Consider the following 72,089-nt stretch of genomic DNA (forward strand, 5'->3'; position numbering starts at 1 on the left):
ACCACCTCCACTACCATTTACACGTCCCCTGTGTCCACTCCCAGTGTGTCTGTGACGCCCCCTCCCAAAGTACACAAACGGGGGCACCCACACACCCAACATCCATCCACCTCACGACACCCTCCAGTACCTGCACCTGCACCCAAATCACCTAAAGTTACACCTCCTACAACCACCTCCTCTTCCTCCACTCCCAGGCCCCCTCCAGCTACCCATCCCAGTCTTCGTCAGAAACGTTTCCTGAGCAATGTTGACCTCTGGGCCACCACCCTCGTCCCTCCAATTCATAGGTCCCGTAGTAGCACCTCAGCCAAAAAAAGTCCGGTACCAGTGGTGCGTGTTAGAGGTCTGTGGAGTGCACCGGGCACCAGGGCAGGCAGTGTGACACGGAGCCAAAGCACTGCCAGTCCACCCCCTGTAAAGCACCTTAAGTTGGACAGTGCCATACGGGATGGGGTGAAGACTCCTGGCGGAAAAACTGCTCACAAGGGTCCCGGGGGAAGTGCGAAGTCAGCTGTGACTCCTCCCAAGGTGGTGAAGGGGCAGAAGAAGTCTCCAACGTCTGGTAGGAGCAGCATGGCGGGGAAGGCCGCCATCCTCCCCGCTGGCCAGGACGCCACCGCCAGCACTATCATCACTGGTCCGTAGACCACCTCCAGAGTCAACGCCCTGGAGGGCACCTGTATCGTCACTGGTCCGGAGACTACCGCCAGAGTCAGTACCCTGGAGGGCACCAGTATCGTCACTGGTCCGGAGACCACCGCCAGCATCAGCGCCCTGGAGGGCACCAGTATCGTCACTGGTCCGGAGACCACCGCCAGAGTCAGCGCCCTGGAGGGCACCAGTATCGTCACTGGTCCGGAGACCACCGCCAGAGTCAGCGCTCTGGAGGGCACCAGTATAGGCAGTGGTCTCACCGCCAGAGTCAGTGCCCTGGAGGGCTCCAGTATCGTCACTGGTCCAGAGACCACCGCCAGCGTCAGTGCGCTGGAGGGCCCCGGCAGCCACAGCCCCACTGGGCACTGAGGGACCGTCATGCCACACACCAATGCACAGGTTAGAGACAACAAAGTCAAGCACCGCTGAACAGGGCAAAGACCGCCATGGCAAGGCACCGCTGAACAGGGCAAAGACCGCTGAGCAGGGCAAAGACTGCCATGGCAAAGCACCGCTGAACAGGTCAAAGACCGCCATGGCAAAGCACCGCTGAACAGGTCAGAGACCGCCATGGCAAAACACCGCTGAACAGGGCAAAGACCGCCATGGCAAAGCACCGCTGAACAGGGCAAAGACCGCCATGGCAAAGCACTGCTGAACAGGGCAAAGACCGCCATGGCAAAGCACCGCTGAACAGGGCAAAGACCGCCATGGCAAAGCACCGCTGAACAGGTCAGAGACAGCAAAGTCAAGCACCGCTGAACAGGGCAAAGACCGCCATGGCAAAGCATCGTTAGCCCATGTGCAGCTGGGACAGTGACAGAACTGGGACCGTCACGGGGAGCGTGATGCACTCTGGGCACCAGTCCCCCTCCAGAACCAGTGGAGACATGCATCCACTACCTCAGTCCTGCACAGGATGAAGCACTCTGGGCACCAGTCCCCCTCCAGAACCAGTGGAGACATGCATCTACTACCTCAGTCCTGCACAGGATGAAGCACTCTGGGCACCAGTCCCCCTCCAGAACCAGTGGAGAATGTTATTGACTTGAGAGACTGTGGCTTTGCCCTCCCCAGGATGGTACAGTGGGCAACCCACCCACTGTAGAGACTTGAGAGACTGTGGCTTTGCACTCCCCAGGATGGTACAGTGGGCAAACCACCCACTGTTAGAGACTTGAGAGACTGTGGCTTTGCACTTCCCAGGATGGTACAGTGGGCAAACCACCCACTGTTAGAGACTTGAGAGACTGTGGCTTTGCACTCCCCAGGATGGTACAGTGGGCAAACCACCCACTGTTAGAGACTTGAGAGACTGTGGCTTTGCACTCCCCAGGATGGTACAGTAGAGACTTGAGAGACTGTGGCTTTGCACTCCCCAGGATGGTACAGTGGGCAAACCACCCACTGTTAGAGACTTGAGAGACTGTGGCTTTGCACTTCCCAGGATGGTACAGTGGGCAAACCACCCACTGTTAGAGACTTGAGAGACTGTGGCTTTGCACTCCCCAGGATGGTACAGTGGGCAAACCACCCACTGTTAGAGACTTGAGAGACTGTGGCTTTGCACTCCCCAGGATGGTACAGTGGGCAAACCACCCACTGTTAGAGACTTGAGAGACTGTGGCTTTGCACTCCCCAGGATGGTAGAGTGGGCAACCCACCCACTGTAGAGACTTGAGAGACTGTGGCTTTGCATTCCCCAGGATACATCAATGGGCATGGAGCCCCGTCGTGGATCTGGCGTGGTGCTGTAATCCGGCTGAGGTGCACCCCCTTCCCTTCCCCCTGAGGTGTCTGTTGTATTTCTATCTGATGCCCCTGCAGTGTTCTCTCCGTTTGTGGACAGGTATCTAGTGTGGACGTCGCGGATGCTTTGTGGGCCCAGTGGTCCACGGACATTGATATGTGCATACCTGCACTACTAATCGTAATGTATAAATTCTAGACTGTGTATATATATCTGTATTTGTTTGGTTACTGTATTTTGATACATTACAATGGTTGAACTGATTTCCTTTAGTCTTTGCATTCTTCCGGGGGGTTGTTACTGTGATGTTTGGAAATGCATTGGCGTGTGTGTTGTAATGTGCGAGGGTCGGGGTGAGGGTGGGGGTGTTGTGTGTGTGTCCCCCTGACTTTTGCCTCCCCTACGTCGTAGGTGCAGTACTCACCGTTGTCTTCGGCGCTGCTGTTGCTGGTGTTCGTAGACGAGCAGGAAGACAAGGGCAGGGAGTATTTGTAGTTCCAGCTCCATGGTGTCCTCCTTCCTCATGGAGTGTGTTAAGGTGAGCGTTTTCCCATTGAAATGGCTGTTTCCGCCATGTTTTTATCCACGGTGAATCCGCCCAGGAAAAGGTGGCGGATTGGTGGGTTGTGATACTATGGGCGGTACATTGTCTTCCGCCTGTCCGTTGGCGGTGACCGCCGCGCTGCTTGTCTGTACCGCCGTGGCAGTCGGAGTGTTAAAGTGGCTGTCTATGTTGGCGGTTTCCGCCACAGTCATAATTCCCTTTTTTTTTCCACTGGCCTGTTTGCAGTATTACTGCACCTTTAACACCGTCCGCCAGGGTTGTAATGACCACCTAAGTCCGAACGTAGGAAGTTGACCGGGACCTCCCAGCCAGCGTATCCGAGGAGGGCTCCAAGGACGTCGGATCAAGATCCAGGTTTGCCCCGGTCGAAGGATTTTCACCTCGAAAAAATTACTACATCCGAAGGTAAAAATCTCCACCGAGGGCTCCAGCGACACGTATCCGGAGAAGAGTTCTAGGAGGTCGGATTGGACTGGCAGGCTTGTCACCCTGAAGAAAATCTTCAGAAAAACAACTAAGTCCGAAGGTAAACTTTTGACAGGGGCCTCCCGCGGGCTGTAGCCGAGCGGGCTCCATTGCGGTCGGCCTTAAACTTTGACTTTGCCCCGGTCGAAGTGCGACCAGATGACCAGATTGGCACTTTTTGTTTCTAGGCACTAGAAAACAATAATTCTTTAAAAATTCATATCTCCGGTTCCCCTTATCCGATTTTATTCATTTTTGTGTCATTTTAAACATAAAAATATAATCTATTTTTATACATTGCTTTTGGATTTTTAAACTGATTTCTGTATTTTATTTAATTACTATTTTGTGATATTTGAATGCTTTACACTCTGTCTCCTAAGTTAAGCCTTGTCGCCCATTGCCAAGCTACCAAGGTTTGAGCTGGGTTTAATTTACTGAGAGCTAAGTGGAGATTAGTGGCCTATTGCTAAGTGTAGGTACCTACCTGCCCTTACCAATAACCCATTTTCCAACACTTAGTACCTCTACCAATCCATATTCTTCTCTCTTTCCAGTGCCTCTTAAGTCCCCCTTGTGCACCATGCTTGTCGTATAATGTACTTTAACATCCTGTGCCAACGTGATTGTCGGGAAAATCTGAAGCTAGCACCCCTCAATCCTACTGACCAAGCTATGCCCCTGTCCCATAGGCGTGTAGGGGCAGAGGTGGCGCAGGGAACAGGAAAGATCCAGGAGTGCAAAAGAAAAGTAAGGCAGAGTAAATGAGAGAGGCCACCTAGATATCAGGAGATGGATTGATTATCCATCCACACATACTCATCTACCCATATGTATACATCCATCTACAACAACCATGCATCCATCTACCTATACTTATTTCACCATCATCCACCCACACAGATGCATTCATTTATCCAAGCACACGTGCGTATGTGCGTCCGTCCGTCCATCCATCCATCCATCCTCATTCAGGCTTGCATGTACAGACCCATAGCCCTCTATCTTTACATCCACATTTCCTACAGAACTCACACATCACTTGCTCCAGTCACCTAAACACCCATGCATACGCTTTTGTGCCTAACTGTGGCAGTGACCTGGGTGTGCCCGGTTGTTTTTGTGTCTCTATGTGTCCTGTTTGTTTGTAATTGGGTGTCTATTACTGTTCGTCTTTTTTCCGTGTACATAGTTACTGTTAAGTATTTTCGTCTGTACGCATGGATGTCTCTGTGTGATGGTTTATATATGCATAGATGCTTGTGGGTGTATTGACCAATGGCTGTGTACGTGTATGTGTCTTCGTGTATGTTTTTTTTGTATTTCTGCACACAACACTACAGTGCAGCTAAACGTACTGATCTGGCAATGCCCCTTTTCGATCAGTTTTGAGAAAAGTAGATCCTTCGGTACAATAAAAAATGAGAATCTGAACAAGTGAAATGTTAGAGGCTTCCAGACAGTCAAGTAGAAAACTCACTGCAAAGATTGGGGATGGTACACACATTTGGAACCTACAGACGTCAGAAAGCCACGATTAGTCTTCCACAATTTGTTGGTTCAACCGTTAACTTACATGACATGAAATGATGTATGCACCATTGAACTGTGTAATAAAAGAGTAATTCCCACGGATCATTGACTCTCATGTTAAGACCCCATCAGAGCCATAGCCCATTTCCAACCATGTAGGGAAAATAAGTCTAATAATGCACTGCTCGCTGTTGTGTTTTGAGCTAAATTACACATAAAGGTAGTGAGAGGGACTCTCGATTTGTTTCAAGATTTCATTATAAGCAATCGTGTGATACAGTTTCCCAAATATTTTACATTAATATTTTTTTTACAGTTGGATAACAAACACTGTAAACTTATGACTCACAAGAATATACTGCTTCATATGTAAATTCGGAATAAAACTATTTATTAAATGAAGAGATGAAATGAGAATTTTTAGATTCAGTAGTAATTGGCTAATATAGTGAAATCTCAGAGCATGTGACAGCATGCCAGTCCTTTGCTTCAGGTTGGAGTTCTTTGCGTGGCAAAACAGACAACTGGCGCTTGGTTGGTGCCATTGAGAGGCGTCTAGTCAAACCACAATCCAGGAGGGTGGAGTCTGCGTGTTTTAGAAGCTCACTAGATGTCATGGTCTAACCATATTACTCGTTATATATTTTTACATTACATATTTATTTTGCTGCAGTTAGCCTGGAAGTTGTAGTTTTTAAAACAAGGTAGTGTTTGTTGAAAGCAGTAAGTGAATTGCTGGACTGGGCTGTTCAATTGCCTATAGTTAGAAGAAGGGAAAATATTTTAATATGTATTTGAGAACTGAGCATTTTAGATCAAACGCCCTTGGCTTTTTTGAAACCACATTCTGTTTCTAGAAGTCCAGTGGACTCTAATGGTAATAAGGTTTCATCATCTTTCATTGGAAGGATCCTGATTAAACAAAGTGTAACTGTAAAGCTTCCCATAATTAAGTTGCTGCCTGCAAGGTACAAATAGTATGCACAGATAGCTATTAAAATTCTCAAGTTGGCTGATAAAACAAAGAACACATCTTACAGGATTTTGGCCTGTCATTATTTCATTTAATTGCACTGCTCATGACCTCACATCACTCATGCATGATGGGGGGCAAGTTATATTTAGTTCATAAACTATAAGTGGCGAATTTCAGTGGTTTGGCGTTTTGTTAACATTAAGCTATTTCTGTTTGGAGAACTCACTAGTCCTCCGGTGGACACATACAAATCAGCATAGGCTTATCATGGCCGCATTCCTTACTTTGGACCGTTTGCATTCGTGGGTCGCCAGGGTTCCAGGGGGCGGGGCAGCACGCAGGGGGTAAAGGAATGTAAATTAAAAATAAAAAATTAAAAATAAACTTACCTCCGTGCCGCTCCTCTCTCCCACGTTGACGCTGCACGCAGGCACAGGCTCCCAGCCTGCCCTGTTGCCAATCCTGACGCTGCACAGAGCAGCGTCAGGATTGGCTGGGAGCACCCAGCCAGAGCAATCACAGGCAGACTGGGAGCCTGTGCAGGCTCTCTACAGCCAGACAACAGTGTTGCCGGGCTAGAGGCAGACTACTGCACATGTATGTTTGGCAGGCCGGAGACAGCCGGCCAAACATACATGCGTAGTGAGGGGAGTGCACAATGCACTCCCCTCACTGCTCGTCACCCCATGGCCCCACGCCTTTTAACAAGGAAGGAACAATAAACATAATTTATTGCCCCTTCCTTGTGAAAGGTTTGCAGCTTCTGCTGCTGGCGGGGGGGGGGGGGGGGGCGACGATCCTCCGCCCATCGGAGGAGACGCCACTGGCCGTTGGGACAATTTCTTAGTTTACATTTATGGTATCATGCAAACCCAGCACTACAATTCTTGTAAAGTTATTACGTTAAACAGACATTTTCTTTATTTTGCAATGTCTTATTTTTGTTCCTTGCACTGGTCAGTGTCCTCATTGTACTATGATGTATACACTCTGAGGTGGATTTCATTGATTCGATTTTCTGAGTTGTACTGAGCTTTGATAATGTTGTGCTTTAACAAAACATGTTTTGGCTGCCAGTTTTTACATATAAAATCACAATCAAGATCCATCTCATTGTTTAGAACAATTCACCAAATAAACTCTAGGATTTCTGGGATCAATATGGAATGACTCCTTATGTATTGGTTACATTTTATGTGTGCTTCACTATCACTTGTTTTGCTTTGTTAGATTGTAAACTCTCAGTTTATGATCAGTTTATATCCTCTTGGTAGCAGGGTGTTTGATACCATGTGAGCACCACTGTTCTTGTTATTATTCATTGATCAGTTGATACTTGCTACTCAGCGTAAATACTGTTTGGTTTGGATGTACAATTATTTAACTAAGGCTATCCCAAAAAAATATATATGTGTGTATTTATATATATATATATATATATATATATATATATAGATATCGCGCTTGCAAAGTGGGCTTGTCAACCCACTTAGCGAGCACTTATAGGAATTTCAATATGGCATCAGGTCTAGTGAATTGCTTCTATGATGTATACCTTGAATTTTGCCCACACAGGACATTTTTATTTCTTTACTCATCTCAAAAGTTTGAACATTATTGCCATGAATATGTATTATTTTGTTATGTAATAATTTTGCCACTTGTTTTTTGTCAATATATGGTTTGCATTCCCAATTACGATTAGCTTGTTGTTTGCACGCATTGCGATATACTTTGTTTATCTCGCCAAGATGCCACCTCCTTTTCTGTTATTTTTAATGTACTTTGTTTACCATGTCCATTTTCTTTTACTACACAACTTTGTAGATGCACAGCAGGAATGGTACGTTGATATATGTGAACAAGGCCGTCATGACAGCCGAAACGCATTGTATGTTGGATTAAACCTGCATTTTATCACCATATCCTCAGTGGGCATATTACTATATAGATATATATATAAATTTACTTAAAAAAACAAAAGTTACAGGGACGTTATAGTTAGGCTCACATTTTAAACATTCAACACCATAGAACTTCACCAGTTATAATTACAGTTATCTATAACTCGTGCCCTAAGATAACTGTAACTTAAGTTTTTTTTCATCAAATATTTTACTATAGATAGTACATTGATATTATCAGTGATGTTATCAAAGATATCATGAGTGCTTTAATTTTTGGGGTAATTAGCAGTGCACGGCAAGAGCGCGAGTTATAGTTACCTTAGGGCGCGAGTTACAGTTACTTGAGATAACTCTAACTTTACCTAGTGAATTTCTATGGGTTTGTACGTAAAATGTAAGTCTAACTATAACGTCCATTAACCTTTGGCTTTTTATTTGAATTTTTATGGTTGTTTTTTTATTCTATTTCCTAACTATAACGTCCCAGTAACCTTTGGTTTTGTCAGTAAATTTCTATGTTTTTTTAACGTATAGTAATTTTCATTACTATATGTTAATCCAACCACTGCGGTGCAGGGCCTTTGGTGATGCGCAGTGGCAGTTGGCCACAGGTCCCTGAGGCCCCTATAAGCATCCAGTTTTGCACCGTGCGCAGCCTTTGCCTGTGTGTGGCAGGGGTTGCCCGCAAGGCCTGGCCTGCAGCCAGACCTTGCGGCCAAACCCCCTAACCACCCAATCCCACACTGCCCACGGCCCTTTAGCCGTGCATGGCAGTAGTTGGCCACAGCCTGTCTCTCTGGGTGTGAGAATAGGAGTAAGAGGGTGTACCTGGGGATGAGAGTGGCTGTGAAAGTCTCCCTCTGGGTGTGAGAGTGTGTGCATCAGTGTCTTAGGAGGGTGCGTCAGTGTCTGCGCAGGTCAGTGAGTGGGTGCATGAGGGTGTCAGTGGGTGTGTGAGTGGCTGTGAGAGTATGAGCCTTCAACATTGTAGTTAAAAAAAAATAAAGGAGGGAAATGACTCCGGATACACCTGGAGTCAGACCCTCAGCTCTCAGTGCGAAAGTTTCTCACTGTAACAATTAGGCTGCCTTTTTAAAAAGAAAAAAAAAAGGCTTTTTATTGTCCTCCCTGGGGGAGCTTCAAGGCCGGCATTGCTCCGGCAAGCAGGTAGCTGCTTTTCATAGCAGCTACCTGCTTGCTGGAGCAATGTTTTCATCTGTCTTCCCTGCACGCATATCCGCGTACAAGAAAGACAGATGAAAACTTTGTTTGCTGTGACTCGGCTGCAGCTGTCAAACCTGCAGCAAAACCACACCAAACATCTATGTCCCAGGGAGGTGGTGGTCCCCAGAGCCTGCGTGTCCAAAACAGACCCCCTTCACTTTTTACTTATAGCCCAAGGGATGTAGTTGTCCCCGGTGGTGTGGGGGGCAGATGCACGGCCCCCAGCATTCCTTAGACTTGAAGCCCTGGTAGGTGGTGGTCCCTGGGGCTGCCAGGGGGCTGGGTTGCCCCCCTGATACAAATGGTCAAGGTCCCTGGGACTTGGTCTACCCAGGGGCTTAAAAAAGACAAAGCACTTTTTGGTACCCCCCTTTTTCTCAGCCTGAAACTTTCCAAACAGCAGCTGAAGTGAGCGTTGTATTTTCTTAGAAACTTTCATGAAGATTCATCATATCGCGTTATTAGCAAAACAAAAAACGCTCTTTCTATAGAAACTAGGTCATAACTATAACTACCTAGTGGCAACTGTCACTAGGTTTTATATATATATATATATATATATATATATATATATATATATATATATACACATAGATATAGATATACACATAGATATGGATATATACATATAAGTATATATATGTGTGTGTGTGTGTATATATATATATATTTACCTACTGGCTATATGCACTAAGTCATTATAGTTAGGACCTAGTTTGCATAGGAAAAGTAGATTTTTTTGCTAATAACTTTGGTGTCATTTGACGAATCGTCAGAACATTTTCGAAACTACTGTCCTGGTCACTTCAGCTGCTGTTTGAAAAGTTTCAGAGTGATCGGGGGCCCCAGAATGCATTGTCGTCATGCGATTTCCTATGTGGATTTTAGACACGACTACAGCCTGAAGCGCTGAACAGAATTACTCCAAAATGTGGCAGAAAGCGAGATCTTGGTTCAGAAAGATCTCTTTTTATAATTTTGTGTAAATCCGTTTAGTAGTTTTGGAGCTATTAAAGGAAAAATAGATATATAGCGACACAGATCCTTTGCGGATTCACTCACAAAAGAGCTGAGGATCTGAGGGAAAAGCCAAGCCCTGATTGGATGGTTGAAACCTGAGAGGAAAGTTGCAGCCGCCATTTTCTTTGTCGCATTGAGCCAGGGGAGGAAAAAACAATGAAGAACTGACATAGCAGGTCAGGATACAGGTATCCTAGCCCCATAAGAGAGATGGAGGGCCAATTTCTTATTCTGGCTGCTCTGTGGATCAACTGCGGCACTCGGCGCACCTCCAATGCAAATTCACAAAGGATCTGCGGATTAAAAAAACAATGAAAAAAACAACCACTCACACACAAAAACCTGCTGCGCACAGCCAATGGCTGTGCGCTGTGTGGGGCTGGGTGCAGGCGGGAGGGGTAGCTGCTGCAGCCAACCCCTGCAGCTCAAGGCCATAGGTCATATGTGTTGGTGGTTGTATTAATGTGTGGTAATTAGATATTACTTTACATTTAAAAAAACCCATACAAATTCACTGAAAAAAACGAAGGTTACAGGAACGTTATAGTTAGGTTGACGTTTTACCCGTACAAAATCACAGAAATTTAGCAGTTATAATCATACCTATAGTTATACTTATCTGAAGAAACTACAACTTGTGCCATTAAGTAACTTTAGGCTACGACTTATAGTTTCTTAACAAAAGTATAACTATATGTATAACTATAACTGATGAATTTCTGTGGTTTTGTATGGGTAAAACATCAACCTAACTATAACGTCCTTGTAACTTTTGTTTTTTTCAGTGAAGTTATCTATCTATCTATCGATCTATCTATCTATCTATCTATCTATCTATCTATCTATCTATCTATCTATCTACGTATATATATATATATACATATATATATATATATACACACACACAGGTGTCACTCTCTTTAAAAAAAAATAGTCACCCAACACCTCAAATTACAGAAAACCTATACTAGCCTGCAGATTTCTAACCCACTGCTAGCATAAATGATTTAACAGCTCACTGCTCATTTAATTCACCCTTCTCCTCAGGAAAGGCTTTAAATCCAACAGCTCATATTCCAACAAAATGGCATTCAGGTGTGCCTCACTTTTATCTTAAATCCAAAATGTTAGCGCTTTAGTTGCTCATTAGAATTCTGTGGTGAAGTTGCAGTTGAATACCCAGGAGTGAACAAACAGACTGCTGCTGGTGTTCGAAGTATGTTTCACTCTGCATGTCAGAATGTTTTCTGAAATGGATGAGGAATATATTTGAGAACTCTTAAAAATAGGTACGCATCCTAGCTTTCTAGCGCAATAACCATAATCTCAATGACAAGAAGAACCCCCTCATTTTCTTCTTCTTAAGGTTTTACAGCTTTGAATCCATGAAGCTGGCGTCAGGTGTGCCACATTGCTTTCATAAATACAAAATGTTCGCACCCTAGTGGTTCATTAGAACATTGTAAGAAGCTGTAGTAACTGACGAATGAGAAAGATATTTGAGAACACATAGAAAATGTGCCCTAATTGCAGCTTTCTAGAACACTAACAATAATTCTAGGACAAAAGGAATCCCTTCATTTTGTTAATTTTTAAGGAAAATGTTTAACCAATTGACTACTAGGGCTCCTTTCTAGGGCGAACTGCTTTACTGGATGCTTAAGGAGGGTCTCACTTAAACCTTTATGCATTTTTTCCACAAAAGGTATCCAGCCCAAATTTGCATCCTTTTTTCCAATATCCTGGGATTCCAAAGATACCCAGGGTTTGTAGACCCTGGAGGGAACTGACAAAATAGTTATGTTTTGTTTTTGGGGGAACAATTCCAAAACAGTGTTCTGCAAGAAAGCATTTATTTTCTAAAAATGGCATCAACAAAAAGTGTGCTGTGCTACCTTCACCATCTTTCCAGCTTTTAGGAACAAGGGGCCATATGTATGAAAGCTTTTTCCCATAGACACAGAATGGGTAAAATCCTTTCGTACATCTGGCCCAAGGAGTGTTATATAAAAAAAGAAATTTATACCACTTTTTGTATTTTTCTAAGGTGTAGTCCATTTTTCAAATAATTGTGGATTCAGCCTACTTGCAGTTTGTGATGGAAACAGACGTGAAACACATCGGGGATCCTGGAAAAATATACATTTCTCCACAGCTAACAGAACTCTCTCTCACAGAAATGTGAAAACAATGTGTATTCTTTGCTAAAGTTTGATGTTTTTAGTTTTAAGGCCCTACAGATAAGAAAGGGTCATGGGATCCACACAAGGCACACCACACTGGACTCTTCTGAGTGTCTAGTTTTCAAAAATGTATGGCTCTCTTAGGTTTCCTTGGGTAGAGACAGAGCTTGGGCCCAAACACTACATCTACACATTCTGCTGATATCGCCTCATTGTGTTTTGGGGCCTTTTGTATCACAGGCACTAGGCCGAGCCACAAAAGTGGGGTAGCTTTTAATCGGGAGAAGTGTGGGAATGCTAGGAGGCAGGATCCCTGCAGATTCCTCAATTTGTTCTCACAAAAATATGAGTAAAATGTATATTGTTTTCAAAAGTTTGGGGTTTGAAGGGTTAGTGGGTAAGAAAACATTGTGGGACCAATGCAAGCACACCATCCTCAACTCTACTGGGTTTCTTGTTTTTAGAAATTGTTTGGGATTAGTAGGTTTCCCTGGGTGGTGGCCAATCACAGGGCTGAATATGGCAGCCATTCAGCATGGCAAGTAATAAGAAATGTGAATTTGCCCCCACTCTGTCAGTACAAATTTCCTCTTGGTTTCCATGGGGATGGGGATCCTCTGCACCCAGGTGTGCTGAAAGACTGTTTGGTCTTTAGAGGTTTGGGATAGGACCAGGGCAAAAGTAGCCCACCCACCCCATATTACTAAAGCAAAAAATGTCTCTCTTGTGTCTAGTGGGATTTTTTTACACCCGCTCCCGGCAAAGGGCAGAATTGTGGTATACACCAAATCAACCCTGGTGGGGCACAGAAAGACTGTTGGGCTCGTTCTGGATTGGGGCACAGCCCCATGGCTGGGAGGACAGCCACCCCACGCCTTCTTTCTTGTAACAATTTTTCCCTGGTATCTCATGGGGTTTCTACCTATGAAGGGGCAGAAAAATAGCAAACCCCCAATTACAGAAAGCCTTCTGTTTATTCCCTGATTGGGAGGAGGACTCTGTTGCCTCTTCTGGGGTGGAGGAATGGCCCATTGTCAGCATCGGCTGCCCCTATTCTTTGGCACTCTTTCAAAATACCTGGTGCTTACTAGAGTTTCTGCTATCTCCGGTGGTAAATTGAGGCAACCCCCTTATCTGTTTCCCAATGGGGTAGAAAGAGTGTTTCCTTTTTTGGGGTGGGGCCATAGCCCAATGGCAGGGTGGGACACCCCTTCCCTTGTTTTGCCCCAATGTAAAATCTCTGGTTTCTAGTGGCCTTTCTACCCCTTCTGATCAAAGTATCAGAGAACCCTCACATGAGGCAAATTTTCCATCTGCCACCAGGGTTGGCTAGGGGGCAGATAGACTCTATCACTCCTTATGGGGTGAGGGCATAGCCCAATTCCAGGGTTTTCCACACCCATTGTTTGACACCATTTACATTTCCTGGCATCCAGTGGCTTTTTTGCCCATCCAGGGAGCGAATTTGGAACAAATCCCAAACTAACTCTGGGGAGGGGCAAAAGTACTGTATTTCCTCTTTTGGGGTGGGGCACAGTTCTAGCCAGAATGGGCCACCCCTAGTCCTTCCAAATAATTTGGCAGAAAAATCACTGGTATCTAGTGGGCTTTTAGCCCCCCTCGTGCGGGGGGAAAAATTGGGGGCTTTCCCACACACCCCATCTATGCGTTTCTACATTCATTTTCAGGATGTAGAGACCATGGGCCAGATGTACAAAGCATTTTCTCGGTCACAAATGGGCCGATTCGCAGAATGGATGAACTTCTTTTGGAAAGTTTTGTGCAGATTCATCAAATGGCATCAAAGTTATTAGCAAAACAAAAAAAGCACAAAAGTACTCTTCCTATGGAAACTGTGACCTAACTATATTTACAAAGCGGTGACTGCCACTGTGTAATGGAATGTAAATATATATATATATATATATATATATATACATATATATATATATATATATATTTGTACATTTTTTTATCTACTGAAAAAAGCAAAGGTTATAGGGACCTTATAGTTAGACTGAGATTTCACACACACAAAACCATTGAAATTCAGCAGTTATAGTTACCTCGGCTAACTAAAACTTGTGCTCCGCAATGCCCTGCTAATTGCCTTACATATTACATCACTCATGACATGGTCAGTGACATCACTAATGACATCACAGATGACATCTCAAATGACATCACTGATGACATCATCCAATGAGTGTGTTTTGTAAACATCTCTGAAACTTAAAGATACTAAGCTACTGCATAAGTTGAATTACTATTCTTGGTGTACTACTAATGAGTGATACTATTTGTAACATATGTCATCTGAGTGGCTGACTGTCTGTATCAGTGTGTGAGTGGGTGTCTGAGTAGCTGAATGGGTGTGTGAGTGGCTGTATGGATCTGTCAGTGGGTGTGAGAGTGGCTGTATAGGTCTGTCAGTGGGTATGTGTATGTGGTTGGATGGGTATGTGAATGGATTTGCGAGCGTTTTTCTGGCTGTGTAAGTAGTTGTATGGGTGTGTGAGAGGTTGTATAGGTGTGTGAGTAAGCGTCTGAGTAGCTGTGTGAGTATGTGTCTGATTAGCTGTGTGGGTGTGTGAGTAGGTTGTGATTGGGTGGGTGTGTAAGTGGTTCTATGGGTGTCTGAGTGTGGTGTGAGTGGCTGTGCAGGTGTGTAAGTGGGTAAGTGGGCGTGTGAGCGGTTGTATGGGTCTGTGAGTGGGTGTGTGAGTGGTTTCTAGATCTGTGAGTGGGTGTGTGAGTGGATGTTTGGGTGTGTGAGTGGTTCTTTGGATGATGTCATCAGTGATGTCATTTGAGATGTCATCATTGAGTTCTCCAGTGATGTCACTGACCATGTCAAAAGTGATGAAATATGGGAGGCCATAAGCAGTGCGGGTGTAAGTTATAGTTAGCTCAGGTAGGTTGAATTTCAATGATTTTGTGCATGTGAAATCATAGCCTAACTATAATGTCCCTGTAACCGTTGTTTTTTCAGTGAATTTCTATGTTTTTTAATGATATTTCCTAAGTATAACGTCCCTGTAACCTTTGTTCTTGCTTTCAGACCCGTTTTGTGCGTGCCTTTCCCTCCTTTTCACTGCATTCTCCTTTCTCTCAGCCCTGGTTTGTGCATGCCTTCTGCTTACTTCTCTCTCCCTCTCACTGCTTTAGCCTTGTTCTCAGCCACATTTATGTATGCCTGCAGCTTGCCTTTCCTTCATTCTGACTGCTTTCTTCTTCCTCTCAGACCCGTTTTGTGTGCCTGCTGCTTGACTTTCCTTCATTCTCACTGCTTTCTCCTTGCTCTCAGCAAATTTGTATGTGCCTACTGCGTGCCTTTTACTCGTTCTCACTGCTTTCTCCTTATCCCCCCCTGTTTTTTTCATCCCTGCTCCTTGGCTTTTTCTCCTTCTCACTGCTTACTCCTTGGTCTCAACCCTATTTGTGCTGCCTGCTGCATGCCTTTACCTTCTTCTCACTGCTTTCTCCTTGCTGTCAGCCCTGTTTTGTGTGTGCCTGCTGCTTGCCTTTCCCTCCTTCTCACTGCTTTCTCCTTGCTCTCAGCCCCATTTTGTGCATGCCTGTTGCTTGCCTTTCCCTCCACTCTGCTTTCTCATTGCTTTCTGCCCCATTTTGCATGTGCTTGCTGCCTGCCTTTCCTTCCTTCTCGCTGCTTTCTCCTTGCTCCTAGCCCCGTTGTGTGCATGCCTGCCTTTACCACCTTCTCACTGCTTTATCCTTGCTCTCATCTCTGTTGTGTGGATGCCTGTCTCTCCTTCTCAGTGCTTTCTCCTGCTCTCAGCCCCATTGTGTGCATGCCTGCTGCCTACCCCTCCTTCTCACTGCTTTGTCTGGGCTCTCAGGCCCTTTATGTCTGTGTCTGCTGCCTGCCTTCTTTATTTAGGACTGTGGAGGGAGCCCCTATGCCCACGCAGCTCCATCTGCTGATTTTTCCTGAAAAATATTTTTTTTAAAAATTGCTCTGGTGGTGTCCCAGGGGATCCACAGGATAAAGGCTAGGGGATTGCTCCCCTGCCCTCTTCTCTTGTTTTTTTCTTTTCTTTCTGGACTCGGCTGAAGTGTTGAAGTGTTGGCAGCCAATCATATCCCAGCATGAGATCTCCGGGACCTTCAGAGCCTCCGTGTCCCTAGATATCTGTATTTCTTTTTCTTTTAATAGCTCACCAAAAGCTAGCTGTTTGCCAAATTTGGTGTAATTCTGTCCAGCGGTTTAAGCTGGAGTCGTGTTCAAAATGCCTCTGGGAAAATGCATGGGGAAAAAATGTTTTGGGACCCCCCTTTTTTCCCGGCTCCCGCTTGACGGATCACCGTGAAATGTTTAAGACAGTAGCTGAACTGACTGTTGTATTAGTTTTGAACATTTTATGAAGTTTTGTGAAATGGCACCAAAGTTATAGGCAAAACAAAAGACTCTTTTCCTATGGAAACTAGGTCCTAACTATAAATATAAATAAATATGTGTAACAGGTAATTAATATAGGCCTTTGTAGCCATGGAGGGGTTCTGGTGACATTTATTAACCATAAGCCCAACCAACGCCTCTCCAAGGTAGCAGTATAGGGCCATATTACACATGTTAGTCATTATGTATTTTTATATTACATGATTTATTAATTCATATTTTAGTACTCTTTAGGAAGATGTAAACATGTAAATGTAATCCGTTCAGTATTCATTATTTTCTTGTGAGTGCAGTTCTGTTTGTCAATGTTTTGGGAATTGTGTGCTTTTGTCAAATTTTAAGAGCAAAACACATTTCAGGGTAATTAAAAATATGCATTCTAAAATGTGTTCTTCTTTTGAAATACATTGACACTTTAGAGTAGGTTTTAACAAGATATATATAAAGAAAGAAAACAAAGTGCAATTTGGGACAATGTGACCTTCTGGTGATAGGTTTCTGCGTTAATGTTTTTTTCACACACTGGGGAGGATTAATTGGTGGATGCTGACCTCATGGATGAGCCTTTAAGTGTGAGCTGGTCAGGCATGCTGACTTATGTTCTAAGAACTGCACTGCCATTGTGAAACATATTGATAAGTACTGTGTTAAGCAGTTGTTCAACATTTTTAGTTGTTTAGATAAGCTAAGTAACCTGCAAATGAATTCAGCACTGTGAACTACAGGAATTCACTCACAATTAGACCTATTTTTCTGTAAAATGATGCTTTGAAACAGCTGGCAAACATTCAAGGCTTAAACATGTAATACATTTTGTGAGCATGTGTACTTGTGTGTATGGACGTGTGTACTTATTAAAATATGTATATACCCACACAGATGTTTATATGGCACACATACAAATGGTCCTTGAGCAAAATGTTATTTCCATTGTTGATAAAAGGGAGGAGTATCATGACCCACTCAAAGTTTCACCTCTCACAAACAATTGAACCCTGGCACCTCCACGCAAATGACAATGGTATTACATACCGTGGTACACAATGGTAAAAAAAATAGCATATTACACAATAGCATGCTGCACACATATATTTGCAGATGTACAGAGTGAAATATGTTGTATGTTACCGATGCTAATTGCTGGGAGGGGCTATGATTCAAAGATTAATGAGAGGTGAATCCTCCAGTGGGTCATGCTATCCTTCCCCTCCCTCAACAATTGTGATAAATAGACTGTGCATGTGTGCATATATGGTTTATAGTAAGGTGTTTTTATGTGTATTTGTTTTTTGAAAACATTTATTTAACAAAAACCAGGATGCAAGTGGTCACATGTGTGCACTAATATAAAATTACATTGAAGAGTCTTCTTGACTTGTGATAGGAGAGTTTTTTCGATGTGTAAAGTCATTGTAACAGTCATTGTAACAGGTAATCCCATAGGAAGTAAACACAGTTTTTCTCATGTCTTTTTGTCATATGATGCCAAAACCATGCAATTTAAGCTTTTGCAATATAGTAATAAATGTGTGAACTGTGTGACTCTGCATTTGTTAGGACAGCTGCTGTAAATAAAAACTATCATATATGTATATATGTGTGTGTGTGCAAAATTGAAGCAGGGAACTTTAGGCTATCAGTTTATTGTCATTATGCAGCTCAGCATGTATGGCACTAGCTAATCCTATGCTTAAAGATTTTACTGTAAAAATCGCAAAAGGCTTTGTCACTTTGTAGCTCAGCATGGATGTCACGGTGATAATCCTATGCTTAAAATCTCTGCTAGAAAAATAGCCATTTGAGGTGAGCAGAGGTAGAGTGTTGGTGGTGTTGTAGGGTGCTCCATAGAAATGGTCTTGTGTGTGTGTGTGTATATATATATATAGTATATATAAAAATGTATAGTATATATATATATATATTTATATATATATATATATATATATATATATATATATATATATATATATATGTATATATATATATATATATATATATATATATATATATATATATATATTATGTAATGTATACACCTATCTAAATCGCCAAGAGTGTCTCTGATGAAGATATCCTAAACCAGGAGTGGTATGTAGATCTCACCAGAACCCCAAGATGGCAATAAAGGACAACAGGACACGTTATCTGTTACACTTTTTACATCTTTATTTTGGTAGCTGTTGGCTTGAAAAGGGTGTGAAATAGATTACTGTACAATTTGGCTATCAATATGATGTCATGTGCATGAAACTATTGAAAATATTTCATGGTGTCCCATGAAGCATGGGTTTTTATGCAGTGCATTTTGTGCAGCAAAAGTGCCGGACGAGTAATATTTTTTGCATGTTTATTTTTGGGGCAGTTAGCTTCAAGAGGATTATTCAAATGTAATGGCTTTTTGGGCTCTTATCGAAGATAGTGATTGAAATACTGGACTAAGCTTATACTTTTAACAGTTACATATAATTGCAGAATTTCAGTGTTTTCTTTAATTTCTATACATTACGTTTTTTATTATTTAAAGACCTACATAACTCAACTTTGACCTTTGTTTTTTAGTGAATTTCTAAGGTTTGTTCAAAGTAAGTCAAAATCTTACTACCTTGCTTATAACTCCACTTTAGCCTACTTTATTCCATTGCATTTCAATGGATATTTTAATGTAAAGTGATATCTTCTTATGATACATCTACGAGCAACTTCTCTTCACCCTCAGAACTCCTCCTCACATTCACAGAGGACCTCCCGCTGCAGCATGAGGGGCTGAGCTGGCTCCCACAGGACTCCAACAAGCAAAAAATATATATATTTTCCTAATTTTCACCCCTCCAAAAGTGCTAGGGATGCCCTTACCATCCTCCTTCTATGTGTTTTGAATTTACTTACAAGACTCTGGAACTAAATCCGGCAGTCTTTTAATGGTGGCCGCAACATCTCTCCTTACGTTGCAGTCAGTTAAACATAGTAGTGGGACAGGTCTCAGCCTGGTGGGCCCAGACAATCAAAAAGGCTTTTTTGATCTTTTTTCCCGTGGGACTCCTGCAGGCATTCTGTGAGAGTCCCGCGGTGCAAGGTATCACTATTTTTTCAACCTTAATTTCGCTAAAATGTCTGTAGAGATTTACACCAAATTGCAAAAAGTACTCCTTCTGAGTAAAGATCTAGCTTTCTGCTGAATTGGGTTTAATTCTGTTCAGCGTTTTTTTCTATATCATTTTCAAATTTTCCTTATGGAAATTGCATGGGACAAAATAATTTTGGAACCTACCTTTTTAGCAATCACAGATCACCCCGAAACGTTCACTATGAAACTAAAAAAAAACACTGAAATTCACTATTTATGTTAAGTGAATTAATTATAAATTGTGCCATGAAGAAACTATAATTTTCTCTACTTATACACTCACAGATTATATCACTCATGACTTGTTCAATGACAGCATTGATAACATCAAATATAACGTTTGAAATTAAATAATTCATAACAACATGGTGGGTTGCAGTTCTTCATGGTGTGAGTTATATTTACTTCAGTTAACTATAATTGATGACTTTCAGTGTTTTTCTTGTAGTTTAAAATGTTATGTTGTAACCAACATATTCACCTAGCTATAACCTCGCTTTAACCTTTGTTTTTTTCAGTGAATTTCTAAGGTTTTTTCAGTATAAAAATATTACTATCATGACTAACAATAATGTCATAATACCCTTTGTTTTTTCAGTGAAAAACAAATATATTTACATATAGATATATTATATGATTGGGTGCTTTTATTGCACAAAGTGATATGGGATATATATCACAGTTTCACAGTTCCCTCTGAAATTCTGATTTCATCATCATGATGACAGTCACCAAACCACTCAACAAAGCTCTAACATTGTCAGGACTACAAGGATTATGCAGTGTGGCGAATCAAATTATGCAACAATGTTTTCTTAATCATGCACCCAAAAACTTAAATGATGTGGCATTTTCTTTGTGGGTATTCATTTCATCCATTTTTACTAGAAATAATTTTTGGGAAATATGCAAATTTTGTGCATTATGTGGTGTATTCTGTGGATAATATGGTAACTCCATAATCGTGCGTTAAACGCTGCTATCACAAACATTCTAACTTCAAAAAGTGTCTGTTGTTAGCTGCACTTTGGAGAAAATAGTCTTTTCATGTTAACTACCCCAAAATATGCATGTAAAATACATAGCAGCTACCATGTGTAATATGATCCAAGAGTGCCATCCTAGGGTTCTGGAGACAATTACAAACTACTTAGTCTTTAACCTTGAGATTTATGATATCACCAGGACAATATTACACAGTTATCTGTAATACTGTGCTCCAGCTTGGAGAGGACCTGGCTTGGCAGTTCGGGATGGACTGTTCCTGTTGGAGCAGGACTAAGACTGATTTGATTATGACTGGGTCTAATCTGAGGTGGCATAAACATCAAAAGACCAGTGGGTTTGAATGGCCATTGCTTTGACAAATTGCAAACATTCCCCTATCACCTTTTGTGTGCCTGATGTAACACCCTAAGAAGTCAGGGACATGCCCAGACATGTGTCCCTTGCTCATAGTGCTACTGGAACCAAGCTGCACCTGATGGACAAACCACAATCAGGGCAAAAGCAGTCTTTGGTTGCCTGTTTTCTGCGTCAAAGAGGATTGGGCTAAGCCTTTCAGGCTCGACTATTCCTGTTGGAACAGGACCAAGACTGATTTACATATAACTGGGTCTAATCTGAGATGGCATGCACAAGGGACCTTGCCAATAGAATTAAGCACTCTGCCAACTCCTCCAGAGAGGTTTACCATATAGTATACTTGTTTCTGAGCCATGACACGCTAGAGAGGGACCCTACTGTCGCGAGTGGGCGATGAGAAGCCTTAGCAACTCACTTCCTGGGTACGGTGAAGGATATCTATGAGGCCCTTTCAGAGTGAGCAGATGACATAGGAAATAGAAACAACAGGCCAAGAGTCATGAACAATAATGCAATATTTCCTAGATTTCCACCACTGACCGAAGAGGAGGTGAGAGCTGTGGCAACCTCAGTGAAGTTGGGCTCACCGCTGGACCCTGCCCAATTGACATTCTAGGGAGGGGAGGCAGCGTGATGTCTCACACTTTGACAGACGTGTACAATCTGTCTTTAGAAAAGTACAGTGTTCCACAGGAATGGAAACACACCATTATCCATCTGCTACTAAAAAAATTCATCCTTGATTCTGAGCTGATAGAGAATTACAAACCTATCTCGCTTCTGCCTGGAGTCAGTAAGATCATAGAAAAAATAATTAATAAGCATATTTCAGATTATCTGGAAAGTAATTAAATTCTTCATCCTACCCAGGTAGGTTTCTGGGGGGGATGCAGTACAGAGACTGCCCTTTTAAAAGCAACAGAAGATTGGAGAATGACTGTGGACCAGGGTGGGAAGTAGCACTGATCCTTTTAGATCTCAGCACCACATTTGACATGGTCTCCTACTCGGTTCTTCTGGAGAGACTTAAAGAGGTAGGCATCACAGGGAGGTCACGCAGATGGATAGCATCATTCTTGGAAAACTGGAGCTTCCAGGTCAGTGAAGGACCTTTCCTCTCGTTCTGTCATCAACTGAAGTGTGGAGTCCCACAGGGCTCGTCTTGAGCCTCACGTTGTTTAATATCTATGCCCGCCCTTTAACAGAGGTCATCTGTTCTTTTGGCTTCAAGATGGTATCCTATGCGGATGACACGCATCTGCCAGTCACGCTGTTGCCAGATGCAGTGTCCACTTCCGTAAGCTTAAATGGATGCCTGGAGAAGATATCTGAGTGGATGAAAGACAGCTGTCTCAAGCTGAATGGAGAGAAAACTGAGGTACTGGTACTAGGGAATCCATTACTTTGGGATCAAATCACCTGGCCATCATCATGAGGAGAAACGCCAGCCCCTAAAGCAGAAGTGAAAAGCCTAGGGATAATTCTGGATGCTCTGGTGTCCATGGCCTCATAAGCAAAAAAGGGGGCTGGGAGCTGCTTTGGCCTTCTGATGGCACTGAGAAAGGTACTAAAGCGCCCAATGGAATCATGCAGGGTGGTGATTCAAGAATTGATCCTTTCCCTCTTGGATTATGGCAACGCTCTTTATTTAGGAAGCCCGAAGGATGTAATAAAAAAAGCTTCAAATCAGCCAAAATGCTGCTGCTGCTCGGGTGTTGCTAGGAATTCCGAGGACACAGTCTGCAGGGGAGGCGCTCAAAATGCTTCACTGACTTCCTATAAAAGGTAGAGTAAAATTCAAAGCATTATGTATCAGACATAAAGCTAAGTATAAGGCTGGGCCATCCGTTCTGCCGTGTCTGGCCACCCTCCACTGTACTAACGGGGACTTAAGATGAAACAATTTGAAACTGCTGGTTGTTCCCAGAATTTATAGAGCCGGGAGTGGAGATCGTGTGTATACTTATCTCGCTCTTAAGCTCTGGAGCACGCTGTCTTTAAGCCTCAGAAGGGAGGTTAATGTTTTGACTTTTAGAAAAAAAAGTAAAGACAGTTCTTTTCTCCGAACCCGCTATGTTTAACTTTGTCTATCGATCACCCTCCTTTTCTGACAGCCCTGGGAAAGCTGTATCTCGGGTAGCTATACGCTTTATGAAAATGAAGAATAAAATAGAAGTGGGAGATGAATATGATGTTAATGTGAGAGCTGAAAATGATATCTAAGGGGGAGAGAAATGTATGCTTTATGATGAGAGTAAGTCAAATTATGTCGAATATGAGAGTACAAATTGTGGAATTTAGGAGCACTAATTTTAGTGTTGTGTAAGAAAGGCAAAATAAAGACATTTAAAAAAAGCAGAAAACATGTTGTGAGAAGTAACAAAATATACTTCACCTGGGAGAGCCGAACATGATTTCAAGTAGTATAAATAAAATACATTATTTTAGCAGAGGCAACGTTATAGCGCTTGGAAGTGGGAATTTGATGTAAGCCTGTCGACGATCTCTCAGTACTGAACAGTCTTTGATTGCATTTATGCACTCTTTCCTTTTGAAGGTTAGTTCTTGCATTGTTAATGATGTCACAACTGGTGCACCTTCCCAGCTGCCCTTGGTAGCATGGTCCTAGCTCCCTGTCACTGTGCCCATTTTCTGATTGACCTTAAAATGGGCTTGTTTCAGAGATTGTGATGTAGCCCACTTATCAGTAATTGGTAAATGCACTCATCTGGGATGGATTAGTTAGTAGTCCAGAGTACGTATATTATATGATTTGTCACTTGACTCCTCACTGGCACATTAATTATATCCTTCTTTGCGAGAAACCACTAAGCACAAAGTACGTTAAACTATGCCTCTCCCACATGTGGAGGTGTTTGTGTTTACTGCATGTGTATGGTAAAGCAGTAGCTTGCAGTTAATCATTTATACTTCTTCGTCATCTTTGATTCACTATATTGTCCTTGCTCTGAATGATATGTTGCCCAGATCCTGCACCCTATCACACAGCCACTTCTCTGCGAGCACAAAATACACTTACAGTACTGAGTCTTACAACAGGGAGGTAACGGCAAAATCAAGAATCAAGAAAACACTGCCCAAAAAGGATCTATACATTGAAAGGCCAGCCTTCATATCAGGTATAGTTGCTTACTGCGACTTCCAAAACAATCCATCATTTTTCACTAGTTCCTGCAAATCCTGCCAGTTCCCAGCTCTCCACTGGGGACTACTGCCACCAGATGAGAAGGGTGGATGTTTATGAACGACGTGGGACAAACTGACATCGAAGAGACTGGTGAGTACATCATGCTAAGGATGAACCTGTGGTTTCATGAGTGTCGAGTCTGAAGAAATTGCAGATGGGAGGGCCCTATATGTCTAGATATCCATCAAATAAATACAAATAACAATAGAGATAAAAGCAAGGCTTCCCATCCCATGACCTCCCCAAATGTTGGTTTTTAGTTAGGGTTGATACACCTTAGACTACTTTTCCAGATGAACAGTGCCCGCCATGTTGTCAGGGACATGCAAACTCTGATGATCCCTTCCCACATGGGTTTACATTTAGGTCCTGGTCCAGACGCCCTTAGTGATGGACTTGTCTTGAGCCAGACAGTATTGCACCTTCCCAACACCAGGCACATGGGTGGGTCCCAGAAGAGGCCTTCCCTGATAGTCAGATGCTGGTCTGGAGATCCCCATTCAGCAAAGTCCTCTGGGTCTCAGTGGTCTCATTCAGCCGAGACTTGTCCTGCTTGCTGTCGCTGCGATCCCCGTCATCCATCCCACTTACCCTGGAGAGGCAGAGGACATTCTGGAAGCTCTTCTTGAAGTTGTCTGACAAGAAGGCATAAAGGATAGGATTGGCACAGCTGTTGGCATAGGTTAGGATCACCACGAAATCCCACATACCCTTCAGGGCAGGCGTAGGCTCAATCATCACAGAGACGGAGGACACGTTGAAAATGTAGAATGGAAGCCAGCAAAAGATGAACACGGCCACCACAATGGAGACCATCCTGGTCACCTTCTTCTCTGATTTTTTCCTCTTCGATGACCCCACTCTTATTCCAGAAGACTTGACCTTGATGATGATGAAAAGGTAGCAGAGGCAAATAATACTGAGAGGCACCAGAAAGCCCAGGATAAAGGTGTAGATGATGAAGCCTGTGTACCAAGCCATTGATTCACCTGGCCAGATTATAGTGCAGCTGCTGTTCCCATGATGTTTTTGAATACCAGCATAAATCATGATAGGCATGATCACCAGGAGGGAAATTCCCCAGACTGCAATGTTCACCATTTTGGCAGTCCTGGGTCGTCGCCATTTAGCAGACTTAATAGGGTGGACAACAGCCAGGTATCTGTCCATGCTCATGACTGTCAAACAGAAGATACTGGTAAACTGGTTTATGCCATCCACAGTCATCACAACTCGGCAAATAGCCTTGCCGAAAGGCCAGTGGACCAGAGCCACTTGCATGGCCAAGAAGGGCAGGCCCAGCATGAAGAGTTCATCGGCAATGGCCAGATTGAGGATGTAGATGTTAGTGATTGTCTTCATCTTGGCATACCTCAGGATGACATAGATGACCAGGGTATTGCCGCATAGGCCGATGATGCACACCACAAAGTAGATGAAGGTAAGTATAGCGTTACTGGTCCGATCAAAGTGATTCTTTGTGTTGTTTCGTGAAACATTGATGGGCAGCACCTCAGTAGAAAAATTGTCATATGGTGCTGGTGATGCCAGCCAGAATTCCGTGCCATTTGCCAGGTCAGAGTAGTCTAGTGCCATGGTGCCACTTATCCTGGCAGTGTAGGAGGTTACCATAAGCAAGTGGACAGGCCCATTGGTCGGTACACTTTTTGGAGCATGGAATCTAAAAAAAGGAAATCAATGGCAGGATAGAAAATTGTTTTAGTTTATATACTGAAGAGACACATCAAAGAAGAAGCATAAGATTAAAATAGAAAACAAACATTTTCAAAAATCATGGAGATGAATCAATTTTTGACCATTTTCTTTCCTTTATGAATAGTTCTTTGACCTGGTCACACCAACAAGTATAAATGCCATGCACCCTGACATTAAGATGCCCGCCACCACACGCCTGAAGAAGCGCCTCACAAAGCTTTTTTAAATGGAATTATATTTTAAAAATTGGCTCTTTTTATTCTAGCAGTGTCAGCATTTAGAAAAGAGGTAACGATTTCGTGTAAAACGTGCCAAAAATGTTTTTCTGAAAAGTGAGATTTCGTATTTCTCATGTTTTGATATTGCCAGCTGCAATACCTTGCAGTCTTGTTATTTCTCATTCTTGCATCTTGAAGGCACCCTGACATTAATAAACTTAGAAAAACTGTAATACTGAGGCCGAGGCAGAACATCCATCCGATCTTGTTTTCGTTCTGCAAGGTGATTTCAGTTCTGACAGGAGCAGTTAATTTCAGTGTCTCTGTATAAAATAGCTCCCTTCATTGCCAAATGCTAATGTGTGCTTTTTAGACCCCAATTTTCTTTTGTTGCATTTAGACAGTGTTTCTTTTTTAGATTGGTGAGGGCCCGGCAAGTTCTCCGAAAATAAACTTTGCTAAAACCATGACAAGCCCAAACATGCGTTTGCAAAGCCAAAAGGCTTGCAGCCAACACCGGACCTACTGGCTTTGTCAGTGCGTGTTAGATTTGGCATTGCCCAAGACCTTTTAAATTTACTAACATTTTATGTACATAATATACTTACTTAGAAGGACTTTTAGACAGCCCTCTTCACACATTGGCCTTTTATTGTGTCATTCATATTTTTCTTCTGCCCACTACACCTTACACTGTGGGGCACGGATCAGCCCACAGCCCACATCAGCCATTGGCTAATTTCACTGTGAGTAACAGCTTTCTGCCCTTTAACACGGAGTACATCTGCACAAAATCGCACCTTAATATTGAAATGTGTGCTTTTTAAGACCAAATCATTTTTGTTCTTTTAGAACCTGTTCTTTTCTGATTTGTGATGGCCTGCTTGCTTCCAAACAGTAAAAACATCAAGGATTGACAGACCCAGAGGTCTAGCGGCCAATGCCAGACTTATTGGCTTTGTCAATGCTCTCTCTTCATAGGTTTCATGTTTCTTACCAGCCTTGATACTTCAGAGAGCTGTTGAACATGTTCATGTGGGACAGACAGCTCTTGAATTTGGCTAAGGTATATACAAATGGTGAATAAACACATCATACCACCTTAGCAGTTTTAGGCTCAATGGATATATTGTACGGGTACTTAAAACAGACATGCCCTGGAGCAAATAGATAGTGTGGAGAGCTTGGGTACAAGGACAGTCTGCAACAGGATCTTGGGTGGCACTAGAAGTAGGGTGCACGTCTTATGGCACATAGGCAGAGTGCAGAGCTTGAGGCACACTGAGGAAGAGTGTGGTGGGTTTGTGAAAGCTGGGGCATTTGGAGTTTGTGGTATATAAAGAAATTATGCAGGTTTTGGAGATGTAGGCACATGTATGACCTCGGAATACTGGGCCAACCCTTGTGAGGTGGCTTGAAGCACTTGACAAAGTCTAATGAACGCGATTTACATTTGACAAACAGTGTGTGGATGCTGAATATGTGGATGGAGTACAGGATGCTCAGATGAATGTAGGGCACGTTTACTGATAAAGACAGTGTGGGTAGGCTGGTGCACGTTAACAGGCAAGATTGGGTAGATTGGAGAGATGAAGAGTGTGGAAAGATTTGGGGGCATGGATAATCAGGGGCATACTAATGACCTCATGTGCTTCTGTTGCATCACTTTTTGTGATGCAATGGTGGTGCATTCCTTGCAACACTTTGTGTGGCTTTGAATGAACTCTTAGATATGGAGTAAGGCAAGGCAATGCAAAGCGCTATGTTGCCTTACTCTGCCTAAGGGAGGTGTTCCATTGATGTTGCAGTGGGTGTTCCCATGCAACACCCACGGATTTTGACATATCCCCAGATTTTTCAACCCTTGTTAACCTAAGGATGCGCCAAAACCTTACACCTCTCCAGGGATAGTATAACAAGGAGAAATATCTTTATTTCTCCTGTTTTTCCCCTCTTTCTGTGTGTTCTGCATTCAAGCCTCCCAGTATTGTTTTTGTGCAGAAAGGTGCCCCTTCCTGCCCAAAAACAAACCTGCATGCAATGCAGACACCCTTGCTGCGTGGTGCAAGGATGCCTCCATTGGTGCTAGGCTGCCCATTGTGCACCAGTACAGGAGAAAAGGACAGAAATGTGCAGTATTTCCTAAAGGCACATTCCTGTCCTTTCCAAGTGACGCGGTGCAGTGCAGCAAAGTGACCAGCTGTGCTGCACTGCACCAATTTTTTGTAAATGTGGTGATCACTGTGGAGAGATTTGGGCACAAGTACATACAGTGTGAGGAGATTAGACACATGGAAATAACATGTGAGGAGGCTGGACACATGGACATACAGTGTTGAGGGGTGGGACACATGGACATAGAGTGTTGGGGAAGGTGGACATGTGTAGATGCAGTTTAAAGAGTGTTGATACATGGACAGCAGTGTAGTGAAATGTAGGCACATGGACATACACTGCAGAGACCTTTGGGCACAATAACATACAGTCTGAGAACCATTGATATATGGCAAATAGTGTAAGGAGCTTGGGCACATTAACAGACTGTGTGAGAAGTTTGGGCAGATAGACGGAGGGTGATGAGACTGGGGCATATGGGCAGTGTGAGGAGCTTGGACACATGAACAGACAGGTGAGGGAGTCTGGTGCCCAGGGGCAGACAAGGAGAGTATATAGGGAACATAGCGGACACAGGTAGGGCACTTCTTGGGGAAGAGGTGTGTGTGGCATCTGTCAAAACAGTAAGAAGTAGGTGACTTGGCTAGAATCTAAGGAGCTTCCTACACATGTGGAAACATTTGACCTTTGGGATATGGGTCGTGAGTACTAGTGCACATAGTGAGAGGAGTGTGGTACCTATATCCCATTAGTAGAGCATGTGAGAATATCAGGGCACTGGGACAGGGTGCATGAGAAGCTTAGGCATGCTAATAGACAGTGACAGGAAATTGTGGTGCAGGAAAAGAAAGGGTGAGTGGGTGGAAGAATATGGACAGTCAGTGTGAGAAAGTTAAAATATGTAGGAAATCATAACAGGGAGAAGCGCTCTGCCAGTGACAGGAGCATCCGAGTACCACATGGTTTACAGTGAGTGAAAAGATTTGGTTACATTGTCAGGATTTTATTTTATTTATTTCTTTTTGCAATTTTATATAGCGCAGACATGACCCGAAGCTGTCAGATCGCTTTACAGCACACAGAAGACAGGGTTACAGCGGGTTGCATTAATAGTAGTTAAACCTGGACGTTTACATCAGTGTATGTATACAGGGGTTACCACAAGAGACAGTTACAACAAAAGGGCAGAGGACATGAACAGTTAAACAAAGTAAGATCAGGGCACATTGTAAATAAGCCTGGTTGAGGGTAAATTAACCAAAATGTCTGACAAATAGGAGGAACTTGAGGTCCTTTTTGAAGGTTGCTATGCAGCTGGTTAGACGGAGTGAGGGAGGCAGAGAGTGCAAGATTCTAGTGGTGCTGCCAGAGAAGGATTGATTTGTGTATTGTTCTCACCTTAAGGTGAGGGATTTCAAGAGCAGGGATTGGGCATTTTAGGAACCCCTATTTGCTCCAGAGATTTTTAGTTTCTTGTTTAGATAGGAGGGTGAGGAGGAGTGCAGCACTCTGTTGATAAAGCAAGCAATCTTGAATTGGGCCTGCCCTTCAATGGGGAGCCATTGGAGGGTTAGCAGGACAGGAAAAATGTGGTCACATTTTTTGAGACTTAAGACAAAGCGTGCTGCAACATGTGTGTTCCTCTTAGTGGGCCTGGATAGACTTTGGAAATGCCAAAGAGAAGGGCAATTCCATAGTCTAGTCTAGAGAGAACAAGAGACTGCACTACTGTTTTGAGGTCTTGTTCTCAAATCAGTTGTCTGATGTCCCACAGCTGCCTAACTTGGTGTTGTGCGCTGTTGGCCATGGCTCCTATGTGGCTGTGAAGATGGAAACAATTGTCCAGGGTGATGCTGAGTGATCTGATATTCATGACACTGGCAGGGCAGCCTACGAAGGCAAAAAAAGTTGGCCATACATTCTTATATAGGTGTTTTTACTTTCTGAGGTGAGAGAAAAAAATCTGTTTTAGTAGGGTTGAGTTTTGAAAGGTGGTTGCACCTACAGTTTTGAATCTTTAAGAGTGTATTTGAAAGCAGGGTAATGTCCTCCGGGAATGAGATTCTCAAGTAAATTTGGTTATCGTAGGTGTAGAGGTAGAAGACAATCCCAGAGTTTCTGAGAATCATGCATAGTGGTACTAGGTAGACGTTGAAGAGGGTTGAGGAGAGAGGCAAACCTTTTTGAAGAAACCGTGGTGATTACTGACTCGTCTCAAGGCAGAGTTGCCCATTTACACAATTTGAGAGTGGTTGGATAGGTAAGAGGAAATCCAGTTGACCATTCCACCACATCCCACGCACAGTGCAAGACTACGGAGGAGGTCATGATAGTTGACAATGTCGAATGCAACAGATAAATCTACGAGTACCAGGAGGCATGAGTTGCCAGAGTTGAGTTTTCTAAAGGAGTCATCGACTATTTGGAGGATTGCAGTTTCCACACTGCGACCCTGGCAGAAACCTGATTGAAGAGTGTCTAAGAGGATATTTGTTTAGGATGAGAAGCTTGGGAGGTATAAGCACAGAGCAGATGAGAATCATGCTAGGGCACACAGACAGCCAGAGTGAGAGGGTTGCAACACATTGACAGTGCCAGGACCCTGGGAGTGCATGCACAGACCAGAGCAAGGTGAGAGGGATGGAACTAGTGGACAGTTCCGGGAGCTTGGTACTTTGTTCACAGACTGGCACAGGGTGAAAAAACTGAAACACATGGACAGTGCCAGCAGCTTGGGAGTGCATGCACAGACCGGCACAGGATGAAAGGATTGAAACACAAGGACAGTGCCAGTAGCCTGGGGATGCATGTACAGACCCGGGCAGAGGTAGAGGAATGAAACACGTGGACAGTGCCATGAGCTTGGGACTGCATGCACATACTGGGACTGTATGCACCTACTTGGACAGTGTGAGAGGGTTAATACATGTTGACAGTGCCAGGAGCTAGTGACTGCATGCAAAGACATTGTGAAGATGATGGGGGCACACAATCGGTCAAGGTAAGAAGGCTGAAACAGGAGGACAGTACTACCAAATTGGGAGTACATGCATACACCAGGACAGAATGAGAGGAGTGGAACACATGGACGGTACCAGGAGCTTGGCAGTGCCTACACTGATCAGAACAGAGGAGAGGGATGGAACACATGAACAGTGCCAGGAGCTTTGGATTGCATGCACAGATTTTGTGAAGGTTATGGAGGCACACAGTCAGGTTGAGATGGTAGAATCATGTGGACAGTGCCAGGAGCTTGGGAGTGAATGCACAGACCGGGAAAGAGTGAGACGGTTGAAATGTGTGGACAGTGCCAGGAGCTTGGGAGTGCGTGCACATACCGGCACAGGGCGAGAGGATTGAAACATATGGAGAGTTTCAGGAGCTTGGGAGTGCATGCACAGACCCGGGCAGAGGGAGGGGCATGGATCATGTGGTCAGTGCCAGGAACTTGGGAATGCATCCACAGACCAGGACAGAGTGAGAGGGTTGAATCATGTGGACAATGCCAGGAGCTGGAGAGTTTGTGCACAGACCGGGACAGAGCGAGAGAGCTAAAACACATGGACAGTGCCATGAGCTTGGAATAGTGAGAGGGTTGGCACATATGGACATTAACAGGAGATTGGGAGTGCATGCACAGATCACGATGGAGTGAGAGGGTTGACACATGTGGACATTAACAGGAGTTTGGAGTGCATGCACAGACTAGGACAGAGTGAGAGGGATGGAACACATGGACAGTGCCAGGAGTTTGGGAGTACATGCACAGATTGAAACAAGGTGAGAGGGTTGGTGCACATCACCACTGCCAGGAGAATGGCAGTGCAGGCACAGACGAATGCAGAATAAGAAGGATGGCACAGAGCGGGACAAAGTGAGAGGGTTGATACATGTCAACAGTGCCAAGATCTTGGGATTGTATGAAAGACTTTGTGAAGATGATGGGGACACACAATCGGTCAGGGTAAGAAGGCTGAAACACGAGGACAGTGCTAGAAAGTTGGGAGTACGTGCATACCCCGGGACAGCGTGAGAGGAGTGAAACACAAGGACAGTACCAGGAGCTTGGCAGTGCCTACACTGATCAGAACAGAGTGAGAGTGCCAGGAGCTTGGGAGTGTATAAACAGACCGGGCCAGAGTGAGAGGGTTGAAACACGTGGACAGTGCCAGGAGCTTGGGAGGGTATGCACAGACCGGGACAGAGTGAGAGGGTTGAAACACGTGGACAGTGCCAGGAGCTTGGGAGGGTATGCACAGACCGGGACAGAGTGAGAGGGTTGAAACGCGTGGACATTGCCAGGAGCTTGGGAGGGTATGCACAGACCGGGACAGAGTGAGAGGGTTGAAACGCGTGGACATTGCCAGGAGCTTGGGAGTGCATGCACAGACTTTGTGAAGGTTATGGAGGCACACAATCAGTCAGGTTGAGAAGGTTGAAACACGTGGACAGTGCCAGTAGGTTGGGAGAGTGGGAGGGTTGAAATGTGTAGACAGTGCTAGGAGCTTGGGAGTGCCTGCACAGACTGGCACAGGGTGAGAGGATTGAAACACATGGACAGTGCCAGAAGACCAGTAATGCATGCACAGACCTGGACAGAGTGAGAGGGTTGAAACACGTGGACAGTGCCAGGAGCTTGGGAGGGTATGCACAGACCGGGACAGAGTGAGAGGGTTGAAACACGTGGACAGTGCCAGGAGCTTGGAAGGGTATGCACAGACCGGGACAGAGTGAGAGGGTTGAAACACGTGGACAGTGCCAGGAGCTTGGGAGGGTATGCACAGACCGGGACAGAGTGAGAGGGTTGAAACACGTGGACAGTGCCAGGAGCTTGGGAGGGTATGCACAGACCGGGACAGAGTGAGAGGGTTGAAACGCGTGGACATTGCCAGGAGCTTGGGAGTGCATGCACAGACTTTGTGAAGGTTATGGAGGCACACAATCAGTCAGGTTGAGAAGGTTGAAACACGTGGACAGTGCCAGTAGGTTGGGAGAGTGGGAGGGTTGAAATGTGTAGACAGTGCTAGGAGCTTGGGAGTGCCTGCACAGACTGGCACAGGGTGAGAGGATTGAAACACATGGACAGTGCCAGGAGACCAGTAATGCATGCACAGACCTGGACAGAGTGAGAGGGTTGAAACACGTGGACAGTGCCAGGAGCTTGGGAGGGTATGCACAGACCGGGACAGAGTGAGAGGGTTGAAACACGTGGACAGTGCCAGGAGCTTGGGAGGGTATGCACAGACCGGGACAGAGTGAGAGGGTTGAAACACGTGGACAGTGCCAGGAGCTTGGGAGGGTATGCACAGACCGGGACAGAGTGAGAGGGTTGAAACACGTGGACAGTGCCAGGAGCTTGGGAGGGTATGCACAGACCGGGACAGAGTGAGAGGGTTGAAACACGTGGACAGTGCCAGGAGCTTGGGAGGGTATGCACAGACCGGGACAGAGTGAGAGGGTTGAAACGCGTGGACATTGCCAGGAGCTTGGGAGTGCATGCACAGACTTTGTGAAGGTTATGGAGGCACACAATCAGTCAGGTTGAGAAGGTTGAAACACGTGGACAGTGCCAGTAGGTTGGGAGAGTGGGAGGGTTGAAATGTGTAGACAGTGCTAGGAGCTTGGGAGTGCCTGCACAGACTGGCACAGGGTGAGAGGATTGAAACACATGGACAGTGCCAGGAGACCAGTAATGCATGCACAGACCTGGACAGAGTGAGAGGACTGAAACTTGTAGACAGTGCCAGGAGCTTGGTGGTGCATGCACAAACCAGGACAGAGTGAGAGGGTGGAAACACATGTACACACTGGGACAGGGTGGGAGGGTTGAAAGATGTCGACAGTGCCAGGAAATTGTGATTGCATGCACGGACTTTGTAAAGATGATGGAGGCAGACAATCAGTCAGGGTAAGAAGGTTGAAAAACGTAGTCAGTGCCAGGACCTTGGCAGTGCATGCACAGACTGGGACAGAGTGAAAGGGCTGAAACACATGGACAGTGCCAGAAGCTTGAGAATGCATGCACAGACCAGGGCAGAGTGAGAGGGATGAAACACGTGGAGGGTGCCAGGAGTCTGGGAGAGTGAGAGGGTTGAAACACGAGGACAGTGCCAGGATGTTGGGAGTCCATGTACAGCTCGGGGCAGAGTGAGAGCACTCAAACACTTGGCCAGTGCCTGGAGCTTTTGAGTGCCTGCGCAGACTGGAACAGGGTGAGAGGGGTTGATACACGTCGACAGTGCTAGTAGCTCGGGACTGGATGACCAGAATTTGTGAAGATTATGGGGGCACACAGTCAAGGTGAGAACATTGAAACAAGCGGTCAGTGCCAGAGGCTTCAGAGTGCATGCACAGACTGTGACAGGGGGAGGGTTGAAACAAGTGGTCAGTGCCAGGAGCTTGGGAGTGCATGCACAGGCTCAGACAGAGTGAGAGGGTGGAAACACGTGGACAGTGCCAGGAGTTTGGGAGAGGGTTGAAACAGGTGGACAGTGCCAGGAGTTTGGGAGAGTGAGAGGGTTGAAACACGTGGACGGTGCCAGGAGCTTGGGAATGCGTGCACAGACAAGAACAGGGTGAGAGGGTTAAACCACGCGGACAGTGCCAGGCGCTTGGAAATGCGTGCACAGCCGAGAACAGGGTGAGGGGGTTGGAGCACGTGGACAGTGCCAGACGCCTGGAGTGCATGCACAGACCAGAACAGGGTGAGAAAGCTGATACATGGTAAAGATGTTGGGGCACACAGTCAGTCAGGGAGAGAAGGTTTGGGAGTGCATGCACAGACCGGGACAGGGTGAGGGGGTTGAAGCACGTGGGCATTGCCAGGACGTTGGGAATGCATGCACGGAGCTTAGAGCTTACACCAGTATGAGGAGATAGGATATACGCGCAAACAGTATTACATGATTCCGATGCCCTTCATGGCCAGAACTCTGCATCACCGACCTTGTATTTCACAGTTTGCATTGTAAGAAATGTTTTGTTGCTTGTTACTTCTATACATTATTTCATGAGGAATATCGCGGTGACACTATTAGTTGGTAAAAAAAGGATACGATATTTAAAAGCATTATAGTATACCAAGGCATAAAGGAACGGGACTACATAGCATGGCATAACGTCATGTCAGGTTGCATAGCGCGGCATCACAATATAACATTCCATAGCTTTGTCTCCGAGAAACCTGTGTTCGAGTGGGGTGCCTGGACAGATGCCCCACAGCCAACAAATGCCATCAACGGGAGCCCCTGTTAAACGCCAGTGTGAACCGCTAGGTAACGGCCTGGACGTCGCACAGTCTCACACAATAACACTCCATTCATTTCTCTCCCAGACATATCGGAATTTGACAGACAGTTCTTTTCTCTTTGAGATACACGACTATACTGAAACCACCTCACAAGGGCTACAAAATATAAGATTTGCATAAAATTCAAAAGTGAAATGTGTGAGAAAATGATATGATTTTTAAAGACGTGCCATTTTATTTTGAGAGAGACATAATGTCAGAAATTAAGTATGTTGGGGTTGATGTGTAGAGGGAGCGAGCATGACGAGGAATCCAGCAGACACACTGTAGCAGAGGCAAGACATGGATAATTCCAAATTTTGAGCGATGTCACGGGCAATTTGAAAGAGATGTGGGTTAAATTCGCCATTTGCATAAATTGCTTCCCTGCTTATCTTTCACCTCCACTAAGATAACAGCGATATGTGTGTCGGTGTTATTAGTACAAAACGCAATCTGAACTGTCTTTTCGCATTCTAGCAACCGGCGTCTATTCCCGCGCTCATTTTTATCGACATCGGGAGGATGAAATGTCATGTTTGTCCGACTGGTTATGCAACCTATGACTCGTGTCACGGAGCAACCACTGCGGCACGCACAGAACCCACGAGACTATCTTCGACGCATGGACATGGTTTTCGCCACCGTAACAACCACTACGTAATTACGCAATGGGGAGTGTGTCTCTTCTACTTTGGGGGATGGTTTAATGCCTTCCTGCTACCCATGTACTACAGGAAACTAGTATTCAGTCATCCGCTGCACTAGCCTCCCATGGTGTTTGTTGTTCATTCATGCATTCAACGCGGTTGGGCTCCGAGGACCATCGAAGGTGGAGGCTGCACATGGTAATTGGCAACGAAACCTGGCAGCCAAATGGCAGTCCCCTGTCCGCCTCAATGGCGGGTTTCAGCCCCCAGTCTACATTAATGACGGTGTCCACCCCCCAAACCCACCCAGCCACCGCACAACCGGCTCTGCTTTGTGAGTGTGCGCCACAGCCTACCTTGAAGACACCCCCTCATTCTCATCCATAAATTTGACTCGCCAGGGCCCACCTTGAAGACACCCCCTCAATCTCACCCATGAGTTTTACTCGCCGCTGGCTTCAATGGCAAGTCCGCTCGAGCCCGCTCCGGTGACTCGCACCGCGTCCGAGTCCCCTGCTTACTCTCATGCGTAGGCTGAGCACCGGACCACCCTGGAGACCAGCCCGGGGCCCTCAATGAAGAGTGTATGTACTAACGACAAAGTGAACGTAGCAGGTTAACGCCAGCCCAAACCAGCGAGAGCGAGCCCCGGGCACCGCCAACGCGAAGACGGGATCCACTCTGCACTCTAACAGGTGTTTCTTCATCTGAAAGCTTATCATCCGCACAAAGAGATGGCAAGTGTGAACGCCTGCACTTAAAGATGCATGAGCAAGTGCGCTGGACCTTGATCTGACCCCATTATTGTGGCTTCTCACGACATGGGTGTGGGACTGCTCAGTGGGTTATGTTCTGCTGCAGAGATATGGTTGCAGGTTTGATCTCTAGAAGGTCTTTGAAACCAGTAACATCCACGGCTCTAGCTGACTTGTAAAGACATAATCGGGCAGGACAAAACTCGACCTGGCATTGGATATTATGAACTGTAAATTTATATGGGCCAGATGTACCAAAGGGTTTTTCCCATTCTGTGTCAATGGGAAAATGTGTTCGTACATATGGCCCTATATGACTTACTCGGGCACCTGCTCCCTGAACCTGGCTTCCACAATTCAGCAAATTGTGTCATCCTGGCGAAAGGACTGCCTCGTTTGTCTTATATTTAGAAAGTGACAGCGATCAGAAAACACTAGCCGCCACTTGTATCCGTTATAACCATCTACAAAGGAACTTTGGCCATTTCAGCGTCTAACCTTGAGTCGGTTCATTTTAACACTTGATAACAATGCGCTTGGAAGCGAAGGGTTCCCATTCAAGGCAGCACTTGGATGTTAATTCTAATGGGTGTGTCTTGCACCGATACCAGGGAAACCCGAAATTAAATCATGCCCTCTTGTTGCCCACATCATGGTATCTTGAATTCGCCACGTTACCTCCCTGTGCTATTTGTGCCAAACTGGCACACCATATTGGGGTGAGCGCAAGAATTATGCAACCTATTAAACATGCAATTTACTCTGACGAGAATTCCCAGCACTATTATTATCTCATTTACTCACCCCTAAGTCCTGGTGCCATGGGTATGAGCAGCGTCGGGTGAAAAAAAGAGCCACTCAAGCTGAGGGTATCTCTCAGCGGCCACACCAACGCCAATTGCACCTCTTCTGGCCGTGGCAACGATCAAACGAGGCAATCCTACAAGAAGTTTTCACCTGTAGCCACCGAAGCACTTTTGGAGATTCGTGAGAAATTGACACAAACACGCAGCCCTGGTGAGCGCACTTGTTGGCAGTGGATACCTCTTCCTTGCGCAGGATCTGGCCCCGAAATCGAGTGGCCGCGAGGTCTGTAAGGTAGACGCTGGAGAGTCGACTAGGAGGTGCGCGCCACGAGCCGCCTCTCAGAGCATCTAAGCAACCAAAGGACTTCAGTATAGAGCCTGCAGCGGCAGTAGCTCCCCCTCGTCACACGCAGATGGAGCTGCAGACTAGGGAGACGAAGCTTCCAGATGCGCAGATCACACACGCCTGTCGCCCACAGAGCGCAGCTGAGAAGCATGAAGTGAGCACCATCTACATGCGTGCTCGCCCGTGTATACTTTATACTTATACTAGATACTTTCTTTTTTACATACACATAACATATTTTTTGCGATAGCATGCACAATTGGGAAATATAACTACTTCTGTTCTATGCTGCAATTCACTGAGGTGTACTGGGAACATCACAAATCATAGACATGAAAGAAAAGTGCTTAAGCGTTCACAGTGCTTTGAATTGAAACATATATGGGGACTAGTTAGAGTACCTGTTTGCTCCTGAGGAGTGCTGGCACTCTTTTGCTAAACGTATTGCTGAAGTGATGAGGAATGCAGGTACTCTCCTTTCAAATTAAAGAAGTGCAAGTAGCACCAGCCAGTAACTGCTCATTTAAAGCGCTATGTGTTCATGGAGATGTGATATAGACATGTTGCCCCTCTGTAGAGTTGGTAAGTCCAGAGAAAGACTGCCTTGTGCATCACTTATACATTTACCTTCGTTTGATGAACCCTAAAGACATTTTAAAAATAGTTCATGTAGGTAAAATTGTTTCTGGAAAGTTCCATGCAGGGGTGGAGCAGTAGCAGAGGCCCTGAAAGTCGTGTTTCGAATTTCAAATCCCACAGGAGAGTTTTGTCATATAAAGGGGCAAACGCTGTTGGATGGAATAACAAGAAGACAAAGGTCATTTGCTTCTGAAAACCTTTTGTGATTTGATCTCCACTTTGATTTTGGAAAAATACAAATTAAAATTTTCAACTAAAAGCTGTATTTTAGCCCTGACTGTTTTTTCAGCAATGTTTATTTTTACACGTTTACAATTTTGTTTGTGCTCATTTTACGCTGGTGTGAAACTTAATTTGTTTTTTTGTTCATCTTTTAAAGTACCCCCGTTTGAACCTTTAATGTCATAATATCCCAATGGTACTGCTGTTTAACTAGCTGCTATACACATATTTTCTGAGGAAAGCCTTGCTGCTTTAGCCAATTTACAGACAGTGAGCCCCGGATTCCATACAATCTGTGGGTCAGATTAGTTATGCCCTGTGGGGGCCCAGCTACAGCTCACATCAAGACTCTGTCCTGTTTCCCCCAGGCTCACAATTCTAGTTCCCCACAGTTTCCAACTGAAGCAAACAATGCGCAGAGTCCTCAGCCCACCAAGTGAAGGGTGAAGATAGAAGCCAAGAAGGACCTGGAAAGTGCTTCGTGCAGCGGGCTCTACCACCCAGCACCACGAGCAAACTGTGACTAGATATTAAAACTAGTTGGCAGCAGGTCGTTTTTAACAAATGAAGCCATGGATGCTCTTGAAGCACTCGGTACTACCATAGCAGCAAACTGCAAAACTACAAGGTGCCTCGAGCTGGGAACACTGCATCCCTTAAAGATGCCTTGCCAGTGGGTCAGAGACTGGCAAGGATCCAAGCTAGCAAATATCACTAAAAAACAATCACAGACATTGCAAAGAGCACACAACTGCTGCTATGAGAAGTGACACTGCTGCCTGCTTTCAAGTCAGTAGAAACAAATGCAAGCTCCTGTTCGGAGAGTTAGCCATTGGCGTTACATTGGCAAGTGCAAGGACTCCGGTGTGTTTCACTTCTGTGTGCTCTTAAGATAGGTGCATAAGAAAATGGATTGGAAATGAGGCATGCAGAATGAAGCTTGTATTAACAAACCTGCCCAGTAAGCGCAAATTCCACCTAACTCTCAAGGAGCGCTGTCAGTGTTTCAGTCAATCTGTTTACACTTGGGAAAATGGAAGATGATTCTTTTGTTTGAGATCAGAAACATCAGCCGAGACGGAGAGTTGAACCCTTTCCACACTGTTGTGAAGTTTGGTGCCTAGCCTATTCACCCACTCAACCTTCCTGAAGAGGAAGTGCCACATCCAACCCTGGCCATAGATGCCATCCTCTGTGGCCTAGGCCACCTGGGGGCTCCAATAAGCCCCTTCTAAACTCTTCCTGCAGGAGGAGAGAGCTCCACTGCACCACCCATTTGGCCACCATTTCCAAACCTCAACCCACAGCAAATGTGCACTGTTTTCTGCGCAGGCTGTTCTGCACTGTACAAGCTTGCCATGCCCCTGCAGGCTCTCCCAGGGTGCAGGCTGGCTACGATCAGACTGGCAAAGCTGCCAGCAGGTATTCCATCCCTGCTCATGTAACGTCAGGGCTTGGCCAGCATGTGATGGGCCTCTAGGCTCAAATGATTCCTGCTGGTGCTTATGCGAACTTCAGAGAGGGTAGGAGAGCCGATGTTTGTCTCTCACAGGTTACTACTTGGCCCTCAGACATCAGCCAAGTGAGAACCCACAAACACTCAAGGTTGAAACCACGAGGTTCTTAGCCACTAGAAAGGGATTAGAGGATCCCCAAAGGGTCAGTTATGGTCCTTACAAACAGTTGTAGGGGGAGCACACCAATCCATTTAGCCCCAGTGCACCCAGAAAAGTATAGGTGATCTGCACTTGTTCACAGTGAGTTGTTCGGTTGAGGCCACAAGCCAGTAAAAAATATTGAGCACACTGGTCACCAGGAACAGGCCGGGGTGCCAGATGACCTATGTGCACTAGTTCTTCACAGACTGAGGTCCTTGAAGCATGACAAATCACTGCATTGTGTGCCTCACCACGAACAGGCCAGGCTAGAAGTGGGAAGTATAGAACCATGGTGACCTAAGATGCACACAAGGCATTGGACACCCCACAACCCACTGGGGTAGGCCCCTGGGCCGACTGCCTAATTTAGTCCAAAGCTCAATGTTATGTTGATTCAGAAATATGCCTCAGATAGACCTGGTTTCATAGGAGCCAGAGTGTTCTGTGGTGAATAGAGAAGGCAGGTGCACCGTTACTCAATGTGAATGAGATCACAATGACACTTCAACGAGATTGAATGCATTTTCATTGCCTTGTTTATCTCTTGCACCTGAGAGGTTATTGGACAGAACTGACAGCGTGTCTCAGGATAGGAGGGCATAGACGAACCTTCAAAGAGAAGGACCTCCATGTTGCGGGTTTCGCCTCAGGCTTTGGTTCCTCTGAGCCCCCCGCCACACATTGCTGAAAGATGTTTGAGGAAGATCAGGGCCTACTCAACCACTACACCCAAAGTGCACCCCTTCAACTGGTATACCTTTGACTGGTCTGTCTCCAAAGCCAATCTGCGTTTCCAATGCCTGCTAATCTGCTTGCCTCATTCTCTAGTGTGGCAACAGGAAAGGAAGGGGTTTGCTGCCCTTTGTCTCTTGCTCACTGAGTTACCTGTAAATGGAGACAACAGACAGCCTCTCCTTCAGCAACTGCCTGAAGGAGGTCGTTCAGCAAACTTGTCTTCTTTACAGAGGGAATGTCTATGTGGATGATACCAGTACTGTCTCAAAAAGGAGAACTGGCTCCTCAAACTGTGTGACCCCCCCAGACAGGTAACAAAAAGTGACAGTGTTCTATCATCCTCCTGCATAAGGCCAGCACTTTGGCTGCATCTCTACACATCCATGCTGCATTATAGTTAGCAGCTCACAACTCCTTGGGAAAGGAGGAGCAAAGTTCATGCACTTTTGGGATCACACAGTGGTACTTTCTGCATTCATTAGATGCTGCTCCCAAGATCTCTGCACGCTCTAGATCTAGGGTGCCTCCAATCTGTGCCCACATACCTGGGTGCTCCATGCATGATGTGTGGACACTACAAATCCAGATTCCACTTGACCACGCTTGACATGTTTGGGGACTACTCTGACTACTACAACTGAAAGTTGCAAGTGGTCTGGAGCTGCCAAATGTTGATAATATCTCTATTTTCTTCTACCTGGATGTTCCTACTTGCTTCCACATTTAGCGCTCAATGTGAGCAAAGCCTTCTGCCAAGAGATTCTGCTCCAGCTGTCTTGCCTGCTTCTGCCTACTTACCAGCCTCCGTGATTCTCAGCCTTGCCAAGCGCTGCATCAGCCTCGTACTCCTCCGAAGCGTATCTTGCCAAGAATTTGTATCTGCTCCAAATTCTTCTTCTGCATGTAGCTTTTCTTACTTCAGCCATTTTTCTGCTTCGCCTGTGCAGAGTTATTCCTAGCACAGGCTCTCTGTTCAAATCTTTGTCATTCTAGGAGTGACCTTGGAACTCTGTGCTGCTACAGCGCTAAAGGCGAAATCACAAGTATGTCGGACTGCAAAGGCTATACAATTATCTTTTTTCTGACTGTACCTATTTTGTTCTATTGCACATTTTATTCTATAGAAAGCACCAGTTCATACACGTATTTTGTCAATACTACACTGATTGTTGCACGTTCCCCCATTTCCTGAACCGTTTGCTTATGAATTATGTGGTTTAATGTTCGGTGCACAGGTACATGTGGGAAATGCATTCTTAAAAGTTTGTGAATGCGCGGAAATCGCATCTTTGTAGTTGGTAACTCAATTTGGCACTTTCCTCTTAATTCCCTTGACATTCCTGAGTGTGGAGACTTGGGATCTAATGCATATCGCCATGCACTGAATGTGTGCATATTTTGAAACAATAATTACACCTTACACACGATATGTTGATTGTTATGAATCAAACTAAATGTATTGCTGCCTATATTACTTACTCCTGCAAGCGATCCTGCTCCACAGGCTGTGCTTAACTTGATTGTTTGTTCTTTTACACCTTTAGGCCTGGGCCTTTCATTCTTACCACCATAAGAGCCTACAACACATCCACCATGTTTCCACAGACCTCTTTAGAGCCAACTGGCTCTTTTTGTCACAACCAAGAACCACATGTTGATACAACTCTGTCTTTCATAAGCTATGCAAGGGGATATGCTGTTATTCATTAGACGCTGTACACAATTAACTCCCATAAACGGGTGCCCTAAGCAAACCATGCAATCAAGACCACAACATTTTTGTAGGTTTATGTTTTTTTTTTTTAAATCTGATTGTCTCTCGAAATTCGTACCCCACTTAACTTGACACGCTTGGCATCTGTCTATTGTGCCTACAGGGAATGGTTGCATCTGTAATTTGCGTTGGCACTTTTAACAAATGCCTTCTAAATCCAGGTACAAGACAACAGCACTGCAACTCGGTTTTGAACAATTTGCATGGATCTTTGGACAAGAGAGTCTTCTTTCAGTTTTATGGATCTGATATCCACAGTCCTTGGGTGAACCACTTCATCGATCTAAGAGGGGCAGGAGGTAGACATCAGAGCCATCCTTTATACCACACAAATCTTTGTCCCCTCAGGCCCTAGACAGCAGAGCAATCACAGAGATTATACAGAATTTACCTGGTAAAGCTTCAGACAGCAGAGCCATGCTGGTTCGTGTCTTAGAAAGTAGAACTATCACTGGGTTACAGCCTCACGGCTGTCTCCTAATCACACAGTTCTTAAAGGCTAAGGCCAGGAGGGGGTTACTAAGTCACAAACATGACAGATATCATGTCTGCCATATTACAATCCCATTATAGCCTAAAGAGATCATAATAACACGTGTGAGATGAAGAAACCCCCTCTATCAAACTCTAAATCAGGCCCTTTTTGTCAGAGGGGGATACTCCATTGCAAACGTAAATCAGGTCCTTTTTTTGTCAGTGTCCGTTACTCCATCACAAACGTAATGGACTTCACGTCCGCCGTATTATGATTCCATTGCAGCCCATAGAAATTCCACGAGGAGGAGACGCTGGAGAGTACAGCCAGACTTCCGGCTTCCGGCTTCTACGCACATGGCTGAGACGCAAACATGTGTTCTGCTGCTTGCCTGCAGAGTGCCGCCGCCGCTTAACGACCCAACGGAGGGTCAGCGACCTCGGCGGCCCTACAGTAGCAGGAGGCCGGGGGGCCGGGTAGAAGCTGTTGGAGAGACCGCGTTGCAGCCTACAGATTTGGGCTGCACTCATGAAGCCACAGTAGGATTCTATAAAAAATATTTTTTTTTTAACTGCCGGACTGTCGTTAGAGAAAAGCTAGAGTTAAAAGATAAAACAGAGGTGTTCGAGGGCATTTGAGATCGGAGCGTGGTTTGGCTTGGCTACTGGAGTCTATTGTGGCCTCGTGGTGTGGAGTTGAGTTGGTGTCGGCGTTGGTGGCCACTGCTTCTGCCTCTGAGTAAGGCCTTTTCTGTGTCTTTCTGCGCTCCTCTGCCCCCCCGTTTCATCGTACCACCAAGCAGCGAGGAGCGGCACATTGTTGAAGGTGCTGAAGGCACAGAAAAAGGCACAGGAAAAAAACAAACAAAAAAAACGTTATTTAATAATAATTTTTTTTTTTTTTTTAGATCATTAAACTATTGAACCATTAAACCACCACTAAACCACCGTCATTGGAGGAGTCAGTATCCTCCCATAAGGACCTGGTCTAGAAAAATACAGAGGACAAAATATTCAAATCTGGGCAGAATAAGTGTTTGTTTGTCTGTCTTGAAGGTCCCTGTGGAGCACAGGTTATATTAGTACTGCAATACCTAGAGCCAGAGTGGAGGGAGGTTCCGGGATAGAGCTTGTTGGAAGCAGCTAGTGCTGCAGATCCCCCAGTGGTGGGGCGGAGGCGGCTGGTATTAGGCCAGTGCGGCTTGTCCCCCGCAGGGGTTTGACTCCTCTCTCTCCCCGTGCGCTCTATGTGCACATTGCATGTTATCTAAGTATCTAAAAATTCAAGAAAGTAGACAAGTAGACCTTGTGAAGTTTGGGAATTTTCCCCCAGAAGAAGAAGAGCTACAGTAACTTCCCGGTAATAACACAGCAACAACTCCTGTATGTTCAACTAAGCACCAAACAGATTGGCAAAGTTTAAGCCTAGGGTGTAGTCTGTCCCTGTGCCTTGTTTTTTTGAGGTCTTGTGTGGGGAGTACCGCTCTAATGAGTGATATATACTACTTGATACCACCTGATACACACACATATATATATATATATATATACATATATATATATATATATAGTTTACAGTACTTATATTATTTATTATATTATATATAGTATCTATAGGACACAGTATGCCGGCGAGTAAGGTGAGACCACATGGTGGTGGAAAAAAGGGATTAAAATCACGCCCCAAGGCAAAGGAGTTCATGGAAGAATACCCGCCGCTAGGGTCATCGCTGTTTGTATATCAAGAAGGAGGTGGGGAGCAAGTACTTCAGTCATCTGGACAGGAGGAGACTTTGAGAGTTAATAGAGTGGATAGAGTTGCCAGGGATAACCAAGAACGATCCTCAGGAACCCCTCTCAGAGCATCAATTAGAGATTTTGTGGGGCAATACTTAAAAAAAAAACACCACACGTCACAGTTACAGTTATCAAAGGGGAGTAATATGTTCGATGCCAATCAGAGTGTAAGCAAGCATTTTGAGCACTTTGAGAGGAATGAGTTCCCGATTTTAGACTCATTGCGAACAGAGGACTTATTATTAGAGAGGAGGTCAGAGGAGGGTGGCAGGTGTGAGGGTTTGGTGGAGCCTAGGCAATTGTCATCCCCCTGCATCTCACCCCAAGTAAGGGATGGTACAAACTTTGAGGAGATGATACCACTGGCTTTGGAATGGGGGGAGATATTTGGAATGAGGAGTTTGGGGGGTACTGCAGAAGGTAGTAAAAAGCTGGATATATTGTCGTCGTCACCTATTTTGGGTAAACAATCTGCATCTGCATCTGTTTTTTATACTACTGCTGTACCAGCTGAATCACTATTAGAGGTAATGTTCCTAATGCAGAAGACTTGGCAGGCAATCTTGGAAATACTGACTGTAAATAATAGTTTGAGGAAAGTACATAAAACTCAACTACAAGAGATAACAGCAGAGTTAAAATGTATTAATAGCAGTATGCCAACCCTAGTAAGTCCTGTGCTAGGAAAAAGAGACCAAGAAACAGATACTCATGATATCCATAATACCTGGGAATTCAGAAATGAAGGAGGGGAAATAGATAAAATACAGACCTTAGACCAACTGTCAGTATATATCTCTAAACAACCAATGCTGGTGATAAACAGGAATCATAGAAGGGGGAGAAAGGGTTATGGGTTCAATAGTTGTCACTGTAAACTCCATTGTAGGAGGCAAAATAAGCAAAGTAAACAAAGGAATGTTGGGAGGAAAACTTCTGTGGGGAACGAGGGAAAGATAGACCAGGCTAGTACACCAAGGATAGATCGAGGACAAGGGTGGGAAGTAGCAGCCCTAGAGCAAGGGGCTACGTTACAAAAAGTACCTATTGTACCATACAGGGATGTCAGCCAGCAAGGAAAAAGAAAGGAAGTTACCCATAGGACGGCTGTGGAGATGGAAATAATGGAAACTAAAGTTCTAGAGAAAAAGAGGGAGTGGGAGAGCCCTAGAAGAAGTAAATGTAGGTGGATCTATTTAGCACCATGGGGAAGAGAGATTGGGAGGAAGAGGCGTAGAAAGTTAAAACCTCTGAATCGTACCCGACTTCTAGAAGTTATGGCCCGGTGTCCAAGTCTATGTGAAATCGAGTCAGATGATATACAGCAAATTGGATTTATATTAAGCGCGGAGGGGGAAGAGGTGACCAAAGCACTCTTCTACTCTGAATGCATTAGACAATTGGTTCTGCAAGTGTCGCGTTGGCTCTCATTATTCTAATGAGACTACTGGATTTTGAGCAGCAAGATTGTCCACGGTGTGGGAGACTGAGTCTGACCCACTGCGGGTGACACCTGTTGCTCTAAATCCGGCTTTTGCTCCGGCTAACTAGCAGTGCCTCATCTCTACCAGAAGATAGGGCTGATTGGGCAGCTGAGCGCTTGACTTACTAGGCTTCTCAGGGAAGTCATGGTCACTCAGGTCGCATCCGGTTCTCTCATTCACAATTCAGTCTCATATATAAATGACACTAAGAAGCAGTATAAGTTTTAATAACTGGTTTAATAAAACAACTGCATTTTAGATAACAAAGCGTGAGCTGCAATAACCAGGACGACACAACATGACAATAGTAAAATGGTGACGAGGAGAGTGAAGCATAAGAATAATGCTATCATATTGTCACTAGGATTTATGGACTATTTCCTATCTAAATCATAATCTGAGCACAGCATGTTAAGTTCTAATTCTGCCTTTTAGGTTCCCCCGGGAGGACATCAACCCTCATACCTGAACAAAGGCCTGAAGTCTGCGTTAGCATCTGCAGCGAAGCATTCAGCAATCAGCATACCGTCGTGGTTCCCTGGCTGGAATCTCCCTCCTGACGTGGAGTGGGACTAGGAAGTGTATTTATAATAACACAGCTGATGTTCTAAGACAATGGGGGTCATTACAACATTGGCGGTAAAAGCCGCTTACCCCCGTGCAGAACACCGCCACCATACCGCTGCGGAATTCCGCCACAGCTATTATGACCCACATCTCGGAATCCGACAAAATTCAGACACCCACACAAGTACGCAACACCAAAGGTCAGTGATAAACTGGCGAAAACCAAACCGACACCATCACGCCAACAGAAATACACCCACACTATCACGACACACGAATCTACGCTGCGGTCTTTCAACCACGGTATTCCATTTGCGGTACACACTGCTGTGCTCAAAATGCACACACATCTCCAAAACACCACCACATTGGACAATTCGAAATACACACACCTGATACACATGCACACACCACTCCCACACACCCAATACAATATAAAACACACACCCACATCACCCACAAACCCCAAGGACCACAATTCACGACCGAAGGCCAGAGAGAGACACCACCATCCACAAACTAGCATCCACAGGCACACAACACCATCACCCACACAACTTCCACACACCTCACACAACACACCACTACATATCACCACACTTATCACCACACACTCCACCCCACACATCACCTACACCACCCCATGGCACGGCAAAGACATCCCAGGTTCTTGGAGGAGGAGCTCAGGGTCATGGTGGAGGAAATAGTCCAGGTAGAGCCACAGCTATTTGGAGCACAGGTGCAGCACACCTCAATTGCAAGGAAGTTGGAGCTATGGCGAAGAATAGTCGACAGGGTCAACGCAGTGGGACAACACCCAAGAAATCAGGAGGACATCAGGAAGAGGTGGACCGACCTACGGGGGATGGTGCGTTCCGTGGTCTCAAGACACCACTAGGCGGTACAGCGGACTGGCGGCGGACCCCCACCTCCTCCCCCACAACTGACAACATGGGAGGAGCAGGTCTTGGCGATTCTGCATCCTGAGGGCCTCGCAGGAGTCGGTGGAGGAATGGACTCTGGTAAGTCAAACCTTTAACTACCATATCCCCCACCCTACCTGCATGCTATCACATACCCCCACCCTCGCCCCCACCCCTATCACTCCAACTCCTCACAAATGTACCAATATCACAAACCACACATCCAAACACCAAGCCCTGCATGCAACACCAACGCATGGACACCCATCACTAAAGCATGCCCACTACACATACCCATACACCCCCTAAACCATCATCACACAAGCCCCCACACAGGAATGTCAGCACTGGCGTACACGGTCACCCACCCATTGCACACCATGACACACACAGATGCAATAATCATGCCTTTACACCCCTGCAGAGCCACTACCCAACGTCACCAGACAGGAGGGTCCAGACATCTCCACTCCACCCACAGAAGAGGCCCACAGTGATGACAGCAGCTCTGTCCACCTGGATCTAGATGACCAGCCCGGACCATCGTGGGCCTCGGGACAGTCAGTTCCCCTCACACAGGCACAGGCCAGCACAGACCTCCCCCCCTCTGGAAACACCAGCACAGCACCTACCCAGCGGGCCCATCCCTCCGTCCCCAGGACACGTCAATCAGCTGTGTGTCCACCAATACAGGGAACCCAGGATAACCCACCACCCCAACAACAACAGGGGCCTGGGGGCAGTGGCAGTGGGCACACGGTCCAGGGGACGGAGGCCCAGGAAAACAGGGGAAGTGGGAGGGCTGCTGTGCGACAGGGGGCGGACAGGCCAAGGGAACTCACTCTCCACGAGGCCCTCTCCTCCATCATGGGAGCATACCACCACTCCCAGGAGACGATGGCAACGGTACTGGCCAAGTTTCAGGAGACTCTGCGCATGCAGGAGGAACAGTATTTGGGGTTCAGGGAGGAACTCAGATCCATCAGCTCCGCCCTGGACACCATCGTAGGGGTGCTGAAGGAAGTCCTGAACACCAGGAGGGACACTGTGGCAGTACAAGGGACCCCTGACACTAGCATGGACGATGAACTACCCACCACCTCCGCCAGCGCTAGTGGACAGGAGGCACTGCCACAGGACCACACCAGCACCCCACCCCCTGCAGACGGAGAACCACCCCGCAAACGGTCCCTGAGATCCAGGAACAAGACAGAGCACGATGCCAAGACCCCCGCCAAGAAATGAGACCACCCTGATTGTCATCCCACTATCCCACTTTGTCACCCTGTTCATATTGAAACTGCCCCAGCTCCACTTCCTATGCCCATATGGGCAATGCACCTGTGAGACTAATAGACTGGACTCTGCCATGGACACTCCTCCGCCATCACCCCTCACCATTTAACTTCCCCCTCCAATATTTTGTATTTAAATAAACACACCTAAAGCACCAAAAGATCTAGAGTCTGTCTGTGATTTCGAAATAGTGTATTTGCAATTACAGTGACAAAATGTTCATGAAATAGTAATGTCAACATACCTATGTCACACAGCTCTAGTCCATGAGGAATCTAAGCAGATGACACACGTTGGGACCCACACCTGTGAAACCGTAAGGGAAAGTGACAAGTCAGTGACCATACACTGGGTGAAATCGACAGACAGGATAGAGGTAGAAGTGTAAAAGTACATGTAGTAGGCAGGAATGTATTCTCACCTGTGTTTCACTGGAAATATTGCTGGATGACTGAGTCCCTGTTCTGCATGTCTTCTTCCTCTGCTTCCTCCTCATCACTGTCCACAGGCTCCACAGCTGCCACAAAACCGCCATCTGGACCATCCTCCTGCAGAAAAGGCACCTGTCGTCGCAAAGCCAAGTTGTGAAGCATACAGCAGGCCACGATGATCTGGCACACCTTCTTTAGTGAGATTAGGGATCCACCTGTCATATGGAGGCACCTGAACCTAGCCTTCAGGAGGCCGAAGGTCCGTTCGATCACCCTCCTAGTTCGCCCATGGACCTCATTGTAGCATTCCTCTGCCCTTGTCCTGGGATTCCTCACTGGGGTCAGGAGCCATGACAGGTTGGGGTAACTAGAGTCACCTAAAAGCCACACACAGTGCCTCTGTAGTTGACCCATCACATAAGGGATGCTGCTATTCCGCATGATGTAGGCGTCATGCACTGAGCCTGGGAACATGGCATTCACATGGGAGATGTACTGGTCTGCCAAACATACCATCTGTACATTCATGGAATGATAACTCTTCCGGTTCCTGTACACCTGTTCACTCCTGTGGGGGGGGACCAAAGCCACATGGGTCCCATCAATGGCACCTATGATGTTGGGGATATGTCCCAGGGCATAGAAGTCACCTTTCACTGTAGGCAAATCCTCCACCTGAGGGAAAACGATGTAGCTCCGCATGTGTTTCAGCAGGGCAGACAACACTCTGGACAATACGTTGGAAAACATAGGCTGGGACATCCCTGATGCCATGGCCACAGTTGTTTGAAAAGACCCACTTGCAAGGAAATGGAGCATTGATAGCACCTGCACTTGAGGGGGGATTCCTGTGGGATGGCGGATTGCTGACATCAGGTCTGGCTCCACTTGGGTACACAGATCCTGGATTGTGGCACGGTCAAACCTGTAGGTGATTATCAAATTCCTTTCCTCCATTGTCGACAGGTCCACCAGCGGTCGGTGCACTGGAGGATTCCGCCTTCTCCTCACATGTCCCAGCGGGCGGTGCCTATGAAGGACAACAGCGAGCACAGAGTCAAACAACTCAGAGGTATGTACCCACAGTCTACACAGAACACCATTCATACACAAAATGTGGCCTGTATGTGTGTTGAGCCTAGGCCTAGGTATGTGTGACGCAGTTGGTAACTAGGCCATGTGGGCCCGTGAAATGGCGGCTGCCTGACCTGTAAAGTGGGACAATGGGATGTGAGGTAACTGCACTGGCGTTGTACACCGTTGCGGTAGGCGGTCGAAGACCGCGGCGCAATGCTGCATTGGTTAACATTGGACCCTATGGGTCCCAGGAGCCAATGACGATGTACGCCGGCGGTGACGGTACGCACCGCCGCGGACGTGACCGCCGCGGACGTGACCACCATTTTCTATCTGTTGAATCACACGATACCTGATCTTCGACAGGAGAGGACCTACACTGCTAGTGCTGCTGTGACCTCGGTCTGGAAGAGAAAATGGGTCGTGCGTCTGGGGAAAGGGCCCCTGCCTTCACATCGGAGGAGTTGGAGAAGCTTGTGGATGGGGTCCTCCCCCAGTACACGCTACTCTACGGTCCTCCAGACCAACAGGTAAGTACACAGGGAGCATGTTGTATGGGCTATGCCTGTGTGGAGAGGGCTGGTTGTAAGAAGGAAGGGGCAGAGTTCTGTGTGCATGAAAGACGGTGGGTGCATGTGCCACATGGCAGGGGTAGGAATGGGGGCCACTACCTTTGACGGCGCAGTTGGTAATGACTTCTCTTCTTCCCCTGTACATTTCATGTAGGTCAGCGCCCACCAGAAGAAGGATATTTGGCGTGCCATCGCCAAGGACGTCCGGACCCTGGGGGTCCACCAGAGACGGAGCACCCACTGCCGTAAAAGATGGGAGGACATTCGCCGCTGGAGCAAGAAGACGGCGGAGGCTCAGCTGGGGATGGCCTCCCAATGTGGGAGGGGTGCCCGTCGAACCATGACCCCCCTGATGTTCCGGATCCTGGCGGTGGCCTACCCGGAGTTGGATGGGCACTTGAGGGCATCACAGCAGACACAAGGGGGTGAGTACACTCTCATTCTGCTGACTTTGCGCGCAGTGGAGGGGTCTGGGTGGGGGAGGAGGGCTGTGGGTTTTCCTAGGTCAGGGCGAATTCCGTAGGCTAGGTCCCTTCATAAGGCATGGCCCTGTGGCCCCCCCCAACCCACCTCTCTAGAGTGCCAAGTACAGCTATTCATGCACCTGTGTCATCTATGTGTGCATATGTCATCCATAGCGTTGTAGGCCATTTCCCAGGAATTGCACTGTAGAGCCCAACAGCGTGGCGTAGTGCAGGGGGCTTCTGTGTCTGTCATGTCCACCAACGGCAGTCTTTCTTTCTTCTGTCCCCCCCCCTTTTTTGCGGTCTCCCTGTTCTTAGGTATCATTAGGCGGAGGAGCAGTGGCACCGGAGCACGAGGGAGCTGCATCCCACATGGCCATGGAGGGGCACACTACGGATTCTGAATTCACCAGTGGGACTGAGGGCGAGGGGAGCACCACGGCGGGGACAGGAGCTGAAACCAGCGACACGGACTCGTTCTCCGATGGGAGCTCCCTTGTGGTGGTGGCAACATCTGTGCCCCCCACTTTGACAGGTACAGCTGCCACCCCCCCTCCCAGCACTGCCCTCCCAGCAGCCCCTCTGCCTTCACCCCGTGCCCGCTCACCCAGGAGGGTGGGCATCTCCTTCGCCCCAGGCACCTCAGCCCCTGCCCCTGTCACCTCTGCTATCCTCAGTGAGGAGGCCATTGGCCTCCTCAGGTCACTCACTGTTGGGCAGTCTACCATTTTGAATGCCATCCATGGTGTAGAAAGGGAGTTGCAACAAACCAATGCATTCCTGGAGGGCATTCATTCTGGTCAGACGGCCCTTCACCGAACCTTCCAAACTCTGGCCTCAGCACTGATGGCAGCCATTGTCCCTTTGTCTAACCTCCCCCCTCCAACTCCCTCCACCCAGCCCAATTCCCTGTACCTCTGCCTATCCCAAGAACACCATCACACCAGCCTGCACACACCTCACCACACAAGGGAAGCTCAGGCAAACATAAGCACCACACATCCCACAGGCACTCACGCAAGCATCACACACATACAGACACACCAACATCCACTGCCTCCACTGTGTCCCCCCCTCGTCGTCTCCCTCCACCCTCCCAGTCTCGTCTACACTCACACCTGCATGCACTATCTCTACAGCCACTATGTCCCGCACCAGCACACCCACCACCACACCCCGCTCACGTGCAGTCACCACCCCCACTACCATTCACACGTCCCCTGTGCCCTCTTCCAGTGTGTCTGTGACGCCCCTTCCCAAGATACACAAACGCAGGCACACACCCACCCAACATACATCCACCTCACAACAGCCTCCAGTGCATGCTCCTGCACCCAAAGTCACAAAACTTACACCCCCCACAACCACCACCTCTTCCTCCACTCCCAAACCCCCTCCAGCCACTCGTCCCAGTGTCTCCAAACAACTTTTCCTGTCCAGCCTTAACCTATTTCTCACCCCCCGTCCAACTCATAGGTCCTGAACTAGCACCTCAGCCACAAAATCTCCGGGACCAGTGGTGCCTGTTTTCACAGGTATGTGGAGTGCACCGGCCACCAGGACAGCCAGTGTGGCACGGAGCCACAGCACAGCCAGTCCACCCCCTGTGAAGCATCAGAAGTTGGCCAATGCCCGGCGGGAGAGGGGGAAGACTCCAGCCACCCAAGCCGCTCCCAGGGGTCCCAGTGGGAGTGTGGACTCAGCTGTGACATCTCCCAAGGTGGGGAAGGGCCAGAAGAAACCCAGCAAGTCTGGGAGGAGCAGCACGGCGGAGAAGACGGCCATCATCCCCACTGGCCAGGGGGCCGCCGCCAGCCCCATCCCCGCTGGCCAGGAGGCCGCCGCCAGCCCCATCGTCGCTGCCCAGGAGGACCCCGCCAGCCGCAGCCCAGCTGCCCAGGAGGGCCCCGCCAGCCACAGCCCAGCTGCCCAGGAGGGCCCCGCCAGCCACTGCCCAGCTGCCCAGGAGGGCCCCGCCAGCCACAACCCAGCTGCCCAATGAAGGACCGCCAGCCTCAGCCCAGCTGGGCAATGAAGGACCGCCAACTCAAGCACCGCTGCACAGGGCAAGGACCGCTGAACAGGGCAAGGACGCCAAGTCAAGCACCGCTGAACAGGGCAAGCACCGCTGAACAGGGCAAGGACCGCCAAGTCAAGCACCGCTGAACAGGGCAAGCACCGCTGAACAGGGCAAGGACCGCCAAGTCAAGCACCGCTGAACAGGGCAAGCACCGATGCACAGGGCAAGGACAGCCAAGTCAAGCACCACTGAACAGGGCAAGCACCGCTGAACAGGGCAAGCACCGCCAACTCAAGCACCGCTAGCCCATGAGCGCCAGGGGCACTGACGCAACAGGGACCGTCACGGGGTAAGTGATGCACTCTGGGCACCAGTCCCCCTCCAGAACCAGTGTAGACATGCATCCCCTACCTCTGTCCTTGCCAGGATGAAGCACTCTGGGCACCAATCCCCCTCCAGAACCAGTGGAGAACAGCATCCATTCCGTCTGTCCTTACCAGGATGAAGCACTCTGGGCACCAGTCCCCCTCCAGAACCAGTGGAGACTGTTATCGACTTGAGAGACTGTGGCTTTGCACTCCCCAGGATTGAACAGTGGGCAAGCCACCCACTGTAGTGACTTGAGAGACTGTGGCTTTGCACTCCCCAAGATTGAACAGTGGGCAACCCACCCACTGTAGTGACTTGAGAGACTGTGGCTTTGCTCTCCCCAGGATTGAACAGTGGGCAACCCACCCACTGTAGAGACTTGAGAGACTGTGGCTTTGCACTCCCCAGGATGGTACAGTGGGCAACCCACCCACTGTAGAGACTTGAGAGACTGTGGCTTTGCACTCCCCAGGATGGTACAGTGGGCAACCCACCCACTGTAGAGACTTGAGAGACTGTGGCTTTGCACTCCCCAGGATTGAACAGTGGGCAACCCACCCACTGTAGAGACTTGAGAGACTGTGGCTTTGCACTCCCCAGGATTGAACAGTGGGCAACCCACCCACTGTAGAGAATTGAGAGACTGTGGCTTTGCACTCCCCAGGATTGAACAGTGGGCAAACCACCCACTGTAGAGACTTGAGAGACTGTGGCTCTGCACTCCCCAGGATTGAACAGTGGGCAACCCACCCACTGTAGAGACTTGAGAGACTGTGGCTTTGCACTCCCCAGGATTGAACAGTGGGCATGGAGCCCCCTCATGGATCTGGCGTCGTGCACTCATCCGGCAGAGGTGCCCCCCCTTCCCTTCCCCCTGAGGTGCCTGTTGTATTTCTATCTGATGCCCCTGCAGTGTTCTCTCTGTATTGATCTGGTATCGTGTGTGGGCCTCGCCCATGCATTTTGGGCCCAGTGGTCCATGGACTATACATGGTGCAATACCTGGACTACTAATCTTGGTGTATATTTTGTTAATATTGTATATATGTATATATTTGCTTACTGATTTTTGTATATATTACAATGTTTACACTCATTTCCTTTTGTCTTTGCATTCTTCCGGGGGGTTTGGGGGGGTGTTACTGTGATGTATTAATATGCATTAGTGTGGGTGTTGTAGTGGGTGGGGGTGTTGCATGCTGCGTGTGTGTGTCCCTGTTTTTTGCCTCCCCCCTCCCCTGTGTCGTAGGTGCAGTACTCACTGTGGTCTTCGCCGCCGCCGTTGGTGCTCCTGATACAGGAGCAGGAAGACTATCGCAGGGAGTATATGGAGTTCCGGCTCCATGGTGTCGTCGTTCCTCGTGGAGTGTGTAAAGGTGAGCGTTTTTCCTTCGAAATTCCTTATTCCGCCGTGTTTTTATCCACGGTGAATCCACCCCGGAAAAGGTTGCGGATTGGCCTGTCATAATAGTGTGGGCGGTACATTGTACTCCGCCTGTCTGTTGGCGGTGTCCGCTGAGCTGTTTGTTTGTACCGCCGTGGCGGTCGAAGTCTTTGTTGGCGGTTTCTGCCACGGTCGTAATTCCCAAAATTTTACCACCGGCCTGTTGGCGGTCTTACCGCCGCTTTAACACCGTCCGCCAGGGTTGTAATGACCACCAATGTCCCTATGTAAGGATGTGTATTTTCTACGAATGTTGGAAAATAAACTTCTACCACGTTCACCGGCAATGTACCAAAGTGTAGCCTTGACTGAAGCACAAAGTGATCAAGAATGTCTTGTTTGAGAACACAGTGCTGGGCTAAGCAAAAACAGTTAGATAGATGAAAATAAAACAAGACCGTAAAACTGGTTATTGTAAAAATAACAATGCGAAGCCGAATAAAATATATCTAGTTCAAAGTGCACAGCGGCCTAGTGTGTAAAACTAACGTGCATGGAGCTACAACTAAAATGGCTACACAACACAAGCAGATGCGGAATTAGGGAAGGAGGGTATAAGATTAGTACAACAAAGAGAGTTAGGATGCGAGACTCAAGAAGGGATGGTCCTTATATGTCGTGCAGGATTGTTCCCTAATCAAGTGCAGTGTAATTTGTTATACAATAACAATCAAAGAAGGTGTGTGGATGGAAATAATGGTAGTTTAAGTGTAACTGTTTTTACTGAAAATAATGACCTACAGTGGAGGAATTACCCTGAGCCCCTTGTATACCCTTGTGATAATTATAGGAGGGGCAAATTGAGTGTAGTGGACTAGGAGTTAGGCCCGTCGCACAGCCATTTGATTTTTTCCTGAAACTTGGGAGGTTATAAAAAGCATTCAAAACAAGACCTATTTAAAACAGGGTTCGGAAAGTATGATATAGTGTGTTTCCAGGAAACTTGGTTGTGCGACGAACCTGATCCAGTTGATGGTTTCATGAGACTCTTCAGGGGAGCAACACGGCAAGGGATAGGTCGCCCATCAGGGGGTCTAATAACCTTAGCCTCAACAAGAATAGCAAAAAAGTTTATAGAGATAAAAACTAAATACCAGTTGCTATTGGCAGGCCAGGTGGATCTCTATAAGGCAATTGGAGGAGCTGTACGGTTAATAATAATTAATGTATATATACAACCGGGGAAAATGTATGATTATGATATTCAGCGGGGTCTGTTTGAAGAAGATCTTGAACTATTAAGCATTGGTAAACCAGGATACTTGACCCTAATGTTGGGAGATTTTAATCACAAACTTAATCCCAATGATATTGATAAACTGTATAAGGAACTACTGGTAGTTGCACAAATTCCAAATAGCATCTTCCCAAAAGTAGAATGTTCTGCACGTGATTTATCCCTAGTAAGAACCTTAGGATCCCAAAGTATGTTCTGTCTAAATGGTCATATGAAGAAGGATCGCCCGGCAAAACAGACTTTTCGAATAGGCAACCAGACTTGCCCCATTGATTATGCTTTTGTAAATGCTTGTTCCTTTGGAGAAGTGCAGGATTTTGAAGTTGAGCATATAGAGGGCAGTGATCACTGGCCACTTCAATTAACAATACAATCTACTGATAAAAACCAAAGAGAAAAGGCAGTGATAGCGCTAGTTGAGTACCCCCGTAGAATAACAACCCATTTGACAGAAAGTAGTCTAGGAGCACTTAATGAATTGATAGTCAATTATCCAAACCTTCCATTGGAGGAAGATCCAAGAGATGTGTTTAAAGGTTATAATAGGGGTATTGCGTTAATGGTGGACTGCCTAAAAACAAAATAAAAAAAACAGCAAGTGGGAAAGATGAAGGGAGAACAATATAAGATTAATAATAGCAAAGTATGGTTTAATTGGGAATGTAGGTGTAAAAAGCAAAAGATTCGAAGATTAGAAAGGGAATTTAGGAAAAGACCCACCATCGACACAGAAGTGCAGGTCTGTCAGGCAAAACAGAGTTATAAAACACTCATAAGACAAAAGAAACGGGAATATATCGACAAAAATTGGGACACAATGATCGAAGTGATAAGAACAAAGAATATTAGGGGCTTCTGGCAGTTGGAGGGGAAAGTTTCAGGAACCATGCGGTGTTTGGTTGGAGAAGAGGATTGGTATAAATATCTGTCTACCATATATGATGGTATCAACATCGAGGAAGGGCATGGTGTCATCAGGAAGATGGGGTAGAATATGAGATTAGCTTTTGCCCCACAAAAAATAAAAGAAACTATTGTAGCACTTAAATTAACTAAAGCGGCCGGCCCGGATAATCTCCCAGCTATAATAATTTAAAAAAACATTGATTGGTGGACTACCTTTTTTAATGATACATTTGGTAAAATTCTTGATTTCGGACGTTTCCCAGAGAATTGGAAGGGAGCCATGATAAGACCTATCCATAAAAAGGAGGACCCAATACAACCAAAAAATTATCGGCTGATGAGTTGATTAGATGTAGGTAAAAAGGTATTCACAAAGATATTGCTGGGGTTAATCAAAGAATGGGCAGAGGAAAATGATTTGATACCTGTAGAACAAGGCGGATTTAAGGAAGGGCACTCGACAATTGACCACTGTTTCAGATCGTAGTCTTTAGAAAAAAAATCAATGGAAATGCGAGGAAGCCTGTTCTTCTGTTCTGTGGATTTCCGCGCCGCTTTTGATTTGGTAGATAGAAATTTGCTATGGAATATGCTAAGACAGTTAGGGATTGATTTGGATTTATTATATCTTCTTCAGGGCCTGCATTCGCAAAATTGGGCCCAAGTAATTTTAGACACAAGTGGCTCACTGTAAAAAAAAAGATTCCTATAAAGAATGGTTTGCGCCAAGGTTGTGTGTTGGCACCAATATTATTCACATTACTTTTGTCAGATTTGCCTGGGTTGCTGCAGGAGGTCAAAAGCCTAAGCCCAAAAATGGACAGTGTACATGTTTCATGCTTGTTATATGCCGACGATTTAGTGATAATGGATATGACGGAGTTAGGTTTACAAAGGAAATTAGAGGTGTTCCACTCTTATTGTCAAAAGAAAAAAATGGTCGTAAATTTAGAAAAAACAAAGATTATGGGGGTCATTACGACATTGGCGGGCGGCTACTGCCGCCCGCCAAGCGGTAACCACTGTGCGGCCGCCAATGCGGCCGTACTCCCGCGGCCCCCATTACGACATTCCCGCTGGGCCGGAGGGCGCAAACCAAGTTTGCGCCCGCTGGCCCAGCGGGGATGAGGCCGCAACATAGGAGCCGGCTCCTAATGGAGCCGGCGGTGTTGCGGCCGTGCGACGGGTGCAGTTGCACCTGTCGCGCTTTTCACTGTCTGCTATGTTTTGGTTAAGCGTTAGAGACGAGGGGATTTGAAAGATCGCGAGATTGTGTAAACAAGAAATAACGACTAGCTAATTATATTGGGTGCTACAAGTGAGAGGACAGTTAGGGGGTCATTCTGAGCTCGGCGGTAAAAGGCCCTTACCGCCGGTCAGAAGTCCGCCATTCTACCGCCGCGGCCGCGGTAAACTGCCACGGTCATTCTGACCCACAACGGCGAAACCGCCAAAATCCCGACATCCAAGGAAGGCCGCCACATCAGCGGGCTGCGGAAAACTGGAGATGACCAAACCTCCACCGTCACGCCAACACAAACACGCCCATGCCATTCTGACCCACGAATCCACGCGGCGGTCTTTCAACCGCGGTATTCCATTGGCGGGACACACCGCCGCGGTCAAAATACACACACAGCTCCAAAACCCAGCCACATTGGACAATTTGAAATACACACGCCTGACACACATACAAACAACACTCCCACACATCCAACCAACTATAAAACACACACCCACATCACCCACAAACCCCTACGACCGAAGATCAGAGACGAAGGAGAGAGAGACACATCACAGAATAGAGAGCTACATCACACAGAGGCACACTACACCATCACACACACCACATAGAAGCACAAAGCACCACACACCAACACACTCTTCACCATATACACCACCCCACACCTCATCCACACCACCCCATGGCACCCCAAAGGCACCCACGCTTTTCGGACCAAGAACTCCGGGTCATGGTGGAGGAGATCATAAGAGTCGAACCCCAGCTCTTCGGCTCACAGGTGCAGCACACCACTATAGCCAGGAAGGCGGAGCTATGGCAGCGGATCGTGGACAGGGTAAACGCGGTGGGACAGCATCCCAGAAACCGAGAGGACATCCGCAAACGTTGGAACGACTTACGGGGAAAGGTGCGCTCGATGGTCTCGCGACACAACATCACAGTGCAGAAGACTGGCGGGGGACCCCCACCCACTCCACCCGAATTCACAGCATGGGAGCAAGAGGTACTAAACATCCTGCATCCTGTTGGCCTCGCTGGAGTACACGGAGGAATGGACTCTGGTAAGAACAATCTCAACTACTTCACCCCCCCCCAGCATGCCAACCCCCACCACCACCCTCTCCCCCAACCCCCCATCACACATCCTCACTGAGAATGTCTCCCCAGCACAACCCACCCAACACCAACCCCTGCATGCCACCACAAACTATGGACACCCATCACCTAAGCATGACCACTGCACATACCCCCCCCCCCCCAACACCCCCACAACACCTCCCCCAAGGGAATGACAGCACTGGGGGACAAGGGCACCCATAAATCGCACACAATAGCACACACAGAAACAATAACCATACTCTCTTACCCCATGCAGGACCCGAACGCCAACACACCGGCCAGGAGGGTCCAGAAATGTCCATCCCCCCCCCGGAAGAGGCACCCAGTGATGACAGCAGCTCTGTCGACCTGGAACCTGACGACCAGCCCGGACCATCGGGGACCTCTGGACAGTCGGTTCCCCACACACAGGCCACAGCAGACCCAACCCCCTCTGGGAACAACAGCACAGCTCCCACCCAGCGGGCCCATGGCTCTGTCTCTAGGACAGGTCAATCAGCGGTGTGTCTGCAACTACAGGGCCCCCAGGCTAACCCACCACCCCAACAACAACAGGGACCTGGGGGCAGTGGTAGTGGGCACACCGTCCAGGGGACAGAGTCCGGGGGAAACAGGGCAACTCGGAGGGCTGCTGTGCGACAGGGGGGGAGGAGAGGCCGAGGGAACCGACTCTCCAAGAGGCCCTCACCACCATCATGGCAGCCTACCACCGCTCACAAGAGACGATGGCGACGGTACTGGCCAGGTTCCTGGAGATCCAGGCACAGCAGGAGGAACGCTACATGGGGTTCAACAATCATCTCACCAACATCTCTACCGCCATGGGGAGCCTAGTCCAGGCCCTCCACCGGATAGAAGACACGTTGCAGGACCATGTGGCACCACACAGGGCCCCTGTCACTAGCCCGGACCAGGAACAGCCTACCACCTCCGCCGGCGCTAGTGGACAGGAGGCCCCACCACAACGACAGGCCACCAGAACCCCACCTCCTGCTGAAGAACAACCACCCCGCAAGAGGAGCCTGAGATCCAAAAAAAAGACAGAGTAGGATGTCAAGACCCCCGCCAGCATGAGATACCCCCTGAAGTCATCCCACTGTCCCACATTGCCACCCTGTCCAACCTTGAACTGCCCCTGCTCCATCCTTCCACAGGCATATGGACAATGCACCTGTGAGACTGAGAACTGGACTCTGCCATGGCCATTACTCCACCCCCACCCATCACCGTGTGAATATCATGTACCATTATCTAGCACCAAAAATAAATCACTCAATGCACTGAAATCATGCTGGAGTCAGGCTGTATTATTTACAAATGTAAAACACATTACCGATCAATTATGTTCTGTAAACTTTGTGCTGAACACATACCGAGATCAATAAGCATTAGTCCATGGGCTAACCAAGCAGAAGTCACGCAGTGGGTCATACAGCACTGAAAAGGGAAGGGAGAATCAAACATCAGTTTAAAAGAACTGGGGGGTCATAGACAAAGTTGAGAAAAACGAGGCATTCAGGAAAATTAAAATGGCGTGTGTGATTCTTACCTGTGTGCTAGTGAAAATACTGTTGGATAACTCTGTCCCTGTTGTCTGGGTCGTCCTCTGAGTCTTCCTCCTCTTCACCTCCACAGGCTCTACAGCTGCTTCAACACCACCATCTGGACCATCCTCCTGCAGGAAAGGCACCTGACGTCGCAATGCCAGATTGTGAAGCATACAGCAGGCCACGATGATCTGGCACACCTTCTTTGGTGAGTACATCAGGGATCCCCCTGTCATATGCAGACACCTAAACCTGGCCTTCAGAACCCCAAAGGTCCTTTCTATGATCCTCCTAGTTCGCCCATGGGCCTCATTGTACCGTTCCTCAGCCCTGGTCCGGGGATTCCTCACTGGGGTCAATAGCCAAGGCAGGTTGGGGTAATCAGAGTCACCTATTTGCCACACACGTTGTCTCTGTAGCTGTTCCATCACATAAGGGATGCTGCTATTACGCATCACATACGCGTCATGCACTGAACCAGGGAACATTGCATTCACATGGGAGATGTACTGGTCAGCCAAACAGACCACCTGGACGTTCATAGAATGGTAACTCTTCCTGTTTCTGTACACCTGCTCATCGTCTTTTGGGGGGACTAAGGCTACATGGGTCCCATCAATGGCACCAATTATGTTGGGAATATGTCCAAGGGCATAAAAATCACCCTTCACAGTGGGCAAATCAACCTCCTCTGGGAATATAATGTAACTACGCATGTGTTTCGTCAGGGCAGACAACACTCTAGACAAAACCTTAGAAAACATTGGCTGAGACATTCCAGATGACATGGCCACTGTTGTCTGGAATGAGCCACTTGCAAGAAAATGGAGGACTGACAGCACCTGCACCAGAGGGGGAATTCCTGTGGGTTGGCGGATGGGGGACATCAGGGCTGGCTCCAGCTGGGCACACAGTTCATGGATGGTGGCACGGTCAAGTCGGTATTGTAGTATGATGTGGCGTTCTTCCATTGTCGACAGGTCCACCAGCGGTCGGTACACGCGAGGATTCATCCTTCTCCTCGCAAATCCCAGCGGACGGTGCCTAGGAAGGACAACATGGAGCACAGAGTCAAGATAATCACTGGTACGTTCACCACTGCTTGCATGGCACACGGTTATCTAGGTATTGAAAGGCGTGTATGTGTGGCAATGCCAGGCCTAGGCCTGTGTGTCGCAGTAGAGATTATGCCATGTGGGCCCTTGAAATGGCGGCTGCCTGACCTGTGAAGTGGGACAATGGGATGTGAGGTCACTGCGCTGGCGGAGCACACCGTGGCGGTAGGCGGTCGAAGACCGCTATACGGAGCCGCATTGGATAACATTGAAGCCTATGGGTTTCAGGAGCCAATGACGATGTGTGCCGGCGGTCGCGGTACGCACCGCCACGGGCGTGACCGCCATTTTCTATCTGCTTAATCACTCGAGACCTGATCATCCACAGGAGAGGACCTATACTGCAAGTGCTGCTGTGAACTCGGTCTGGAAGTGACAATGGCTGCTGCGACTGGGGAAAGGGCCCCTGCCTTCACGTCTGAAGAGTTGGAGAAGCTCGTGGATGGGGTCCTCCCCCAGTATGCGTTACTCTACGGTCCTCCAGACCAACAGGTGAGTACACCGGGTGCACATGAAATGGGCGATGCCTGTGTGGAGTGGGGTGGATGTAAGTTGGTGGGGTGGGGGGCGAATGAGGAGTGCAACGCACGACAGATGAGAGCATGTGCTATATTGCAAGGTTGGGGAGGGGGGGCCAATCACATCTAACATGCAGTAAGTTGATGAATGTTTCCTTCCCACCCTGTACATGTCACATAGGTCAGCGCCCATCAGAAAGTCAGGATTTGGCGTGCCATCGCCAAGGAAGTCCGGGCCCTGGGGGTCCACGTCTGACGGGGCACCCACTGCCGCAAGAGGTGGGAGGATATCCGCCGCGGAACCAGGAAGACCGCCGAGTCACTGCTGGGGATGGCCTCCCAACCTAGGAGGGGTGCCAGTCGTACCCTGACCCCCCTGATGTCCCGGATCCTGGCGGTGGCCTACCCTGATTTGGATGGGCGCTTGAGAGCATCACAGCAGACACAAGGGGGTATCAGCACATTCAGCTATCTTTCTGCGCAGTGGAGGCGTCTGGGTGGGGGAGGAGGGTTGGGGGTGACATTAGGCCAGGGCGCTTTCTGTAGTGTAGTCCTCTCCCTTAGGCATGGCCCTGTGCTCCCTGCCCCCACCTCCGTAGGGTGACAAGTCCAGCTATTGATGGTCCAGCCTCACACATGTGCGCGCTTGTCGTCTCCTGACCTGTTGTCCGAGTCAGAAGTACTGATTAGTGTGCCCCAAATGCGCGGCTTAGTGCATGCGGCTCCTGTGTCTGTCCTCTCCGCCAACGGTGTTGACATTGCATGCACTCAACCAGGTCTTCTCTTTCTCCCCCCACCCTTCTTCTTCATCTTCTTGTGCATGTGTGCATTAGCATCATCAGGCGGAGGAGATTTGGCATCGGAGCACGAGGGAGCTGCAAGCCACAAGGCCCCGGTGGGCACAGGAACAGAAACCGAGGGCCCAAGTGAGCCGGAGGGCGAGGGGAGCACCACAACGGGGACCGCTGGTGAGAGCAGCGACACGTCCTCGGATGGGAGCTCCCTAGCGGTGGCGGCAACATCCGGGCCCCCGCCTCTACAGGTACAGCCGCCACCCAGCGCACCAGCCCCGCCCTCCCAGCAGCCCCTCAGCCTACGCTCCGTGCCCGCTCACCCAGGAAGGCGGGCGTCTCCTTCGCCCCAGGCACCTCAGCCCCTGCCCCTGTTACCCCTGCTGCCCTCAGTGAGGAGGTCATTGATCTCCTCAGGACACTCATTGTTGGGCAGACTACCCTTTTGAATGCCATCCAGGGGGTAGAAAGGGAGGTGCATCGGAGCAATGCCTACCTGGAGGGCATTCATTCGGGTCAGGCTGCCCATCAACGATCGTTCAATGCTCTGGCCTCAGCACTGACGGCAGCCATTGTCCCTGTTTCCAGCCTCCCTCTTCTGACTGCCTCCACCCTGTCTCTGTCTCCTGTTCCTCAGCCTATCCCATCCACACCATCTGACCAGCCTGCACACACCTCAACACCCAAGGGCAGCTCATCCAGACACAAGCACCACAGATCCCACAAACACTCACCCAAGCAACACACAGATGCAGACATCCCAACAGTCACTACCACCCCTGTGTCCCCCTCCTCCTCGTCTCCCTCCTCCCTCCCTGTGACGTCTCCACTCACACCTGCATGCACACCAACATCAGCCAGTGCTTCCATCACCACCACACCCTCCTGTACAGTCCGCACGCGTGCAGTCACCACCCCCACTGCCATTTACACGTCCCCTGTGTCCTCTCCCACTGTGTCTGTCACCACCCCTTCCAAGACACACAAACGCAGGCAGACACCCACCCAACAGACATCCACCTCACAACAGCCTACAGCACCTGCACCTTCACCCAATGACAGCACACCTGACTCTCCTACAACCACATCCTCTTCCTCCACTTCCATCTCCACTTCTCCTACCTTTTACCTTGGCCCTAAAAAAGTTTTCCTGGCTAATCTTGACCTCTTCCCCTCCGATGACCTACCCCCTCCATCTGCAAAGAGTCCCAAGAGCACCACAGCCACCACCAGCCCAACTTCGGGTGTCACTGTTGTGCATGGGTTCTGGAGCCCACCCTTTGCCAGCAGTGACACCTCCATCAGCAGCAAGGACACATCCAGCCCCCCCCCGGCAAGAGGACCAGGAAACACAAGGGCCGCCGTGCGAAGACTGACACGGCTGCCCCCAAGGAGCAGAGGTCGCCCACTTCACCAGCCACAACGTCTAGGGGAGGCAAGGGCCCGAGAGCCCCATCTAAGGAGCGTAAGGGCAGCAGGGCGGAGACGTCAGCCAGCAGGAGCGCGGAGCAGGTGGGCCCCACATGCCACATCCCAGCTGTAAAGGAGGACACCAAAGGGCCCAGGACTCCGTCACCGAAGGGCCCAGGAACATCACGGCCGGAGGGCGTCTGAGCACGGAGTCCAGGCCAGGTCTGGCTCCCTTGAACCTACTGGATGTGCACCGCTGAACAGGGCCCGCCGTGCAGAAGAGCACCGCTGAACAGGGCCCGCCGTGAAGATAGGCACCGCTGAACAGGGCCCGCCGTGCAGAAGAGCACCGCTGAACAGGGCCCGCAGTGAAGATAGGCACCGCTGAACAAGGCCCGCCGTGCAGAGGAGCACCGCTGAACAGGGCCCGCCGTGCAGAAGAGCACCGCTGAACAGGGCCCGCCGTGAAGATAGGCACCGCTGAACAGGGCCCGGCGTGCAGAAGAGCACCGCTGAACAGGGCCCGCCGTGAAGATAGGCACCGCTGAACAGGGCCCGCCGTGCAGAAGAGCACCGCTGAACAGGGCCCGCCGTGAAGATAGGCACCGCTGAACAGGGCCCGCCGTGAAGAAGAGCACCGCTCCACTGGGCCCCGCCGTCTCAAGCACCGCTCCGCTGGGCCCCGCCGTCTCAAGCACCGCTCCGCTGGGCCCTTCCTGTCAAGCACCGCTCCGCTGGGCCCTTCCTGTCAAGCACCGCTCCGCTGGGCCCGCCGTCTCCAGCACCGCTCCGCTGGGCCCCGCCGTCTCAAGCACCGCTCCGCTGGGCCCCGCCGTCTCAAGCACCGCTCCGCTGGGCCCTTCCTGTCAAGCACCGCTCCGCTGGGCCCCGCCGTCTCAAGCACCGCTCCGCTGGGCCCCGCCGTCTCCAGCACCGCTCCGCTGGGCCCCTTCATCTCAAGCACCGCTCCGCTGGGCCCCGCCATCTCAAGCACTGCTCTGCTGGGCCCTTCCTGTCAAGCACCGCTCCGCTGGGCCCCGCCGTCTCCAGCACCGCTCCGCTGGGCCCCGCCGTCTCAAGCACCGCTCCGCTGGTCCCCCCGTCTCAAGCACCGCTCCGCTGGGCCCCGCCGTCTCAAGCACCGCTCCGCTGGGCCCCTTCATCTCAAGCACCGCTCCGCTGGGCCCCGCCGTCTCAAGCACCGCTCCGCTGGGCCCTTCCTGTCAAGCACCGCTCCGCTGGGCCCCGCCGTCTCAAGCACCGCTCCGCTGGGCCCCTTCATCTCAAGCACCGCTCCGCTGGGCCCCGCCATCTCAAGCACCGCTCCGCTGGGCCCTTCCTGTCAAGCACCGCTCCGCTGGGCCCCGCCGTCTCAAGCACCGCTCCGCTGGGCCCCTTCATCTCAAGCACCGCTCCGCTGGGCCCCGCCGTCTCAAGCACCGCTCCGCTGGGCCCCTTCATCTCAAGCACCACTCCGCTGGGCCCTTCCTGTCAAGCACCGCTCCGCTGGGCCCTTCCTGTCAAGCACCGCTCCGCTGGGCCCCTTCATCTCAACCACTGTTTATGGTTCACTGTGCCCACCATGCCTCCTCCTTGACCAGTGGAGACTGTTATCCACTTGAGAGACTGTGGCTTTGCACTCCCCAGGATGGCAGAGTGGGCAACCCACCCACTGTAGAGACTTGAGAGACTGTGGCTTTGCACTCCCCAGGATGGCACAGTGGGCAACCCACCCACTGTAGAGACTTGAGAGACTGTGGCTTTGCACTCCCCAGGATGGTGCAGTGGGCAACCCACCCACTGTAGAGACTTGAGAGACTGTGGCTTTGCACTCCCCAGGATGGCAGAGTGGGCAACCCACCCACTGTAGAGACTTGAGAGACTGTGGCTTTGCACTCCCCAGGATGGCACAGTGGGCATGGTGGCCCCTTCGTGGATCTTGCGTCGTGGACTCATGTGGCTGTGGTGCCCCACCCTTCCCTTCCCCCTGAGGTGCCTGTAGTATTTTCATCAGATGCCCCTGCAGTGTTCTCTCCAAAGGACTCAGGTCTCCTGTGTGGGCTTTGCCCTTGTGTCGCTACACTGTAGCCCACGGACTGTTCCATTTGACTTGGATGTAGCGGACTAATTGCCTCGGTTCTCCATGGCAGTGTGTATAGTATTATTTTGTTATGGATATTTTGCATAGTTGCCGATACATCTCAGAGTCTATTTTTTATATAAAAATTTGGTTCACAATTTAATTATGTCTTTGCATTTTTCAGGGGGGTTTGGGTGGTGTCACTGTGCATTGTTGCTCTGCATTGGTGTGTACATAGTTTGGGGGGGTGGGGGTCGCATATGTGTGTGCCCGTAACCTTTCCTCCTCCCCCCTCCCGTGTGTCGTAGGTGCAGTACTCACCGTTGTCGTCTGCGCCGGAGTTCGTACTCGTGGAAGATGAGCAGGTAGACGAGTGCAGGTAAGATGTTTAATTCGGGTTCCATGCTGTCCTCCGTACTCGTGGAGTGTGTTTTGGTGAGCGTTTTCCCGTCCGTAGTCTGTTTCCGCCGTGTTTTTATCGGCGGGGCTCCCGCCCCGGAAAAGGTGGCGGATTGGTGAGTTGTAATACTGTGGGCGGTACATTGTCTGCCGCCTGCCTGTTGGCGGTGACCGCCGCGCTGTTTGTCTGTACCGCGGTGGCGGTCGGAGTGTTAATGTGGCGGGCTGTGTTGGCGGTTGCCGCCAGGGTCAGAATTCCATTTTTTGGACCGCCGGCCTGTTGGCGGGTTGGCCGCCGCTTTATCACCGACCGCCAGGGTTAGAATCACCCCCTTAGAGAAGATCTGTGTTCTCTTGGGCTTATCCGGTAATCAGTGGCGCAGTGAACAAATCCCGAAACAAAATTTACATGCAATAGTGAAGGAAAGGGCAAGAGAAATAGACCTGAAGTATTTAGAGTGTAAAATATCAACCCAGGCTATGGTAGAGGGATGGTGGAACCCAGAAAACTTTCCCTATATAGAGGCCCTACCTAACCAAAAATTAAGGGACGCAGTGATAATATTCCGAATTGGGCTGAATCCAGGCTATATGGACCCTAAGGCAAAATCGTTTCTTAAGGATACTTTGGGTGTATGCACATGTGGCTTACAACAGAAATGCAGCATGCAACACCTACTTTTGGATTGCTATTGGTTTTTAGAGGTGCGTAAGAAGTTTTTAAAAACAGTTTTGAAGGAATATAATATTATTAACCGAGATCAAGTGTTTAGATTATTAATAGACATGAGAATTTTGAATGTAACTTGTGCACTAGGCCAATTCCTATTAGGATTAAGAGGGGTCTTAACTGAACTTACAGTGCCGGGTACTTCATAGGGAGGAAAGACGAACTAAGAATTTGAAATGGCACAAATAGATTGTTTTTAAACTGGTTGATGGAAATATGGACATTTTGCCACGTTAAAAAGCAGCCAAATGTAAAATGTAGAGCACTTTAAATTGGAAATTGCACTTTATGTTATTATAAGAATTTGAGTCCTGTTAGAATTGTATGTGGGAAGATTTGTTTAGCATGCAGTTCTTTTAAAGAACTATAGGAAATGAAATTTGTTGAAGGCTAAAATAACTTCATGAATTATGTATGTAGAGTTTGTTACCAAGATTTAGAATTATGAATTATGTAGGTGAATGTACTATGCAATAGGGAATCCCTTTTTTCTTCTTAATGAATTTTGTATAATTGTCTGCTTATGTATAGGTTTTTATACTGAATTTCGTATATTTTATTATTTTTATACTTTTAAGGTTTAAGCCAAATAAAAGAATTTATGACTGACTGAGCCCATAGAAATCGTAATACAATGGATGGGATTTTTGTGACCGAGTAACCCCTCCACCGGGCTCTAAATCAGGCCCAAAGTCTTAGAGAACACAGGTATCACTCAAAGGATAAAAGATCCTGTGCCAAACTGCCTGCCTGGCTAGAAACGTAATTGCGTGTCAAGAAGTAGCTCTGTATGCAAGTCTGCAGGCCGCAGTGTCGTGCGACATGCTCGGGCATTTCAATGACCCCCGAGGTATCAGCAAGGTGACAGTCGGTTAACTGCAACCCTACTCCCAGGGCTAAGGATGGGCCTGAGCTAGACACATCTCTCCACAGAATGGTGGCCGGGCGAATATCAATACTTTGATGAAGATCCAGCAACGTGTTAATCAGTCGGATTAGCAACTGAGCAGCTGCACGCTCTGCCCAGCACTACATTCAAGAAGAGAAAGAAGGAAACAGCGACTGCCTCCTCACTGGGAAGAGATAACCACCTGATATCTGGAAGCACATTTCACTCTTGAGCTGCCTGTAGCCTCACAGGCAAATTAGCCCGCGAGGAAATTGGAAAATCTCTGGGAGTGGTTGCTGCGCTCCATTGAGCATAGCCCGCGACTTTGGAAATTCTATCAGTTTTGTGACAGTCCTCTCCAACTTGGGCTGCATTACTCATAAGTAAAGTGTGGCCGAACAGAACTTAAGAAGAACATTTCTGATCTGGGAGCGGACAGCACAAAACGATAAAAGGGAAAGTCTTTATCTCTCCTCAACGCTAATTATGAAAAAAAAAAAAAGATACGTGTGCTCAGTTAAAGTTGGTGACTTGATACATGCAGATATGAAGGTCACTGGCAAGCTCTTTTAAACTTAGACACTAATTCGTGTTAAGTATTATTTAAACCCAAACTTTGAAACTGACCAAACTGTTTCGAGGATAATGGCTTTTCAGTCTACAAAATGCCTGATTTCTTTAGCAAATCACGCTTTTATGAGCAACACTAAGCAAAGGTTCAGCAATTCATATCTATTAGTACAAAACTACTATTATGGAATATTTCTGGTATACCAGCAAAGCCAGCCGCACTCCCATGCATGCATGTGTAAATGAATACTTTATTAATATAATGGAGTGCAGCTACATTTCTCTCTACAAATACTCATCCCAGTACTCGTGCCTCATTCCTGAAATCCTCAAGTTAGGAAAAGTATAACAGCCAACCAAGCCTTCTCCTGCCTGCCCCCAGACTTTGGAACTCCATCAGTGATGCCTTCAGAATTAAATCTAACCTCTTTTTATTTAGAAAACCTTAAGAGTCGGCTCTTCAAAAAGCGTGTTCCTGTCTAATCTTCCATATCCTTGATTCATCTGCCCCCTCATTGCTCTGTTTTTATCCTACACCCCCTTTTTCCCTAATCTGCTGTTAACGTCTTCATAATATTTGTTTCCGCTACATGTTCTCTGTGACGTGCCCTTGTGGCTAGATTTACACTATACAGATATCTAAAATAAATAAATAAAATATACTGTATGTGCCTAATCTGCTCAAGAAGGTGCTCTTCAAATTTAAATTGAATGCACTCACACTTGCCTATAAACAAGTAGATTCTTAGGCAATCACTTGAACCCAGACACTGTTCTGATAACCTGAGAACGTCACCCAAACATAGATGATTTAGACAGTTGCCAAATTCTTTAGATCACCGTGAGCCAATCATTCTTACCAAAAGTGACATGCAGGACTTCAAAGTGAAAAAGTCTCAATTTGATTTTTAACCTCCAAATGTCAAACTGCCAGTCAAGAGCCCTGAAAAAGTCCAGGTAGGCAAAAAACATGATGGCTGTCATTTTTGAACGTTTGTGAAGAACAATGGACGAGAAATAAAAAGTCAAGAAGAAAAAGAAACAAAGGCGTTTGTGTCTGACAAGACCATTACATGACAATGATTTGTATGCACTCTCTTACAGATGACATTAGTGCAGCTGGCTTGGTTGTAAAATTTGTATTTAGACCAGTCCATGCGCCCAAGGAAAAACCAAATGGCAAATATTTGTTGCCAACTTTGCTTCCTTATAGGGCCATATAAATCGTAAAACATCGAATAGAAGGGAACTAGAAAAAAACATATTTGCCTAGAATTGCTTTTAACAAAACCCTTCAT

General features: G+C 47.5%; 1 protein-coding gene across 1 annotated transcript; it reads right to left on the reverse strand.

The window, feature by feature from the left end:
- Window positions 1-19,924: 19,924 nt before the first annotated feature.
- On the reverse strand, window positions 19,925-38,295 carry SSTR2 (somatostatin receptor 2). The gene is made up of 2 exons (XM_069199825.1): window positions 37,944-38,295; window positions 19,925-26,078 (listed from the first exon to the last, which is right to left on the reverse strand). Exon 2 carries the CDS (start codon window positions 26,027-26,029, stop codon window positions 24,872-24,874), a length of 1,158 nt encoding a protein of 385 aa, XP_069055926.1. The 5' UTR covers window positions 26,030-26,078; window positions 37,944-38,295; the 3' UTR covers window positions 19,925-24,871.
- Between the last annotated feature and the right edge of the window lie 33,794 nt (window positions 38,296-72,089).

The sequence above is a fragment of the Pleurodeles waltl genome, chromosome 7 (assembly GCF_031143425.1).
Source record: "Pleurodeles waltl isolate 20211129_DDA chromosome 7, aPleWal1.hap1.20221129, whole genome shotgun sequence".
Classification (NCBI taxonomy): Eukaryota; Metazoa; Chordata; class Amphibia; order Caudata; family Salamandridae; genus Pleurodeles; species Pleurodeles waltl.

Excerpts from the sequence above, each read along its gene's own strand:
- SSTR2 (XM_069199825.1), bottom strand. The coding sequence starts at position 26,029 with ATGGTAACCTCCTACACTGCCAGGATAAGTGGCACCATGGCACTAGAC.